Source organism: Lissotriton vulgaris, chromosome 3_1 (genome assembly GCF_964263255.1).
Source record: "Lissotriton vulgaris chromosome 3_1, aLisVul1.2, whole genome shotgun sequence".
Lineage (NCBI taxonomy): Eukaryota > Metazoa > Chordata > Amphibia > Caudata > Salamandridae > Lissotriton > Lissotriton vulgaris.
The window spans coordinates 1,733,103,672-1,733,175,760 of record NC_141689.1 but is presented as its reverse complement, the minus strand read 5'-3'; positions in this window follow the sequence as shown (position 1 = coordinate 1,733,175,760).

Sequence of the window (72,089 nt, the reverse complement as noted above, 5' to 3'; positions counted from 1 at the left end):
TGGCATTCCTGTTACTGTCAATCAGAGACTTCACCAGGTTCTTCGTGGGACTCCCTTAGGTGCAGTTTAGTTTTCTTTTCTACATTCCTGTCCTCAGTCATGTGATGGTTGTTGTTTCTCTGTTGTCCTCGTGGTGCAAGGGCCAGTTGCGCATCCTGCAGTTTTAGCCAGTCTCCAGCCCTCTATTTATCTGCATAATTCATTCAGGAACACCATACTTTTAGAACTGGAATTCCTGGTTGGCTAAGCACACACTAAAAAGATAGCCTGTGTTCACCCTCTGGTAGCTTGGCACAGAGCAGTCAGGCTTATCTAAAGTGGCAATGTGTAAAGTATTTGTGCAACGCACGCACCCACACATGCGCACATACACACACATACACATTAACTCAGTAACACAACAAATACACCACAAAGAGCCTCCACACATGTTTAGAAAGACAGCTTATTATATTATGAACTAAACAAGACTAAAATGACAAACATCCAATGTATAGAAGTTGAGATATTGAATTTAAAACGAATAAATGAAGTGTAGGGCTTAGAATCAAATGGCGCTTTAGGAGTTACTTGTGTTTGTGCTAGGTCGGGCTAAGTCAAAAGTTTGAGCCAACCGTGATGGAGCAGCAGCCAGCTACAGAACTCATGCAGGCCCCAGTGTACAAAGAACCTTTCCTGGTCTTAACAGCAAGATGTGTTTTGGGCTGTGTAAAGGTGGGTCCCGTAAGTCGAGGATGTTTCGATTGTCTCCAAGCGCTGGTGGTGATGCATCAGTTCCGTAGATGAGTGCCAGAGTCAGGAGGCATCAAGCTATTCACCGGGTTTCTCCAGGCATTCAAGGGGATGCTTTGATCTCTTCTATTGGCAGCAGCTGTTATATGATGTCTGATGCCTTGATCTTGGAAAGCAAAGCACTGATTCAGACACAACGCGCTGATTTTACTCTCGTAACCAGGTCGATGCCCGTTCTGCTACAAGCTGGGGAAGTCCACCCTAAGAATGCCAGGTCCGCTGGACTCAGAAGGTGAAGTAAGGAGAAAATGCTGATGTTTGTACCTTCATGCTTCAGAGGTGGGCTTTTACGGGTGGCCTGCAGAGTGACATTGTGGTCTCTATAATTGGAAAATAAGGGTGATGATGTTTTGGGGATCCCAAAGGCACTGTGTGCCTGCTCAACTGAGAAGATGTTGGACAGTCCGTGTGGCTTAAGGACCTTTGTGACCACCCTTATATTATTCCAAGTGCTCACGGACCTCATAATCCTCCAGCCGCATCTCAGTTTCAACTGCTTTGGCCCACAACACCTCAGCTTGGTTCCTCAGAGTCTTAGTTTTACCCTGTAAAGTCACAATTTCAAGTCTCTAACTTTATCTCCCATGTTGTGCAGATCAGCTCCGATCAGTGCAATTTCCATGGTGACTGAGTCAATTTTCGGCTAAAGGGAGCCATGGACCCTTTGAATGGCCACCATTATGTCTGTCAATGTTGGGGAATCACCGTCTTGTGGTGAATCTCTGGGCCCACCCTTGGCTTGGTCTGTTGGGCAGGCCCGACCACTCTCCCTCACATCATTATGGATCTTGGTATTAAAGTCATGGCAGTGGAGGAGTAATCACTGCTGCCTGTCCGGGGCATCCTAGGAGCTGTGGGACAACCAACAGCCTCTCGGCCTTCCCCCTCTCATCATCGAGTGTCCCTTAGTTGCCAGTCAGGGACTCTTTGTGGGCAATTGAATGCCATTGTAACCTGCTCTGTAGGCGTTGCCAGGGTAAGCTTTCCGGGGGTAGCTGTGGGAACTGTCACCTGAAATGGCCCACTGTTAGGCAATATCCATCTTTAGTGTGCTAGCACCCACTGTCTCATGTTATTAAGTACCATATTCATGACACTATGCCTCACAATGTGTCTTGAACCTTGGATCATTCTAAGGCCTAGGAATTACTGTCTCGGCATCTGCCTCCCAGCAGCCTCATTCTGCGTTGGGTGTATCTGCCTGCTCTGCCCCTTAGCACATTCCCCAGAGGGCCCTCCAATTGTCATTATCCACAAGTGAACAGAGCACCGTTACTGGCCTGGGTGCAGTCTCCCATTATACCCAATAGTCTATAGCTGGTAGAGCCTTCACTGGATGGGTAGAGCACACCTGCCACTGCCAGACTGACCCTTTGGCACCCCCAAAATGTGATCTGGTCTTGCCCCTTCAGCAGAGCATGCAAACCGCTCTGTACTATCGGCCTATTAAGTAGGGGTGCCGAGCAACATAATGGACATGGCCGGCTCCAGGTTACTGCTCCACTATATACAGATAACATTTGATGTTGTAGACTCTTCCACTCACACAGCCTGGAATGAATTGGGAATGAATTGAGCAGCTCTAGTCTTCCTTCTCAGACTGCTGGGCAGGCCTCAGGCAGGTGAGTAGCAGGGTAGTCCTCTGGCAGCAGGGCTATCCTTCTGCTGTTGTATCTTCAAATGCATGAGTGTACTGTAGAGTGGGTCTGAGGGCCCAATTTATATACCAGGTGCCACCTTTGATTTGGGAAATGTTTCTGGAGTTTGCCCCCTCCACATAAGTATCTGAAATTTCCTACCAACCTGTCTGGGGTCACAATTGACTAGTGTGAATTTCTTTATGAGTGTGCTGTGGAAGTACCTTTGAAGTTCAAGTGTGGTAGGTGACAGCTCCGTCCCATCTTGCAACACACAATTCCTCTACTGTCTGGTTGTCTGGGAAGAATACACAAGGACCAATTGCCAACTACAGATAGCCATGTGACATGGAATATAGGCTGCAGGCAATAAATAGTTACAACAAGAAAATGGCAACTTTCAAAAAGTGGTATTTTTAGAATGATGACTTAAAATCTGACTTTGCCATTAAATAGGGCTTTAACTTACAATCCATTAAAGATCAGCCTCAGCATTCCAACCTACTCCCAATCAAGAGTTATCAGTTATGACATGTAATAAGGTAACCCATTGTTATTCTATGGGAGAGGTATGCCTTGCTGGACTGTAAAATTAATTTAGAGTTTTTCACAACCAGAACATGCAAAACTTACCAGCACATGTCCAACTTTTTAAATATACTGCACCTGTCCTGTGGGCTCCTTAGGAGCTGCCCTATGGGTGACCTAGATGTTTGAAAATGGAAATGTTAGGTATGGCAAATATTTCATTTTACCAGGTCAAAATGGCAATTTAAATCCACGTCCACAGGCTGCAATGGCAGGTCTGAGACATGTACTAAGTGGGTGGTGCAATGAGTCCTGCAGACCCACTCACCACATTTAATTTACAGACGGTGGGTCATGTAATGCAATGTGACTAGGGATTAATAAGCAAATTAAATGTGTCAACTGGGTGTAAGCCAATTTTGCCATGCTTAAGGAAGAGAGCCAAGCACTAAATAACAATGGTAAAGTATACAGAGTCCTAAGGCCAATAGAAACACATTTCAGCATAAATAGAAGATGTGAAGGAAAGACATTTGGGGGAACAACACCCTAAGGTTGACAGGTTTAATGGATGTATGATGAGACATCGCGAATGTTTACATTGTATCCCTTTACATGGGCTTCTTTACATCGCATGCACATGTACAACGCAATCTTTCACCACACAAACCATTACTTAGCTTACGCATTCAAACACCTGCAAAACACATTTACAATGCAGACAAGCATCTTGCATTGTTTAACATCACGTTATTTTGCCAAATACCCCCTACATAAAACACACTGGCCTAAAGCCTAAAATAGTACCCTACACTTCCCTAGGCCCTAACCACTAATATACTATACTAAGCACACTGCCCTAAACCCTTAACACTACACTGTCTGCAAAATCCTCAGCCACTACCCCAAACCCTAAACACTAATCTCCAGACACTGCCCTAAACCCTAAACACTACACTGTCAGCACAATCCCTAGCCACTGCCCTAAACCCTAAACACTAAACTCTCCCCACAATCTCCAGACACTGCCCTAAACCCTAATCTCTAGACACTGCCCTAAACCCTAATCTCCAGACACTGCCCTAAACCTTAAACTCCACACACTGCCCTAAACCCTAAACACTAAACTTTAAGCCCCCTTACCTCTTTCTCCTCACGTCATCCCGGTGCTTCCCCGCCTCTTCCCCGGTGCTTGTCTGTGCCACCCGCCTCGCGTCAATTACACCACATGTGATCAAAAAGCGTATACATTTTAAATGTGCATGCAATGTAATGGTGTGCGGCATAATGGTCCGTGTCCTAACGTCGCTTGCGTTGTAACGCCTGCGAGGTAAATGCTAGTGAACTAACGCATGAGTTGCAATGGATATAACCCGGTTTAACAGTCTGTCAAAGGAGGTTCACTATACAGATTACAATGGTATATTTCAAAATGAACAGGTCTAAATAGATTAGAGAGTTTAGCACTTAACCCCTTCGATGCTCGTGACGGAACCCAGCGGATGGCCTGTGCGCACGACGGCTTGGTTCCGTCATAACCACGCCTGTGATTGGAATGTCCAGCACCGGGCTGGAATTCCTGCCGCAGGCAACGTCTTAATTGTAATGTAAATAAACTGTTTACGGTCTTAAAAGTGCCCTAAGTGTCCAAACCTCTATTATCAGGGTCCTATATCACAAACATGCAACAATTGCTATCCGCGAGTATTTACTGTAACATTATAGCCGTGAAGATTGGATAACCTGTACTAACAATGTATGATTGCACCAAATATTGTGACAAAAATTTGCACATGAAATTTATCTCAACCATGTGTGTATTTGTCTAAATGTTTTTCCAATAATAAATGTATTTTTTTACATGTGAGACTCTACGGGATTCCATGTACTAACAGTTTCATGGTAGATAAATACATTATTCTTATGTTGTTTAAAGAGACTAAGATGGATGAAAGTGTTTTTGGTTTTCACTAAAACAAATGTTCCATTGACATGGACAACACTCAATGTAGTCGGAGTGATAAGTGTGTATGCATGTGATGGTCTTCCTAACACCAGATGGTGTTTATGGAAATCAAAAGCACATGCCAATTAAAAATAATTCCTATCAATGCACAGCATTATTTTAATACAAAAAAGAAGTTTACCCTCATGGTATCAATTATATCCGCTTATCGTTTGCATGTGACAATTGCATTTTTCATGTAAGTCCAGGATATGATTTGAGAATATCGAAGGATATTTTTAGTTTCATGAAACCAAAATCTGCTTCCCTACACCATTTAGAGGTGGGATAAGCACTGAGAATAATTCAATGAAGCCCCCACTGGCTCTATCAGGATAAAACTTTGACCTGATGGCCTTTCCATTACAGAGAAGTAAGGTCAAATGATTGTCACCTTGTTGGCAGTGACTCGATTCTTGAGCCCTTAATGCAATTCTGTGACTATTTCCTGAGACCTGTTATTATACAGATGCCTTCCTTTCTGAGAGGTACTAAGCATATCTTAAAGTTATTAAGAAATATGTTCTTTGACTCAGTCTTGAGCAGATTGGACATGCAGTCATTGTATACTACCATCCCGTAGGAAATGACGTTGCACGTAATAGATAAACTTCTAACTGAGTTGTGCTGGGACCATTTAACACCATAAGACTTTGGGACACATTTATAAGCCCTGTTGCATGGCTCCAGCACCACACAACATGATTCAAGAGCGACGTAACTCAAAAATGAGATTCTTGAATCCACCCAAAATCTCAAGTAAAGTAATGCAGTATAAATCGTTGAGCTTCCTTACTCTGCACCAGGGTGGCCTTCCAGCAGCGTTGAGTGGGTGTTCCCAAGCACCTCCCATGGTTTTTAATGCATTCCCAGATATGGTGAGGTGCAACGAGGAGAATATCTTTATTTCTCCTCATTACTTCCTCTTTCTATGTGCTAAAGAACAATTTGCCTCTCATGATTATTTTTTCTGCAGGAAGGTGCCTCTTCCTACGCAAAAAACAACCCTGCATGCAGCACAGGCACCGTTGCACCATAGTGCAATGGTTACTATGTTGGTTCTATGCAGCCAAAATGGCGCCAGTTTTATGACAAAAACAGGTATATGTTATAATCTTTTAAATATGGTACATTTCTGCCCTTTCCCGGTGACGCAGTACAACGAGGTGGCCTGCTGTGCTGCACCACATTCTCATAAATATGCCCCTTTGTGTTGGATTGTGCACAAATGGCCTTGACAAAATTATTTTGAATATGAAGAGGAAGTTTTTCTGCAGGTACATGGGACATCCAAGGGCAGCACCTCCATCCCACATTTGTCATGTTTAACTGCACATGCATTAGAGACCAAGTGCATTTTTCACACTTTGAATATCTTAGCGAACCATATAAGATTGTGGAAAGCATTCATAGACAATATCTTTCTGATTTGGCAAGGCAATGTACCGGAGAAAACAATGTTTCATGTGGGCTTTATGCGCTCGATCCCTTATTAAACATTTCATGTGCACAATGGATAAAGAGAAGTTATCCTTTCTTGCCCTCATGATTTGTGCGGAGAACAGAAGTTTAAAAGTTTTACACAAACCCACTGACAGAAATAATCTTTGGTTTGATAGTTTCCCTCCACGTTCTCTCAAAGAGAATCTTCCAGTGAGTCAATGTTTATGCTTGAGAAGCAACTGTACAAAAGTCCAGGAATACAAGGCTCATCCCCAAAAAAATGTCTCACAAACTTTTGGAAAGGAACTCTCCTCATCTCGTAGAAAAAGCAAGTAGGAAAGCTCTGAATAATGACAGAGATCAGCTTTTGACCACCTTTACTAAAGTCAGACAAGTTAAACTGATTTGTGTAACCACCTTTGACCCGAGCTCAAATGCAATGAAGAAAATATAAACACTTACCTGGTGCAGTTTGACATCTGGTAGCCTCAGTCTTGTGAAACAGATGTTCTCCTTGTGAGGGGTAAGAGCCTTGAGGACAGTTTGGTGTGACCTCACTCTAGGAGAACAGCAAATGGGCATAGACAGCTGACTCTGTGGAATTTACCCACTACAACTGGACATTTTCTCTGTCGTAAATGCAATGTGGGCTGTCTCAAATGCAATTGAGTTAGATTTGAGATTAGAGACACCATGAAAATTGAAACAGTTCTCTAAATATACTCCATATTTGTAGTGAAAGTCATTAAGTGTTACTGTGGTCTGTTGTACATAGAGATGACTATGAGGCAGGTGAAGACTAACCCTTGGCGTAGTTTGCGAAGTAGTGCTACACGAAGCTACGCAAACTGCGTAGTACCTTGTTCGTGATGATTGCAAAGTGCCGGATGCTTGTCCAAACTGTGCAATCATTGACAATGCACAGTGAGAGATGTCTTTAACTGCTGCTCGAATAGATGTTTACTTGAGCGGCAGCTTTCTTAACGCAGACTGGTAGTTTCTCATCGCGAGCGGTCGCGGACATACGCGACCACTCACAATGAGAAACCTGACTACCCCGCATTGAGAAGCTCGCCGGGACGTTTATTTTCCACGCTCCTTGCAAAACCAGATTATTTTGTGGAAAATAATTTTGATATCTTCAGAATAAGTTTTGGGCCATTTCCTGTTGCAGGCACTAGATCTACACACAATTGTAGACACACACAGCAGACTTTGGGGAATGATAGTAAGGTGGAAGTTTGTGGCTTGCCACAGATTTCAGAACTTTCCATCACAGAAAAGTAAGGAAAATGTGTTTTGTGGACAACGCTTGAGGTTTTCAAAGGATTCTGGGTAACAGAACCTGGTGAGAGCTACACAAGTCATCCCATTCTGGATTCCCCTAGATGTCTAGTTTTAAAAAATTTACAGGTTTGCTAGGTTTCCTTGGGTGCTGGCTGAGCTAGGGCTTAAAATCCATGCTAGGCACACTGCAAAAAAGGGTCAGTTTTCACTGGAAAAATGTGAAGTGTCCACATTGCGTTTTGGGCTGTTTCCTGCTGTGGCCTACTCACAGACGTGAGGTACCATTTTTATCAGGAGACTTGGGGGAATGTGAGTGGACAGATGTTTGTGGCTCCCCACAGATTCCATAACTTTCCAGCACCAAACTGTGTTTTTTTTACAATGGTTTGCAAGGGATTCTGGCTGACAGAACCTGGAGGTAGTCACACATGGCAACCCATTTGGGACTCCCATGGGTGTCTGGTTTTCAAAAATGTACAGGTTAGTAAAGTTTCCCTAGATGCTGGCTGCTCTAGAGCCCAAAATCCACAGCTAGGTACATTGCAATAAAATGGTCAGTTTTCACCGGAAATAAGTGATGTGTCCACCTTGTGTTTTGGGCCTATCCCTGTCACTGGCATGAGGAAGTGAGGTACCATTTTTACAGGGATAATTGGGGGATTATGTGAGAAAAATGCAGTTTTAAAAAAAATTAGTTTGCGGTTTGCAAGGGATTCTGGATAACAGAACCTGGTGAGAGCCACACAATTCACCCCATCTTAGATACCCCGAAGTATCTAGTTTTGAAAAATGTACAGGTTTGCATGGTTTTCATAAGTGCCAGCTGAGCTAGGGCCCAAAATACACAGCTAGGCAAAGTGCAAAAAAGGGTCTGTTTTCCCAGGAAAAATGTGGTGTCACATTGCATTTTGGGCCGTTTCCTATTGCTGGCACTAAGCCTACCCACACAAGTAAAGTACTATTTTTATCGGCAGACTTGGGGGAATGTTGGGTCGGCAGAGGCTTGTGGATCCCCACAGTTTCGAGAACTTTCAATCACAGAAATGTGAGTGAAATGTGTTTTTTTGTGTGCAAAGTTTGAGGTTTACCTGGGATCCTGGTTAACAGAACCTGGTAAAAGCCTCACAAGTCACCCCATCCTGGATTCCCGTGGGTGTCTAGTTTTAAAACATGTACAGGTTTGCGATGTTTCCCTAGGTGCCAACTGAGCTAGGGCCCACAATCCTACAGCTAGGCGCATTGCGAAAAAAGGGTGGAAAAATTGGATGGGTCCACATTGCGTTTTCAGTCATTTCATGTTGCAGACACTAGGCCTACCCACACAAGTGTGGTATCATTTGTATGGGGAGACTTTGAGGTACACAGAATAGTCAAACAAGTGTTACAGCCATTTGTCTTACTATGCATTTCTGCCTTAAAAATGTAAGACAGTGTGTAAAAAAGTATTAATTTTGAACAATACCTCTAATTTACATGCTAATATGGGTAACCACACATTCAGAGAGCACAAATAACCACTGCTTCTAGACTCCATATCGTGTTCCCATTTCAGATATACATAGGATTCCTTGATACCTATTTTTCAATCTTTATATTTTACCAATATGGCTCTGGGTACCTTGAGTTTTTGGTGAAGCCTCATATATCTTCGCAACCAGAAGGGCCCCGTGGATGTAACCATATAGAGATTTAAAAAATGGACTATACTTAGAAGAAGTTACAGGTGAAAATGTAAGCACAAATTGCTGGTTTTTTGCAACAAAATTTAAAGATTCTTTTATTTCAACGGTTACTTTCTATAGGAAAACCTTGAAGGATCTACACAAATGACCCCTTGCTGAATTCAAAAGTTTGTCTACTTTTGAGAACTATATAGCTATCCATGATCCATTATAGGGTTCATACCAATTTCTACCACTAACTGGAAGAAGGTTGAAAGCACAAACAATAGTAAAAATAGGTTATGTCCCAGTAAAATGCCTAAACTGTGTAGAAAATGTTGGTTTTTCTACCACAATCTGAGTGTTCCTGAAAGCCGGGAAGATGGTAATTTTAGCACCATGAACACTTCATTAATACCATGTGCAGGGGGGGGAACCAGACACTTTCTTTTGCAGCCCTTTGATCCCATTTTTCCCCCAAATCCCACATCTTTGCTGTATTTTGCCTAATATCTATATCCCCTCGAGGGGAATCCACAAACCCTAGGTAACTTTAAAATCCACAGTATATTGCAAGAAAAGTATGCCAATTTGGTGTGGATACCTTACGTGGACAAAACGTTATGGGGGCCTAACCCCGAACTACCCCAAATAGCCAAAAAAGGGAGTGGTACAGGGGGGAGAAAAGGCCTGGCAGCGAAGGGGCTAAAAAAAAAATCATAACTTCCCTTATTTGATTTTTATGGTTTGGGTCTCATTTTATTCATTCAAATGCCTCTGTTTTTCTAAATGGGTATGGGATGCTGCTTGTTTTGTGTTTTGACTTCATTACTGTTTTGGTATTTCATACATACTTTACAGATTGCCTCTAAGTTGAACCTCTATGCTCTGTGCCATAGCCACTGAGGTTGAGCTCAGAGTTATTTAGTGACTATTGTGGTTCACCTTAACAATGTTTGTTATTATTACTTTGGGTGGAAACTGAACCAACATCTTACCCTGCACTCCCAGATTAGTATGGTGGTCTCATCTTGTTTCTTTACCCTTCGCACCATCAGGAAAATTTCCAGATTCTTTTCTCCCTCTGCCTTAAAACTCATTCTGATGGCAATGGTGCTATCTCGCCTAGACTACGGTAACATCCTGTACAACAGTGTCCCGGCCTATGCCCTTCGACGCCTTCAGCTGGTCCAGAACCAAGCTGCCCGCCTCATTCATGGTCTCCCTAAATTGCATCACGCCACCCCTTTATTAAAGAACTTGCATTGGCTGCCCATTAGAGAGCGGGCCCTCTTCAAACTTGGCTGCACCACGTTTCAGGCCCGAGCCGGTATTGCTCCCTCTTTTATTCCAAAATCAAAAATGACACCACAGCCAGACAACTCCGTTCCTCCACCCAGTCCCTCCACTCTGTAGCACATTTCAGGAGAAAAAGGATGGGGGGGTGAAATTCGCTGTACTTGGTCCCACTTTCTGGAATTCCCTTCCCCTCACCATCAGATCTATACCCTTGTACTCTGACTTCCGCAAGGTGCTTAAAACTCATCTTTTCCTGCAAGCCTTTCCGCCTTAACCTGCACCCCTCTCTCTAGGTTCAACTGCATCCTCAGTGCCAAAAAACCGCTAGGTATATGTGCGCTTAATAAATGCTTTAAATTCAAATTCAATTCAATTCATACTCACTACCCCAATTTCCTACCAACTCCACCTTTTTAATGCAAGCTGACTGTCACTCATTTTCCCTATTTAGGGCCATCATGCAAGAAGACATGGGGCATCATTTATGAGGCTGTGCGTCACTTTTACGCCGCCTGTGCGTCACTTTTTGTGATGAACTAGTGGCGTAAAAAATGCGCCTTGTTGCGCCATATTTACAAAGTGACGCATCTAGGTAGATACGTCACTTTGTAAACCCCTGCGCCACATTATACCTGTGCCAGGTATAATGTATGCAAGGGGGGCGTATTGACGCAAGGTGGAAGGGTCGTAGAAGTGACGCAGATTTCACTGCGCCACTTTTAGGACGCTGTTGCGTCAAAATCTTGCGCCTGCCTCACAGTAGGCGTAAGACTGACGCAGGCCCTTTTACATGGGGCTTTCCCCATGTGAGAGGATACATTGCTGGAGTTGCGTCACTTTTGTGACACACTCCAGCAATGCACCACTTTTGCGCCATACAGATACGCCAGAAATACTGACGCATCTGTAACTCCTTGCGCAATGATGCGTCATACTGTAAATATGAAGCATCATTGGTGGTGCAAGGAGGGCGCAGTGAAAAGTGATGCATCGCTGTTTTCACGCAGCGATGCGTCACTTTTCATAAATGACGCCCATGGTGCTCCCGGGTAGAAAAAAATACAATGGTTGACAAGCGCAGTGAGAAATCTCCCTGCTCATATGGGTCATGGTTTTTTTTTTTCTTTTTTTCAAGAAATAAACTCCCGTTTTTGGAGTTTGTTTCTGGAAAATAAAAGAAACTCTTCCAAGCGGTCACAACAGACATGGCGAGAGCACCGCAAACTACAGCAACTAAAGTGAAACTACCAATGTAGGGGGCAGATTTACAAGCCCCTTGAGCCACTTTTGCGTAATTTTTAACATGGGAAAAACGACGCAAAAGTGGCATAAGGGGCTTGTGAATCTGCCCCTAGTGGTGCTGTTGAAGGCGCAGTAATCACTGCCAGCGTTGTGTCGATCTCTAAACTTAGCAAATGGCCTCCACCAGAGAAGCTGAGGGCATTGCCTCCACTGACCTGTCAGGTTGGTTGGCCATCCATTAAGCTCTAAATGGTCCAATTGTTTCTTAGGTCACATGATCGAAACCTGTGTGAACTATTAAACCTAACTACCAGTTACTGCTTGCTTCCACTTTACAATCTTTTTTAATTATCAGCGAGAATTGTAAGAACACCTATAATACACCCAATTATGTGAACGACGTGGTCAATGTCCTTCACCTGGCTAGCAGCAAGTAAGTAGTTAATTCATTATTCACCTAGTTCTTCTACTGCTTCCACCAATATTGCATTGATGCTGCTGCACAAACTGTACAAACCATCAGCCCCTCGAAGTCCATTTGCCCTGAGGAGAGTTTGCTGTAGGTCCAACGTTTTCTCTGTGTTAGCATTGTGCTTTTCACATGGATGAGTCGGAATGTGTCTGCTGAGGCCTGAAATTCATCGGGGCACTGCACTAAGCAATCCTCGGCTACATTTGAACAAAATGACAAGGCGCATAGCTTTTTCAGGCTGTGCTGCACTTTGGCAACAGTTTGAATAGAAACAGTGACATCTAACAGGTAAAAATGCTAAATGAAAGTGTCAGCTTAAAGCAAAATTGCTTAAAGCATAACACGCGGTGCTTCCAACTTTTCATATGTTTTAATTCTAGAAATACTTTAAAGAAAATCCTCAAGTGAAGTTTTACTCCTACAGAAAAATCAACGATGTAACAGCTTTGGATATGTGTTGTATCTGACTGGAAATATTCCAACAAACGCTAACAATTCAATTAATTATTAAGTAAAGTTAGACATCCCTCAAGTACAAACACGAGGAGAACCATATTGCGTGTTTAAATATTTTATATGGTGTATGCCATCAGTGAATCTCGCTTAACTATGTCCAGAATGTATTTGCTTTGGACTACTAATTACAAAGCACATGTAGTTAATTCAGCCATACAAACGGTTAAAGTGTCCTCGAATTAGTAAATACTTGTATACAGTGACACTGAGCATATAAATGTGTAGTGATACCACCGGCACGTGGGTGAACTGCAGATGAAGGATGTATATTATTATGCCATTTTTCCATTTATACATTTTATTTGAACTTTTACATAGAGATCATAAAAGTACATACATTCACTTACAAAACAGTTAAAATATAACCAGTCACAATACTTTCTTAAAACAGAGCTCCTCTTAATAACAATTCAGGTAAAATACATAGAACTAATAAGCTGTTAACATAATTCAATATTAAAGCGCATATTTCCTTTTCCTCATACATGCCCAAAGGAAGGATGCTAGTGCGAAACATGTAAATGCATTCATACATCTGTGGAATTGGCCTCTGGTGGTGGAGGGATCTTCTGATAGCGAGAGGATGAATTGGGTGTTATCAGCATAGGAGATGTTGTTGCGAGTATGCGATCTGGCAGTGTTGGCCAGTGGGGTTATGTACGTGTTGAGGTGGGTGGGGCTGAGGGATGATTGTTGTGGGACTCCACATATCTTCCTGGGTTCCAAGGTGAATGGCAGGAGATGGATTTTCTGATTTTTTCCGGTGAGGCCATCCTTTTGAGCGCATCTCCCAGGATTCTGATTTGGTGGAGTCTGTTGATCCTATTTGCTGTGGGTGACGGTGTAGAGGGGGTCTGACAGGTCCAGGAGGATGACAGCTGGTGTTTTTCCATGGTCCAGGAGGGCCCTGTTGTTATCGGTGGCTGCAATTAGGGCTGTCTCTGTTCTGTGGTTGGCTTGGAATCCGAATTGAGAAGGGTCAAGGATGTTATAGTATTGCAGGGGTTCTGTAAGTTTCTGGTTGATTGCCTTTTTGAGAACCTTTGAAGGAAAGGAGAACAGGAAGATGGGCATGCAGTTCTTCGGATCTGCCGGGTCAGCTGATGTTTTCTTCAAGCGGGGTCTCACTTCAGCATGTCTCTAGTCCTCAGGGATAGAGGTCATGGTGAAGGAGTTGTTCAGGACTTTCTTGCTTTGGAGGTTGAAGATGTAATGGGGACATGCATTTATGGGTGCTCCCAAGTGTACAGAGTTCATGGTGGCAATCGTGACTTGAATTGGGAGAGGTTCCAAATGGGTGAGCAGGTTTTAGGATTTTGTATTCGTGGGTGTGAATAAGCTGATGCTGCGGCGTCAGTGGGTTGGGATTTGAAGTTCTTGTGGATGGCTTAGACGTTTTCACTGAAGAAGCCTGCCAAGGATGTCACACAGTTCTTGGAAGGGGGTGATGTAATTCATGGTGGCTGCAGGGCTGGAGAACTCCTTACAATTGGCAAATAGCACATTGCTGTGGTTTGGGCTGGCTTCTATGCAGTCTGCTAGAGTGTTTTTCCTTGGTTCTCTCAGAAGGCAGAGGTACTGGTTGAGTGCTGTTTTGAAGGTGGTATGGTATCCTGCCTTTTTGTAGACTGCCACTTTATTTCTATGTGCTGGCAGTTCCATTTGGAGTATTTCAGTTTTGTGGTGAACCAGCTGGCTCTTCTGACCTGTACTTTAGGTTTGGTGTTGGTGATTGTGTTGGCGCATTCTGTGATCCACTCTGAGAAGTTCTTCACAGCCTGTTCTGGGTTGGATGATGTGCCTTGGAGGTGGGAGTTGAGAGAGTTGTTCCAATGGTGTTCTGATGTCTTATTCAAGTTTCTGTGTGTGGAGCTGGGGGGCATGGTGCCAGGTTTAGTAGATCCTGAGATGGTGATGTTAATGCTGTAGTGGTAGGTCCAGGTGAGCGGTGAGATATTGTTGTAACTGACTCTGTTGCAGGCCCTAAAAATGGGGTAGATTGTGTGTTCTAGTATGCAGGTGGAGTCGGTGACAATTTGTAGGATGCCAATGTTGCTCATGGTCTCCAGAAGGTGGGTTGTGATGTTGTTGACTGAAAAGAACCCAACGGTGGACTTATAGATCTGCACCTCATGTTAAATTAGTTAATTCCAGAGTCCTGTGCACTATCACTACAGCACCTGCCGTTGTGCGGTGCTTCTTGGTTCCAGATCCTTAACCAATAAAGAGAATGGAGGTGCACCAGGTAATGAAGTGTAGTCAGTCTTGTTATTTCAAAACCTCCATTCGCTTTATCGATTAAGGGTTGTGATCGTGTCATTGAGGTAATCAAGGTGGAAGTTGAGATCTATTAGGAAGATGTAGTTCTTGGAGTCAATGGTGATTGGATGATGAGGTCAGGGATGGCATTGCAGAAGGTGGGGCGTGGTTCCGGTGGTCTGTATGCGAGGGTACCTCTGACAGTGCTTTTCCCCTCTGTGTGTAGATGGAAATTGAGATGCTCTATTATCAGTGTTGGGTTGTCTCGGGAGGTTGTGCAGTGGATGTTGTCCTTGTAGATTAAGGCAATCCCAGTTCGTGCTTGTTGATTCGGTCCGGGTGTGTTATCTTGTAGTCTTCAGGTGTGGCGATGGCGATCTCTGGCATAAAACTTGGTTCAGCCAGATCTCTGTGAGGAAGATGTCATCTGTGGTGAGGGATTAAATCATGTTCCTGATCTCCGTGACGAATTTTCTGAGCTATCGTGCGTTGAGTAGAATGCACTGGAGTTGTATTGTGCTGGTCTCGGTTGGCGGGTGCAGTCATGTTTGCGGTGTCTCCGGTGTTGTTGGTTGCTTTAATGTGGAGGTGAAGCAACAGTGCTGGCAGGGGAACAGCCCTCTGGTAGTGCGTGGAGATGTGCAGCATCAGTTGTTGTTGTCAGTGTGCCCTGAGTCCAGGCCTCGGAGGTCTGCAGTGGTGTAACTGAGCTGTGTGGAAGAATCAGGATTCCTGGCGCTGGGGCACTGTCCAGGCACGAATGGGCACAGACGGGCTTGCTTTTGGCATACAGAAGCACACCCCCTTCAAAGCTGCACTGCAGCCTTCATTAAGTGGTTCCTGGGAGGAGGGATGGGGTGCTGCGAGGCGGTGGTCGGGGCTTGGCTGGAGGCAGAACAATGCGGTTCAGGCAGTATAATAGGGTAATGACCTTCAAAGATTATGAAAATGTAGTCTATTCTGACATCAACAAAACATTGAGGGCCTCATTTATGAAAAGTGATGCATCGCTACGCGAAAACAGCAACGTGTCACTATTTATTGCGACATGATGGATGCGTCATATTTACTGTATGACGCAACATGTTGCAAAGAATGGATGTATATGTCAGCTCAAAAATGATGCATTACTGGAGTTGTGTTGGAAGCGTGACGCATCTCCAGCAATGCAGGAGTGAAGGCTATGGATATAGCATTGTGTCACCCTAACGCCTGCCATGAGGCAGGAGTAAGGTGTTGATGCATTTTCTTCCTAGAAGTGGGGCAGTGAAATCTCATAGATTTCACTGCGTCACTTCTACGAGGCTCACTTGCATGAAAACACCCCCCTGAATACATTATACCTGACGCAGATATAATGAACTGAAGTGATGGCAAGATTTATAAAGCCCATGGCTGCTCTTGAGCGTCCCAGCGCTAGTGACAGGGTAGAAGCAGAGGGGAAAAATTTAGGGGAAGAGCCAGGTTTTCAGAAGCTTGCGAAACGTAAGAAGGTTGGGTTCTGCTCGCAAAGTGAGGGGGAGGGAGTTCCACAGCTTGGTTGCTATATAGGAAAAGAGGCGACCCCCTGATCGAGCCCTTTTAATCCTAGGAACATGTGCCAGGTGAAGGTGAGAGAAATACAAGTTTCTTGGGGTTTCGTGATGTCTAATCAGATGTTTTAGGATAGAGGGGCCTTTATCGTGGAAAATTTTATGGGTCGTACATAGCGTTTTAAAATGGACCCGCTCCTGCACAGGGAGCCAATGGAGGAGTTTCAAGGAGGGTTTTGCATAGCTCCTACGGTTGGTGCCTGTTAAGAGCCTAGCTGCAGAGGTTTGTACCCCCTGCAGTTTGGCAATGTCTTTTTTAGGGGCACCAAGATAAAGAGCATTACCGTAGTCAAGTCTGGATAATAAAAGGCTCTGTATGATAAACTTCCTAGGGCCGGATGTAGGACGCCAAATACCGGTCGGTAACGGCCGATTTCGGCCGTTACCAACCGGTGTTTGGTGTCTGATATGTAGCGGGCCAATATTTACAGAATCGGTATATTTACCGATTCGGTAAATTTACTGATTCTGTAAAATACTGATTCGGTAAATTTACCGAATCGGTAAATCTACATGTAGGTGGCACTGTAAACAGTGCCACAGGCCCTTCAGAATTCGTTATTACCATGACCTACTATGTCATGGTAAATAACGAATTCCTGTGTACATGCACATCTGTGCATGTACACCTGTGCCATGTGGCACACAGACATACCCTAAGGGCATGTATGTGTGTCACATGGCACACAAGCCAGAATCAGGGGTGCAACAGGGTGTCAAAGTGACACCCTATCCCCCTTGCAAAATCGTTAATTTTACCGAATCGGTATTTACCGATTGGGTAATTGCCATTGATTCCTATGGGCCCCAAGGCCCATAGGAATCAATGGCAATTACCGAATCGGTAAATACCGATTCGGTAATTGCCGAATCATACAGATTCAGTAAACATTACCAATTTTTTACCTACATCTGATTTACCGAATTTAGAATACCGAATCGGTAAAATTTGGTATTCTAGAGTCGGTAAATCAGATTTACCTACATCGGGCCCCTAGTGTCTTGGGGAAGCAGGGGAAGGATTTTACGAGTGGTCCTAAGGATGCCATAGCATGCGCCTGCTGACTTCCTGGCTTGGGTGGTGAAGGTGAGGTCCTGATCTAACCATATGCCCAGGCTTTTAATGGAGGGTTTGGGAGTCAGGGCTGGATCCATGCATGGAGGCCACTAGAGATTTGACTCAAGGTGAGATGGGTTGCCCAGTACCATAATCTCCGCGCAGCGGTTTACAAAGTGACGCATCTGCTTAGATGCATCACTTTTTAAATAGGGCGCAACAGGGAGCATGTTTAATGCCGCCGATGCGTTACAAAAAGTGGCGCAACAGCAGCGCAAAACTGTCACAAGACCTTATAAATAAGGCCCACAGACTTTAATCGGAAATTTACACACCAAGATAACCAATGATTTCCAAGAATGTTGAACCAAGATTTCCCCTTTACACAATTGTTTATTGTGCAGTTCTGTATCACTTTATCCTCACAGGAGGAGGGCCCAGTAGAATGAATACTTGATCCTGCCACTTATTTAGCCAATAAGTTACAATACCCAGGACCTGGTCAGAATACCTCTGATGAAATATGACTCTGAGACAGAAGCAAGCCATAAGTGTGCCGTTCACACATGCTCAGATCAGCCATCTCGTGTGGGCACTTAATGAACGAATGAGGGAAATCTGAATGTTTCGAGAACTGGTTCAAGTCAAAGAGCCAGGCTTTCAGTTTTTTCATAACATTGCCACTGAAGGAAATTCCAATTTTGGCAGTGTCAAAAGGTTTTGTAATTCTGGTGCAACTGACTCTGGGGATAGTCAAGCGCCTGCCCTCCATAGATTTTAGGACCACCTAAAGAATTAAGTTGGAATACTTATGCAGCTAGACCGGACCTTCTTTCCTTTGAGCTCTGAATATGAAACTCATTGCCTTAAAAGGCACCCATTTACATATGGTGATATAGTGTAGATCACGCAGCCGGGAAGAGATGGAATGACGCCTAGGTAAATTCAAGACACGGCAGACAGCAGTATTCTAGACCATCTGAAGCTGGCGAATAGAATATTTTTGCAGACCCTGATAAAGATAAATTCCATAACCTAATCTTGACATGATCAAAGCATGAAAGTCCATGTTATGGCTAGTAGAAGGTATGAAGTACAGAATTTTTCAAACCAATTTCTGCAAATAGAAGCAGAAAGCTGATACAGCTAAGGTATGTGATTTGAAGCAGAACTACACTTCTGAGCATTGAAAGTCACACTCCTAGTGAATCAGGAGGTGGCCCAACACGCGCAGCCATGTGCAAATGGAGTACATGACACTGCTAGATAGACAGGGTAAGGCGGCATATTTGGAAAATGTAGTGCCCGCCAATATGCAGGACAGGGAAAGTAAGATGCTGGTGTGGCTACTATGTTCCGAGAGGTAGCAGTCCTTATTACTCAGAATGAAATTATTTCGACTTTTGGATAGCACTACAAAACTCTGTATAGACCCTCCCTCCACGAGTTGGTATCTTTTGGATTTGTGATTTCATCTCACCTCCATTTCTTACAGAACAAATATCATGAGATTTTAGGGAAGATTTTAACCAATCAGCTGATACTAATAACAGATAATTTAATACACCCATATCAAAATGTGTTTATTGTGGGTAGAAACACTTTACTCAATCTTAAGGGCCTGTTTTATGTTATGCAGCAGGCAAAGTGGGAAGATTTCCTGCACTTGGTATTCTCCCAAGATTTTGAAAAGTCCTTTAATACTTAGAGTAGGCCTTATTTCGCAGAGGTGCTTCAAAGGATAGGCCTCGGGCTATACTTTCTGGCATGGGTACGTTTGTTATACTTCCAAACTACACGAAGATCCCAAATCTATGGGTGCATATAGGTTGGGAGGATCTGCGCAATTAAGCATAAGCAGAGGTTCGATGCACGCTGTCACATATTATCTTTGAATTGGCTACAGAACGGTTAGCATGCCGTTTGGTACTAAGGGGACCAGATTGAAGAATAGATGTAAGGCGCAATTTGCATATCGTATTGTTATAGACTGACGATGCACTCATTTATTTACGTGAGGGTAGAGACACCATACCGGTGTTGATGTCACTGCTAAACGATTTTGGTGGGATTTCTCACGTTTGGAAATAAACTGGGCTGAATTGTGTCTGTTTTCATTAAAATGGATGAAAGATGAACAATACAGGTTGGTTTGGAAGTTGGATACTTTAAAAAATGTATGAGTACATATTTACAACACTGGTATAGACCTTATTGAGGGGTATCACAGAAGCAGGAATGCTGCAGCACTCTTCTAGTAAGTTGTATTTTTGGTGACCCTACCACTTTCATCAATAGGTCGGTTGGCGGTGGTGTCAAATAGGGCATTCTTTAAGGAATAACAGAGCATTCTCATATCCTTGATGCGGGTTAAGGGCAGAAGAAGCGATGCACTGCAGATGGTGCAAAGACCTCTGGCTGAAAGTTTTTAGAACGCCCCAAATGAGCTATACTATATGGCAGTCCATTTTGAATCGCCAATGAAAAAGTTAAAGATAGGCCCAACCGAGATAGAGAATGGTATATCTGAACTGTGGGGAGATACAATTTTCAATCAATCAATCAGGGTTTTTTAAAGTGCGCGTATCACCCGTGAGGGTCTCAAGTCGCTGGAGGGGGGGGGGGGGGGGGTGAATGGGTCAGCAGATCCATTCAGCCTAGGAGCCAGGCCTTGAGAGCCTTCAGGGAGGGGGCGAGCCTGATGTGAGTTTGTTCCATGTTTTGGCCGCAATGTGGAAGAATGATCTTCCGCATGATCTGGCTCTGTGGATGCGTGGGGTTTCGGCTATTGCGAAGTTGGAAGATCTGAGGGTCCTCTTAGGTACATGGAAGTTGATTCTGTCATTAAGGTACTCGGGTCTGGTGTTGTGCAGGCATTAGTAGGCGTGGGTAGGATTTTGAAGGTGACTTTTTTCTCCACAGGAAGCCAGTGGAGCCTTCATAGGTGTTGGCTGATATGTTCGCGCAGGGGGGTGCTGAGGACAAGTCTGGTGGTGGTGTTCTGTATCATCTGGAATTTGCAGACTAAGGATCTGTTTAACCCACGTACAGTGCGTTTCCATAGTCAAGTCTGCTGGTGATGAGTGCGTGTGTGACTGTCTTTCTTGATTCAGGGGCGATCCACTTGAAAGTCTAGTAGAGTATTCGGAGGATGTTGAAGCAACGGGAGGTGACGGTGTTCACCTGTCGGTTCATGGTGATGAATGAGTTGAGTATGATGTTGAGGTTTATGGTGCAGTCTGAGGGGGTCGGCTGGCTTCCAAGGGTGGAAGGCCACCAGGTGTTGTCCCTTGCTTAGGGGGTCGTTCCAAGGAGGAGGACTTCTGTCTTCTCGGCTTTGAGCTTGAGGCAGCTGTTGGTCATCCAGATTGCTACTTCCTGCATTCCTTTCTGGATTTTGAGTCTGGGGTGGCGGGGTCTTTGGTGAGGGAAAGGATGAGCTGGGTGTCATCGGTGTAGGATACGATGTTGAGGCCATGTTGTTGGACGATGGCAGCGAGGAGGGTCATGTAGACGTTGAAGAGGGTTGAGCTCAGTGACTACCCCTGTGGGACACCACATTTGATATTCGTGGGGTTTGAAAGGAAGGGTGGCAGTCTGATTCTTTGGATTCTTCTGGTGAGGAATGATCGGATCCAGTCTAGGGATATTCCTTGCAGGCCGGCGTCGTGTAGTCTAGAGTTGAGAGTACGGTGGAAGTCAGTGTCGAAGGCTGCTGATCGGTTGGGTAGGATGAGAGCTACAGAATGTCCTTGGTCCAGGAAGGTGTGGATGTATTCCGTGGTGGTGAGTAGGGCTGTCTCGGTGCAGTGGTTGCTCCGTAATCTGGATTGGGATGGGTTGAGGACGGCGTTGTTTTCGATGAATCGTATCAGTTCCCTGTTAACTGTTTTCTCTGCAACTTTGGCTGCAAAGGGGAGAAGCAAGGTGGGTCAGTAGTTCTTGAGGTCGGTGGGGGCAGCTGTAGGCTTCTTGAGCAGGGGCCTGACTTCCGCGCTTTTCCAGTGGTCTGGTAAGGTGCCTGTTTCGAAGGTGGTGTTAATGATGTGTTGTAGTTTGGGTCTGATGGAGGTGGTGGCTCTGTGGTAGATGTGAGGGTGACAGGGGTCCTTGGGGGCCCCTGAGTGGATGCCTTTCATGGTCAAGGAGGTGTCTCCGGCTGTGATAGGAGTCCAGGTGGAGATGGTGGGCTGGCTGGTGTGTCTGGGGCGGGCTTTGGCGGGCTGTTGCATCTGATGGGTGTTTGGCGAAGTTGTGGTATGGGTTTTTGATCTTGAGGTGGAAAAATGTTCCAAGCTTGTAGCAGACGTCTCAGAAGGGGTGATGTCTGTTTCTTCGCTGCAGGGGTTCGTGAATTCCTGAATGACGTTGAAGAGCTCCTTGGAGTTGGTGGATTGGTTATTGGTAAAAACCTGAAAACAGGATATTAACAAAGCTTATGAGGGCGGCAAGACTTGTTGGAACTCATATATTCAAGTGAAAAGTATGCCTGCACAGCGTGCTCCCGATCTACCACTTTGGTCCTTGCCAGAGTTTGCCATATTGACTGCTTCACACACGGTGCATCGCAGTGATCCCCAGGACTCTCCCTGAGCTCCACTCTGTTTAATATTTAGGTTCGACTTGTGTTTTACGTTGGTGTTGTATGCACACAACAACTGCTTTTCTGGCAATCACTTATCAAACGTAGCCAACTTTCTGAAGGGATTATTCACCGTCGCAGAGGGAATGAATACTGATTGCTTTAGTATGAAAGCAAGGAAAACTGAAATACTCCTCTTATGAAAAGACACTCATTCATGGGGTGACCACTGGTGGCCTTCTTCCTTAGAGCCCCCTCCTGTTACTTAGACTGCCATCAAAAGACTTGGAGTCTAGGTGGATAGTACTCTATCTTTTGAAGCATAGTCTAAATCAATGTCAGTCATGTGCTTCAAGGTTCTTGAGAGGACTTAAACCTATTCTGGGTTATTTTGCCCCCATGTTCGTCACGTTATTATTTAGGCAGTTATTTTAGCCTGGTTAGATTACTGCAACAATCTATACATGGCAGTCAATAAATCAGTCATGAGCAGACTTCAGGTGGTGCAAAACGCTGCGTCCAGGTTCTGTTTCCCTTCCCTGTTCTGCTTTTGTATTGCACTGGCTCACGGTGGATAGATGGATAGATAAAAATCAAAAGGTGCCATGTGACGCTCATACATGCCCTTAGGGCATGTATGTGCACCATATGCGCACACATGACATTTTCAGGGGTGCAGCAGGGTGTTCTTGAGACACCCCTGCACCCTTGAAAATATTCACAATTTGCGATTAGCAAATTGCGATTCACAATTTCCCCTTCATTCCTATGGGCCTCCTGGCCCATAGACATGAATGGGAAATTATTCCTTAATTTCGATTAGCAATTTGCTAATCGCAATTATGGAATTTTAAGGAATCGCTAAAAAGAAGCGATTTTCTACATACATACCATTTTGCAATTTCTAAATAGCGATTCCTTAAAAATCGCTATTTAGGAATCGCAAAACGGAATGTTGATACATATGGCCCTTAGTCTCTTAACCCTTGTGACCAGAAGTAGATTGAGGCCCTCGGAACATAATGATCTTCTCAGTGTATATTGTGTCCCTAGGTGTTAAATGAGCTGGGGACCATTTCTATTAATGACCCGATGGACCAGACAGAGAGATTTAAACTGATTCTCTTATGGAAGAGCAGCCAATGCAGGGCTGCTAATGCTGGTGCTGCAGATATACGCTTAGGTATTTTGCAGAGAGTCCATGCGGCAGCGTTCTCGATAACCTGAAGTTGATTTGTTAGATATTTGGGACTTCATAGGTAGACGGAGTTTCCGTAATCCAGTCGTTAGTTAATTAGCCCCTGTACAAGCACTATTTGAGGTGGGTCCTGTAGACAGCTTAGAAGTTTTTCTCAGAGTTCAGAGGAGTCAAAAACAGCATGCAACCGGTTTGTTATCATGAACCTCCATGGATAGCCATGGATAGCCTGTTGTCTATCCAGAATTCCAGGATCTGGGCTGTAAGTGAAGGAAGTGGACCGAGGCAAACAGCTGGCAGAAATTCAGTTTGTACAATGTCAAGGTTACTTGTTTGAGATGTGTTTAATTGATTGAAGATTTTATTTGTGCCTGCAGTGAGTAAGATGAACATCTGTGTGTTATCTACGTAGGAGACTAGAGCAAGCCGATGTGCTTGCACTATTTCCGCCAGTGGGCGTACACAGAGTTTGAAGATGGTGGGACTTAATAAAGATTTCTGGGGTACTCCATACTACAAAGCATAGGTTTAGCAGAGCAATGAATCCTCCTGAACCTGAAAGCTTCTTTTCTGTGAATTAAGACAGTATGATATAGGGTGTCAAAGGCAACATGCAGATCCAGCTAAATCATTGCTGCTGAATAGGTCCAAGTTCTTTCATTGCTATTACCAGAGCTGTTTCTGTGCTGCTGCCCAGCCTGAACCCAGTTGGAGTTGGGTATAGGATGGCTTGAGCCTCCAAAAAGACAAACAGATGTTTATTAACATACGTCTCCAGGGTCTAAACCCTGGAAGTAAGGAAATGGGCCAATAGTTCTCTGTGCAAAGGGGATCTGCTGAGGGCGTTTTCAGAAGGGGTTTAACCACGGCGTGTTTCCACACTGAGGGGGCTGTGCCGCTTTGCAGTCAGAGTGGTTAAATATGTCTGCCAGTATGGCCAAGATTGTGTTTCCTCCTTTCGAGAGGGTATCAGGAGTGCTGGGTCGAGGGTGACCATGATTTGATGGACCTGGGAAAATCCTCTGTGGCTTCCCTGTTCATTGGAGGAAAGGTGGGCAGTGTGCTTTTCACTGGTGTTACTGCGACTAGTGTTCAGCTTAGGGTGGCATATTTTGGTAGGGCAAGTAGAATGTTATTCACCTTTCGTAGGAAGAAGTTTGCAAGCATGTTACAGTGCTCCTCTGAGGGAGTGGGAACTATTTGATTGTTAACTAGTTTCATAAGGCTATTTACTAGTTTCCAATATTTATTTTGAGGAGTTGCAGGCATTTTCTATTTTGGCACTGAAGTAAGAGACTCTTGCTTCTATCACTGATATTTTATCATAGATCTATTGTATAATGCCTTGCTGGGCCCATCATTTGTTTTTCTCCATTCTCTTTCACATTTTTTTTGTTTCCATTTTTAATTCCATGAGATTTTCAGAGATCCACAGATCACGTCCTTCTGGATGACTTGGCCTCAGGGCTTTGTGGGGACCAGAGAGTCCAAAGAGCCTCTGAGCCAGTTCTTGAACTTGTTATATCTCTCTCCAATGTCCTCTTCATACTGGGGATCGATTCTGTTAGGAAGCTTTCCCAACTAGTGGTATCTAGTTAGGACCAGAATCACCTTAACTTGGTAGGGAGGGGCAGTTTAACTTTATGCATGAATGTGTGCAATGAAAAGTGCTGTAAGTGGTTATCCGACCAGTATATTGGGATAGGAGCATCCGATGTCAGCTCATTGATATTAGAGAAGATAGGGTCTAGTAGGTGGAATAATTTGTGGTTGGGCAGTTTTATGAGTTAGGCATCTGGATGGTTGCCATAAAGTAAACAAGTTTTTTATGCTTTCACTGCTATCATCGCCAAAATGTAAATTGATATCATCCTGCAATGCGAAATAGACTTCTGTAGACTGAGTTCAGCCATAAACTCTGGGATAGCTTGGCTGAATTCTGAGCAGGGCCTGGAGGATGATATATCAATATACGTGAGAAGATGAAGGTGGCCGAAAGTTCAAGTGAGAAAAGCAGCCATTCACTTCTGTGAACCGTTATGCGAGTGAAATGTCTTTTTAGTTGTTCTTTAAAGAGTATGACTACCCCACTGGCCCTCATATCTTTGCGAACTCACCTTGTGATAGCATAACCTTGTGGGAGAGCCATGGCTAAATCTGGCATGGAGTCATCTCTTAGCCATATCCCAGTCATGAAAACGACTTCAGAGGCCATATTATGGTTAGGGCGCACTTTCCCTGTTTGCGCCAAGGCACACCTTAAAACAGTTGCAAAGGGTGTAAACAGGGAAAGTGCACTCTATCAGATTTAATGTGATGCTCCTAGGGCAGCCGTGAACTTGTGCTGCTCCTGGGGGACAGAGCATTCAAGTGAAATAAAGGAGCAGCTTTGAAGCAGTCGCTCCAAGTTTCACTGCGCAGGCGGCAACCCTGAAAGTTAAAAATATCACCTTGCAGCTGGGTGCAGTGAGTGACTGCATCTGTCTGTAAAGGGATGTCAGTAGGGTCCATTCGACCCCCTTGCCCTTCTCAAGAGGGCTGCCATCAGGGGGTGCACTGTTAGTGCACCTCCTGACAGCTTTTTTGGCTCTGTGCCAGTGTCCATAATACGGCACAGGAACAGAGGCAACGTGGTTCCCTGATTTGCATGGGGTCATGCCCCATACATATGTGGGAACGCCATCTGGTGATAGCCCTGGCGCTATATGTGCACCAGTACTATCTGCATTACAGAAGGTGCTGCACAAGCGTCTGCAACCCTATTCTGTAATACCAAAGTGCCCAAGGTGCATGCAAAGTGGGCGATAACATCTGTTGCGTCCCCAGGACAATTCTGTAATATGGCCACAGTTATCAGTGTTAATGGCGAGTATGTCCATTAACGTGTTATCTGGGCCTGATGCCATGGACGAAGAAAAACAAAGACACCTCCAGTTTATAAACTTGACGCTTTATAGGTAAACAAGCATGTTGGTATGCCGTGGAAGAACCATTACCGCCTGCACTGGGTTACTGGATATGTACTTTAAAGGGATGGGTCTATGCCAAAGTTGATACTCTACTGTGATAGCTACAACACAAGAAGCCGATGTTTCCTCAGTGAATGGTTTAAGCAGTGGAAACCAATATTAAAGTAAAGAACACAATTCAAAAAAAAAAAACCAGAACCAATTTTGAAAAAACAAGACACATTTAATAGGAAAAGTGTGGAAAAATGGATTACGAACTGGAAGCTAATGTGTTTCAACAAAAAAATAACAATAAATGTCAAAGCTCCAATCACTTTCAGTGCCTGAAGCTGACCTAGACCTATCAGCAATTTCAGGCTGATCATAATAGGGTGGGGGTCGATTAAGCATTGTGGGTTATACAGGTAGAACATTTTACAGTGGGACTTCATCATTTTTTTATATTCTTATTTTCCTGTTTCATAAGTTGTTTGTGGGCAAACATGAATGCTGTAGCCTCCAAGCCTGAATTCCTGGAAGGAGTACCTTTGATGCCTCATCATTCTCATGAGCACAAGGTTTACCTTCAGACATTTGACCTTTTGATTAGTGCTTTAATCTTTATGGCACTCACAATATGGTGCATGAATTATTTTTATTGGCCACTATGCACCCCTGAACCCTAGATATTTCTCATAGTCACTTTTTGGCTCGCAAAATCCTTCTGCAGGGTCAGACTTAGCTCTGCAGCTGGGCACAGATAAAATATCCCACATATTTTCTCTGCTATGACTTGCTCTTCCTTTTTTCTTTGTGGCAAAACACTCATGTACAACTTGCACTGTCAAAGTCTCACACTTCCTGGAATATCCTGAGAACCATGTTCCGGACATCAAGAGGTTGAACAAATTACTAACAGGGCTATTTACTGGTAGGTGTATGTCATAGCTACCAAAATGTGCTGACTATCCAGCCATCCTATTCAGGGCCTGATTACAAGTCATGCAGTCCTAGGGCCACCAGACTTGCAGGGGCATGGCTATGCTGGTCTAGCTACCATTGCACTGGCGGTCCAACTGTCCTGTTACAAGTTGGTCAGACTACCATTGCATCACCACAACCTCTAGGGATCAGAGATCCCTGGTGGTGGCGCAGTGGTCTTGAGGCCACAATATGTTTTATTCTCCCCCATGGTTATCATGGTGGTTCCTATGCCATGAAAACATTGGTATAGAGAAAACAAAGTTGGCCCCATGGGACCCACGTTTGCCTCTGGCCATGGGGTCCATGCAGGGGGGCACATGTTGTGTCCCCTTGCGTGTATGCACCCCAGTACTGGCCTGCCATGGACTGCAGCAGTCCATGCCATGCAGGCACTGCCTGGGAGGTTCCCATTGTGGTGCCTATTTCAGAGGCACCCCTGTGGGAACACCAAAGAACCACCCAACAGTGACAAAAAAGTCATAATCTGCTGGGCAGTGTGCACACAGGTTTGGCAGTGCGGAAGCATGGCGGTGTTGTAGTGGTCCAACTCCTTCACCAACAAACTCGTAATCAGGCCCTTCGAGTGTAGGCCGGGTTATACACTCTAAGGGGCGATTCCGATGAGGGCAGAAAGGGCGCTGACCGTCAGTCTGAGGCCTCCTGCCTGCATTGGAATGTGCTTTTCGGATTCCTTTCTGACGGAGCCATTTTGATGGGCTTGGTTGGAAAGGAATTCAACTCAGTTTTCCAGATGGCATACGATGGGCTCGGAGAGCCGGTCTGCCATACGGAAACCCTTCAGAACTCCCCCGGCCGGCTCTTTCCGGTCAAGGGATTATTATGGCAGTTTCCCACTGCCTTTTTGTGCCAGTCTTTCCGGCACAAAAAGGCAGTGCGAAACTGACTTTGGGGGCCCCCAGCAGGAATCCCATGGGTCCGTGGCCCTGTACTGTGCCCCCCCGGTTGATCACTGCACCCAGTGGCAGAAACCTTGAGGTGCCTGCCAAGGGCTGCAGGAATTAACTGCAACCCTGCTCTTTCAATGAGAGCATGCATTCTAATTTGAATGCATGCTCTCATTTAAAGTTATAAGAATACAACTGAACAGGGTTCGGTCGCATCTGACTGGCAGGTCCATAACCGTCGACAGGAGGTTGTTCGGTTACAGTTCCTGACAGATGTCAGATGGAGTCCGGTCGAAATCAGGCCCTAGATAGGGTGGGCAAAGCCCCTACCAATATTTTGTTAATTTCCACATCTACCAATGACACATTAGCTCTCCATGTGTCAAATGTTCTCAGTTGCTGGAAAGTTACTCCTTGTTCCTCCTACATCTCTTAGGCTCTCAGATAACCCTCATATAGTCTCTTTTCAGGTTGGTCTTCCACAGGGTCCAGTGCATTCCAGTTTTAAATTGGCAGCTGTTCCTTCCACACAAAGCCAAGCCCTTATTCAGCCTCCTCTGTCCCTGAAGCAGACAAAAGAAGTCCAGCCCGCTGAACCTTGGAGAGCAGTTCTAATGCCTGGGGAACAGTGGAGGTAAAGGATCCACCTGGCATCTTTCCAGTAGGTCATCAGCACACTTCTTCTACACGGGTATTCTTCCAGGTTCAGGAAATTTCTAAACAATGGGTGCCATTTTACCCGGTGAGGTACTAGTGCATAGTGATTTCACTTGACCCAATCCTTGCAAAGTTCCAAGCCAAACTCAACCCCCCTTCAGCACTTCCTACTTCACTTTCACAGTGTTTTCTGTTTAAGATGGCAAATGACAATCCTTCTTTGGAGCTCCGGTATCTAATTTCATCACTTAACTATATTTGTAGTAACTTGAAACAAGAAATTTCTAAGCAGTTTGATGCAATTTTTAAAGCGAAATTCTAGAAATTGGCTTGTATTCAGAGGGAGAATTCCTTATACAAAAATCCAACTTTGCAAAATCTGTAACAAAAATCCATTTGTCAGCTGTTTCCTGCCGGTATTCAATTTTAATATTCAGCATGCCCCTCTTTTACACATCAAGAACCTAACCCTGTGAGGTAAACAAGGTACAATGTCACTTAAATTATTCTTTGTTAAAAAAAGTAGTTAATTTTCGGCAGTGCAGACCATTATTCTCTTACATTTCTCAATACAATGAAGGGAGTACAGGCTTGGCGGTCTTGTAATAAGGCCCTATATATGAACTTCCCAAAATTAAAATGGCTGGAGTTGCAGAATTAAATCTGTAGAATTGCTAATCTGCAAATCCCAAAATGAAATACTTTTATCAGTGATAGTGGTTTTGGAGTTATAAACGTTAGTATGAACTTTGCAAAATGAAATACTTTCCCTGATGAGGGTGTGGTTGCATTTGGTAGAGTAAATGCATACTCCCTATACGTTTCCAAAAGAGCGTGTGTTCAGAGTTATAACAGTTATTCTTTACTCATCAAAAATAAACTGTGTCTACAGTGAGGATGGGTTTGGAGATAGAAGAATAAATGTGAAGTTGTCAAATCTAATCACTTGATACAATGTGTGTAGGTTTGGAGTTAGGGAAGTAAATCTTGACTTGTTAAATTTAAAGCCTTTCTTTAATGAGTGTAGGGTTGCAGTTTAATTAAACATAAATATTTAAATATTTTTGCAATTGGGCAATAGTTGCAGGATTGTATATTACATATGAACTCCTCTAACTTAAACATTATTCCCAAATATTAATGATTGGAGTTAGAACAGTTAGGCACAGATGCATCAAGCTGAAATCCGTTTGCAAAGGGGCAGATTCTCAAAATCTGCCCCTTTGCGACCGGTATTTTTGCATTTGGGATGCATCATTGCAAATGCAAAAATCGCAATTTAAGAAATCGCAAAATTGCGAATACTTGCATTTAAGGAATCTCAAATTGAGATTCCTTAAATGCAATGCATTAAAGTAAAAAAAAAAGAGCGATTTCGCTAATAGGGGTCGCAAATTACCATGAAGTTGAACTTCATGGTAATTTGCAAAAACTTTGAAAATGCTCTAAAGCGCATTTTTCAAAGTTCCATTTTACACACAAACATGCCCTTAGGGCATGTGTGTGTACAAGATGTACACATATGCAGATTTCAGGGGTGCAACATGGTGTCCTTTTGACACCCTGGCACCCTTGAAATTGTAGTCTCATTTCGCGATTCTCTAATTGAGAATCGCAAATTGAGATTGTCTTCCCATTCATGCCTATGGGCCTCTAGGCCCATAGGAATGAATGGGGAGGTATTCCTTAATTGCAACTCGCAATTTGCGAGTCGCAATTAAGTAATTTTAAGAAATTGCTATTTTTTAAGCGACTTCTTCTTGCATAGCATTTTACTATTCCTTATTAGCAAATCATAATTTTTCGCTAATAAGGAATCGCAAAATGGATGCTTGATGCATCTGGGGGAGAGAACCATAATTTAGCAACCACTCGTGCTTTAGTCATGACTGCCTAGAGTTGTTTATTACATTCTTAGCACATTAACTATGCCATCTTAACTTAAAAAATAAGTTGCATCAGATGCGATTCATGTGTCATTCACTTCATCAACATTGTTGCTGTCTTAACAGTCCAACTAGCTTTGAATAATTGTTTTATCTTGTTTCAGAAGTAACTTCATCCAGAAAGTGATGAACTTCTGAGTCTAATTTGGATATGGATTTTAAGATATATTTTACTGTTCCTCGTATGTCTCAATACCTTAATCAGATAGTGACTTCTAGAAATATGGAAATGTCTAGATAATATCTCAAAGGCACAATTTAAGAATGGTGTCACCACAGTTTATCTTTACTGTATCAACTGAATGGCCAGTGATTTTACTCTTGCCTGTTTTGTTTTTGGTTTATCTGAAAAGGTGGCCTTAGGCAGTTTGTTTAACATTTTATTATTCTCCTCCTTAACTTTTATCACTCATTGTCAGAGTGGATCTACTTTATCTTGAGCATAAAGTCATATGAGTTTCTTGTCATTTTCTTTTAGTGTTAACTGCTTCAATTGTATCTGTATTTCACAAAATAATCTCTTGCAGCATTCTGCATCCATATAATGTGTTTTTCTACATCTATTACATGTCCGGTTGTGCAGCCATGTTATCATTTTTCTCTGAGTATTTGTGAAATGATTTCATTACTTCAGACTGATCCTCCAATTGATATCATAATATTTTAAAGTCATATGGTCTGAAAAATTAGATGTGGCTGGCAGTATGCGGAAATTGTCTGGGACACTTTGATACAATCTTAGTAATTTGCAATGTTAGCACGGTCTGTGAGAAAATGATCAATCTTAACTTTCTTCGGTACTGCAGTAGCAGAAAACAATTAAAAAGCTTAAAATTTTAGAAAGGACTCTTCATATATACAACTCGGTTATAAACAGTCAAGAGAATGAACGGTTAAAAGGAAAACCAATTTCCTCCACTCAAGTAACTCGTTTAAAGTGCAACAGTTTTCCTACGCGGTATTTAGTTCAGGGGAGACCCCCTGCAGGCTTTTCCTTATTTTCAATACCTGCTATAGATAAGAAGACATTACACAGCATACATAAGGGGTATGTAATTGGTGTGAGAGAATGATATTCTATGATAGAGTAATTTGTATTGTGGCCCTTCTTCCACCAGCCGGGCTTCACAATGCTAATACATTGAACTAGTTTTCAGATTGTGTCTGAAAAGTAGTGTACTAAAATAGGTTCAGACTTATCTAGCCCCATGGAATTTTTTCTTTTGGACCACCCGTTTTTTTTTTACTGTTACTTTGAGTAAATCTCTGTACACTTTGCATGTGAATTCTAGCTGTTCGGTTAAGGTCCACTGCTCTGCAGATGAAGTAAGCCGCACTTGAACCCATGCCCACATGAGTGTGTACACATATATAAGTTCCACGGGAGGGCTACCATCCAGCTCAGTATCTTAGCACCTATACACGGGTAGCCTTTCGCAGATGGGACCCTTCAAATATTCATACTAACTGTAGGCCTAATAAAGTGAGTGGGCATTTATCAAGTCAGTCTGCAATGCTACACTAGGAATCATGGATGCTTTTCTGCAAAATACATTATGGGGAAAATCTGCACCAAAGTACAATTTTACAATAGACTGGTCTAGAGAATCTCATGACGCTCCCTTTATAGGGGAAACAGGGATCCTTAGCGCAGATTCAATGTTACCTTTGGCATTGGACATAGGCCTCGTTTGGGGGCAGGAAGACTGCCTTGAGCTCTCCCTCACCAATAGTGGGCAAAGAAGAAACAGAGCTGCTGGAAGCCAAGTGATAATTAAAGGTCACGAAGTTGAACATTGACTATCCAGGTGGCTAGAGGCTACAGCCAGGAGCTAAATAAACCCAGTTTGATCTACAGAAACCAGGTTGGTCCCCGGTGGACAGGCTGAGATTGGAAATGCATAGTGTCCCTCTTCCTAAGCTCTCAAAATTCCATAGAAGGGACAAGGGCACAATGTCCAGGAAGAAAATCGCCCTTGGGGTGTGTGTGATGTCTCTTCTTATCTTTTGTTATTGTCCCTGGGGACCATCTTACCCTCTCAGGCCAGCTCAAAAACCAGGGTAGAAAACAAATAAAACAAGGAAACCATTAAGTGCTGCCAAATTCCATTATATTAATAGCAATAAAAATATAATATAATAATATGTACATTTATAGAGCGCCTGGTTACACCACACCGGTGTGTCCCCACACTAACACTATGGCCAGGTTGCCAAAGCCTGATAGAAGTGACATCGAAGCTCAGGTGGGCGATTATGCAGAACTGAAGAGCCAGGTTTTTAACATATTCCTAAACCGAGTCTCTGAAGGTTCGGCTCCTATTGATACCTAGAGGGAATTCCAAAACGTAGCCGCTAGAAAGGAAAAGGAACATGGCCCCAATCTGGCCCTTTGGATCTCAGGTATTTGCACCAAATTGGCCTTAGAGGATTTTAGGTAACATTGCAGGGAATAGAGCTTTACAAAGGGGCACACATATTTGGGACCTTTCGAAGCTACAATCCTATGGTAAAAACAGAAAGCCTTGAAGCAGATTCTCTTTTCCAACAAAAGCCATCAGAACGTAGCAAGAGCCGCCATAGTGGAAGCCCTTTTGGGGAGATTAAGGACCAGGCGGGCAGCTACATTTTGCACTCTTTGCAGTTTTTTCAGGCTTTCGTTCGTACTTCCCAGGTAGAGCACATTGAAGTAATCTAGTGTGTGAACCACCGGTTTACATGATTGAATAGGAGAAGGTCCAGCGTCTTTCTTAAAATTTTCAGAGTGCCAAGCATTTCCCAGCCACATAGTTGATTTAGGGTTCAAAAGAAAGATTAGTATCGAGCCAAACTCCTGAATTTCTAATTATCATTTGGGAGTCCCCGAAAGCTCTCATATCCCAGGGAGAAAAAAAAGCTCTACCACTCTCGTGTGGAACCTTCTCCAGGAGAGCACAGGTCCTGGGAGTACCATGATGTGCCTCCCACTGCTCAATGTGCCCTGTCTAGAGGAAGCAGGTGGCACATCGTTTTCACTGCCTGCACACATGTAGGCGGAAGGCAAAAGGAAACCTTTGGCTCCTGCAGTGGCAGCTAAGTGTGCTGGCCAGATGGGGAGATATTTGGTTCATGCTGTATTGGGCCCCGATGCTTTCCAAAGGCATACCACATCCCAGGTGCCCCAGTGAGGGCAGGAGCAGCTGGGTTAACAAAGTGAAAAAATGTGACATGAAGACTCATTTAACAAAAAGGCATGTTTGTTGTGGTGTGAGGCTGCATATCAAACACAAGCTCCAGAATTTACTGGTGCTATTTAACTTTAATATTGAGTACTGATTATCCAGGACAGCAGGGACACAGTGAGACTATTTTCATAGTGCTGGGGGGCACCCTTGACAAAAGTTGGTTTGCATAGACACAAATGCCCTCTACAACATTGCAGGTAATTGGCACCAAAGCCACTCAAGTCATGAAATACATAAGCTAGAGAATATGTTCAACCTCGATTTAAGCACACTGGGAGATGAGTTGTTTTATGTTTTATGTTTTCATTCCAGGGTATCTAGTCTGTAGGGATCTCTTCTGGTGGGTTCTAAGGATGCTGTGCAGTATTATTAAAAGTAGAAAAAAAGGCTTATGCAAACAGATACTACAACTTGAAATGCTTTATTAACAATGACAAAGTTAATAGTAAATCATTATATTCCTTAAAGTCATTGTTAGACTGTATTATCCTTAATAGTTTTAATGGTGTAGCATTGGTTTATTATGGAATATCCAGTAGCAGATGCAGAATGCCAACGGTTGACTCCAGGTGCCGCACCAACCCCTGATTATTTCCGTAGGTATCTGAAGGGTACTTATAGACTGTTAGTGTGCAAACATAACTCCTGCACCCACCGTTGCGGGGTACAACCCATGAAAATGCGAAGAAAGTCACTGACGATAATGGAGTTGTGCACTACCAGGATATCCAAGAAGTAATAATGAAGCTCAATCAGTTCCTTTGTTCCAAAAGTCTTTAATGATATAAATCTAAAGTGTAAACACAACAGCCAAGCAACAGCCAACGCGTTTCGTTCTTAGAACTTCGTCAGGACAGTCAGTAAAGTTGAACAATATTCGTCTCGATCTGTCATGCCTTGAACATCGTGGAGTAAAAATGGTCTTTTAGTGACGTGCGCCACCATGATAAGGGCCGCGTTATAGAACTGGCCGTCAAGCGTCTCGATGAGGTGCCGGGTATCTCCTATATGGATAATTTTTAATGCATTGGTTGGTAATGGGCTGGTGTGGGCTACTGGTTAGAAAATTCTACAGTAAGTTGGTGTTGCTTCCACCACATCCACCTCACCAAGTGTGTGATCCATTATGGTATAATTTATGCCACACCTCAATAAATCACAAAGCTCGGGGAAGAGAGTTAAGGGTTTGATGAATGAATTGATGGGTAATGGGGTTTGAGCACAGGTTTGACAAAGACAAACAAGGGCAACATTCATCTGGACAATAAGCAGCAGCACATCAGTCACCATCAATCTGTTGTTAGAAGAAAACAAAGGATTGAGAATATAGATTACAGATAAATGCATTGCGAACAGTCCGTCTGCCCCATGACCCAATTTATTATATATCCAACTGTTCTGTCTTCTAGATTGGGGAGTGTTTGTTAATATGATTGTTAAAAAAAATGATACAGTATTGAACATTGGGTGGTGCATTTACATTCTCCTTGGGAATGCCCACTCTTTGGATCCTGTTTGCAATGGTCCGGTAGGTAAGCATGAATGTTGTTGAGCTCACCTAGCTTTTGCCTTTTGTTCGTGAAGGAGACTAGAAGAAGGCCTGTGGATTGTAAAAGAGAAACTTTCTTTTAGAGTCAAGTTAAGAGGACAGAAGGAAGCTTCATGAGTTGTGTATCAAGATGACTCATAGGCATTGCAAAACAAAAAATGGGTACCCAGAGTATCACTTTTGCCAAACGTCCAACACACACTCTCACACAAAGCAACATTTCACAAAAGCACCTCTCTCTATTCCACACAGCTGAGTACTGGTCCTGGTTTCCCTCTTGACCGTCACCTACCCAGCCGGACATTGGGCATAGTTCCTCCTCGTCTCCCCGCTATTACTCCTTCCTTCCCTCCCTCCCTTCCCTCCTACAAATTTTTGAAACATTGTTTATGTGCACTGTACCTTTCTATGCTCTTTTATCTGATGTAACTTGTAATGCAATAATCCTAAATGTAATGCGCTCTGATACCCTCTTGGGTCAAGTTTGCGCTATATAAAACTTTATAAATAAATACTAGGCCTCAGACACTTGGTTTACCTTTGAACTGAAGTGGATACTCAATACCTTCTTGCTTCTAGCTGTTGATGAAGTAGTACTTCAGCTCCCGCACAGAGTTCTTCCATGATACTCCTCCAGTCCTGACTCCGAGTAATGTCGTCCCAGACTAGTCATCAGCATCATGAATCATGATGACCCGTGCAAGATTGGCATGGATTGCACTGCTGTTGAAGAACAAGTAGAGAAACAGATCTGCAATATTTTGCATAGGATTTTGTTTGTTCACTAAAGTGACTGTTCTAATCTCTGAAGAATCAGAAAAAATTAGAACACCCTGCAACTAAATCTGGCTAAGTGTGAAAGGGCTGATTACCTGCATAGAAATAGAAAAAAATGAGCGCCCTTCACTCAAGCTCCAAACAGTGCAAATCAATATTAATCTCAATAAATGTCCCATATTACAGTTCAACACACCCTACCTCAGTGCCTGCCACCATATGAACCATCACTCAATAGATCAGTCACTCACCATTGCAATAGTTGAAGTTAGCTCACCCAATCCAAGCACGGGTAGGTCAGGTAGGTATTCAATCATCTTTGAATCAGGCAACAGATTGGAATTTGGTATGGGCAGGGAGTCTTGTAGGTAATAAATAATTTTATGGGGCAGCCCTTCTGATGTTAAAAAGAATAGGCACTAGGCAATAGGCATGCTTGGGGCAGACATTGTCCCCAATGTCATGAAGGAATTGTGGATGCTTCTTCAATGCACACTAGTCCAGAAAACCGGCAATGTATGACTAATAAAAAAGGTGGGCCAGCATAAATGTGACACAAAAATAATAATGTTCAGTTGGCTATTTTTTTTGTTTTTTTGCAAAGAAAGAACTAAGTTCAACGAGAAAAAATATAAAGTTCTCTGGGGGCAGTGGCATACTTAGTCTGGGAAGTAGAGTTCATCTTCAGACTCAGGTGGTATACCCAGAAGTTGGTCAGTTCACACATTTGATTCAATTTCAGACCAATCACCCTTCTCCATTTTCATCACAGACAATCTCTCCTCTTTTGAGGGGGGAGACTGAGCCTTCTCACTGTAACGACCACACCAGCTGCACTGAACACACGTTCAGCAGATTCACTGGTGACAGGACAAGCCAGAAACTTTATTGCCAGCCTGCTGAGCTCTGGCCATTAGTGCATCTTCCCATACAAACATCAATGAATTTTGATCCACATATACCTCTTTTGGATCATCAAGATACTCCTGGAAAATTCTGTGGATGGTCATTGGAGCCATTTATCCCTGCACACATCACGGATGTCTCACGTTTTCTTTTTGTCAAAGAACAACGCTGGATTTTTAAATTAAAAACTGATGTGACAGGGTTAAACGACAATATTCCCTGGGTTTCTATATGACCAACACACTTGCCATCCGGTATTACTTTCACTTTTGTATGTTTAATTGTCCGGACTATCCACTTCTGTATAATCTGGCCAATGAGTGGGCAATACAACTATATTCCTATTCACATCACCATCTAGAGGGAAGTAGTGTCCCACTATGGGAATTATTACACCACAGATGGGTACACTTCCAATCGATAGCCATAATTGCGATTTGCCATTCTTCTACACGTGTGTCATATGAAGCGACTTTTTGTCCTTACTAAATTTCTATATGCCAGACTGCTACCATTGGCTGGGGATTATCAGTTGATGGCATGATTATAGACATCATTCGGCACATAATGCAATTTCCACGGACGGAGGTGCCTTCACAGCGCTCGCTCCGTAAACCATAGACAAACAAGACTGAAAGCGCATGCTCGCACACACCCTCTCTCTGCCCTCGATTTCACTGGGGTTCTGCTGTACTTTCTCGCGCATGTTATGTTTTGATACCATGTGTCGGCAATATATTCCTATATGCCAAATCTCCTTCATTGGCTAGCAACAACTAGCTGGAGGCGTATTAATCCAATTTTTTCCACATATAAACTAATTTTCGCCGAACGAAGTTACTTACACAGCGCATGCTCCGTTAATAGTAAACAAAACTATATTACACGCATGCGTGCACTCCTAATCGGCTTGGGATCATACACAAACACTCTACGATGCCCGTCTACAATTGAGGCGACCCGACTGCGCATGCTCCGGTTCTAGACATGACCCCAGTCTAGTGTAGTACTGGCGCGCATGCGCAGTGAGCACGACGGCCAATTGAGTTCGGTTTGACTCTCCCAGGTGAGCCGAGTCAATCAGTTGTCTACCAATCAATGGGGCTATATAAAAACGCCTCTCGCCTCCCGTCGATGCCTCCCCTTCGGCTTAGGACTACGCCGAGAGGTACCGACGGAGAGGTGAGTACTCGAGATTGATGGCGGCGATATTTGAAAGTCGGGTTAGTTACTATTCATTGGCCTCCATGGTTGGGTTTAGGGGATTGCTCTCTACACTCTTACGCTGAGGGAAGGCTTCCTTACTAATGAATTGTCCAAACTTAATCTCCACTACTCACATCACGCTTAAGAACTACCTGGAGTTAACAGTAAACAAGTTCTGGAGCGCTAATTTCTTGTAGTGATCAGACACTTATTTCTCTCAGGCGCTTACGAGATCTATGACGTCATGAAGATGATTACTTAAGATGGCCAACTCTATGTCATCATAGTAGTATTGGGCAGCAGTAAGCAGGATTGGCTTGACGATTATCCATCCTGTTTTACTAGCACTCAACATTGTTCTTTAATATAAACACTTAATATGGTAAACAGTCATAATATCGATTCCAAAATATAGAATGGACATAATATCGAAGTAAAAATATAGAATGGACAAAATATCAAATGGACACAATATAGTGGTTAAAAATATCGAATTTAAGGTAAGTAATATCGATTTTCAAAATATAGAAGTCAAAATATCGAAGTATACAATATAGGCATTAAATATATCGATTTTTTAATAATATCAATTTTTTTAAAGTGTTTTGTATGTTAGTATATGTGTGAAAAGTGTAGATGAATTTTTGTAATGTATGTTTAATGTATTTTAAGTAATGAACTTTATGTTATTTAATTTTTGCGTAATTTAAATCTGTAGCGGGTTGTGGGTTTAAAGGGGAATAGGGTGGGAAGTAATTTAATTATATTAAATTAAATATTATTTTTTAGCATTTATTATTAATTTTTAATTAAATTTTGCGTTTTAGTTCTGTAGCGGGTTGTGGGTTTATAGGGGAATAGGGTGGGAAGTAATTTAATTGTAATTAATTAAATATTTTTATTTATTTATTGGTATTCATTTTGAATGTATTGTTATTTTTTAATTGGTAATTAATATTTATTAATTGCCAATTAATTTGTATTAATTGATTAATTGTTAATTATGTTAATTTTCTAAATTTATTTTTTGTAGCGGGTTGTGGGTTTATAGGGGAATAGGGTGGGAAGTAATTTAATTGTAATTAAGTAAATAATTTTTTTTATTCATTGGTATTGATTTTAAATTTATTGTTAATTAATTTTTAATTGGTAATTCATTTCTATTAATTGGCAATTCATTTTTATTAATTGGTAATTATTTTGTATTAATTAAAAATTTGATAATTATGATAATTGTATTAATGTATTTTCTGTAGTGGGATGTGGGTTTAAAGGGGAATAGGTTGGGAAGTAATGTAATTGTAATTAATTACATGTTAAAAATACTTTTTGTGTATTGATAATTAATTTACTGTAAATTTTTAATTGGTAATAATTTCTATTATTAATTAGTTTTTGGTATCGAAAATTAATTAGTTGTTAAATAATTATGAATAGGTTATTAATTTTTAATAACTAATATGTAGTTGTATTTCTAATTAATTATTACATAATATTAAATTGGGTATTAATTTCAATTAATGTTTTATTGGGATTGATATTTAATTTATTTTTAATAATATAATAAATCATTACTTTCCCTACTGTTAAACTCACTGGAGTGGGAATAGTATTTTTCACCCTCCCGCTATCCAACGCTTTCCCTACTATTGCACTTTCTGGAGTGGGAATAGTATTTTTTACCCCTACGCTATCCAACGCTTTCCCTACTGTTGCACTCTCTGGAGTGGAAATAGTAATTTTTACCCCTACGCTATCCAAAGCTTTCCCTACTGTTGCACTACTTGGAGTGGGAATAGTAATTTTCACACTCCCACTATCCAACGCTTTCTCTACTGCTGCACTCTCTGGAGTGGAAATAGTATTTTTTACCCCTACGCTATCCAACGCTTTCCCTGCTGTTGCATTCTCTGGAGTGCGAATAGTAATTTTTACCCCTACGCTATCCAATGGTTTCCCTACTGTTGTACTCTCTGGAGTGGAAATAGTAATTTTTACCCTTCGAATATCCAACGCTTTTCCTACTGTTGCACTCTCTGGAGTGGGAATAGTAATTTTTACCCCTACGCTATCCAACGCTTTCCCTACTGTTGCATGCTCTGGAGTTGGAATAGTAATTTTTACCCTCCCGCTATCCAACACTTTCCCTACTGTTGCACTCTCTGGAGTGGGAATAGTAATTTTTACCCTTATGCTATTCAACGCTTTCCCTACTGTTGCACTCACTGGAGTGGGAATAGTATTTTTTACCCCTACGCTATCCAACGCTTTCCCTATTGTTGCACTCTCTGGAGTGGGAATATTAATTTTTACCCCTACGCTATCCAACGCATTCCCTACTGTTGCACTTTCTGGAGTGGATATAGTATTTTTTACCCCTACGCTATCCAACGCTTTCCCTACTGTTGCACTCACTGGAGTGGGAATAGTATTTTTTACCCCTATGCTATCCAACGCTTTCCCTACTGTTGCACTCTCTGGAGTGGGAATAGTAATTTTTACCCTTACGCTATCCAACACTTTCCCTACTGTTGCACTCACTGGAGTGGGAATAGTATTTTTTACCCCTACGCTATCCAACGCTTTCCCTACTGTTGCACTCTCTTGAGTGGGAATAGTAATTTTTACCCATACGCTATCCAACGCTTTCCCTACTGTTGCACTCTCTGGAGTGAGAATAGTATTTTTTACCCCTACGCTATTCAACGCTTTCCCTACTGTTGCACTCACTGGAGTGGGAATAGTACTTTTTTACCCCTACACTATCCAACGCTTTCCCTACTGTTGCACTCACTGGAGTGGTAATATTAAATGTTACCCTCCTGCTATCCTACTGTAAAATATTGTACATTTTTTATTAATGACTTAAATTAATTATATCTTAATTTTAAGGTTATTTGAGTATTTTTAAGTATGTTTTAGTTAATTATATTTATTATTTCATTAATTTTAAATTACTTTTAAGACATTTTAAAAAATTCGATATTTTGACTGACTATATTTTTTACAGACTATATTTTGGATTCGATATTTTTGTACTTACCTGTTTGTAGATAGGAATTCGATATTTTGGCATTCTATATTTTGGTGACTATATTTTGGTAAGTCTATATTTTGTCAATCTATATTATGTCAGTGATCCACTTAATATGGTTCTGGAATATTAACATTGTACGCTATACCTACCTTTCTTCCATGCAGCAGTGATCATGGTGGGCAATTTACAATCAAGTTTTATGCACATGATAATAATATGCCAACAGGTTTAGGGCATCTATCAGGGCTCTGACTATGTCTTCTACATGATTTTTTGTGCACAGAGCGGGGCCTCATCCTCCGAGCCGTTGCCGGGTGAGGTGAGGCTAGATTCCCACAAATAGTTGGGTAAGTCTATTTATCTTTCAAATTCGGTAAACAGAACTGTTTTGGCTGACCCCTAGGGCAACCGGTTTCTATGATATTGGCCGTCACAAGGATGACTGGCTTTAGCTGAGTCTCACTAATACTCATTTGTTAACAATATGGTTGTGTCCAGGACCGTTTGTTTCCTGGAATTTAGTTTTCACATGTTTAACAACAATGTTTGGTGTGTTTCTCTGTTTTTCTTTCTGCAGGGACGGTATCCTCTACTTATCACAGAACTTGTAAGGATACGGTAGGATGGTCTAGTGACCACATTCGCCAAACTCATTGTAGTTTCACAGTTCACTTGTTATGTAACTCAATCTAGAGTGTATCTTTGCAGTAGCATTTATACATCATTGGCCCTGAAGAATGCCGGTGGACTTTCACCTTGTGGCAGAAACATGTTGGCCCCATTGACCTTTAAGCAAAGACTACAGTGATTTTTTCACACTGTTTTTTCACCCTTTTTAATGTGACGTCCAGGTGAATACGAATAAAAAAAATTTTTTTTTGCCTTGACCGTCATTTTAACATCACTCACTATATCCACACTGCACTGCATTGTACCAGCACCGCTATTGGCGAGGACACTCTCAATTTCTGAACCTTAAATCGTGTGGTATCCAGCCAATACATCTAGGCACGGAGACACCGGTTTGGTTCTTGATGTCCTAAATGACGATGCTCCGCCATGAGGGTGGGCTGATAGGACTTTAATTTAAGTTCATTTCACAGTGTCCTCTGATCACCCGTGGGCTGGCTCAACGCATGTTCGGTTTATATTGTTTCTTTTGAGGACCTAGAGGACTCAGCTTTACTCCAGACCTTCAAGTTGTTTAGTGTTTCTTATGGTCATTTGGACTGCCATGTGCTCACCTCTGCACTGGACTTGAGCCATGCCAATTGACCCAATACAGTGCAAAGGTTGGGTCCTATCCTTCTGTTGCTGTTGTTGCCAGTTTTCCGGTTGATGGTGTTGATGGCTGCTGTGAGACAAGACTGACCTCTCTGGAAGTTGAAGGCGGCACCCCAGAAGTGCAGAGTGGGACTCAAAGTATCAGCCATTCTTCGTCCAAGTCTCCATCTTACTCTGCATTCCACCTGTTGTATTTTGAAACATCACCTTCATAACAAAGGAGTAGAAGTGGGCAGAATTGTTTTTGTATTGCGGATCAAGTATTGTGGCACATATGTACTCTTTGGACTCAAAGATGTCATGCCTTACATTAGAAGCCAACTGAGGGACTAATATCTCAACCAATCCTTCTTCAGACTCCTTCTTTACCTGGTTTTGTAGGAGATGCAACAATGGGATAGTATGGCCCACGGTAGTGTCCTCCTTGCTAACTTCCCATGTGAAAACCTCAAAAGGAAGTAGCATCTGCGTCAGACATTTTCCTAGGCCCCATTTTTAAGCATCCATGGTCATAGCTTTTCCAACTGTATCCCCTCCTCTTTGAATGGCATAGTCATCAATATGTTTGTACTGCTCAAACAGATGTTTCAGCATGTAAAAGGTGGAGTTCCAATGTGTTGGTACCTCCTGCATCAGTGGTTTACCTGGTGCTCTATTATTATGCTGAATGATCTGCAGCTGCTTTCAGGCTTTACAAGAATGTTCAAAATGAGTACAGATTCTTCAGCAGGTGTTCATTATGTTGCTGACTATGTCATCCTTTTTAAAGATGTTTTGAACCTCCAGGTTGATGCAATAGGCCAAACATAGGACCCTGAAATAGCCTCCATCTGAAATGTCCTTGACTATGTTAGTACCACTGTCCGTGGCAACAAATCCAAATCTAAGACCTCTGGGTCACAACCATTCATACACCTTGCTGTTGAATTCCTCCACAATGTTTACAGCTATATGCGATTTCTCCATCGCGAACACAGCCACTGTTGCATTCAGCGGAATGCTCTAAAAACTTCTTTTGGGATAAGACCTGAAGATACCTTTAGCTTTACCCCTGCAAAAGAGATCTAGTGTGCAGTGATCTACATGTAAACAGTTTCCTGGCATCTGCTCCATATGTCTATGATCAGGTGGATGGTGTAAACAACACTTTGCTGCAAAGGTTGTCCAACCAACTGCAGCACATCGTCACGGAGCACTGGAACAGCCACTCTGACAAAATAGGTCCTACTTGGCACCTACCATTTGGGTCAGATGGTTGCTACAAATTCTAAGAATCCCCCTCCTTCCGCAAAAGAAAAAGGAAGTAGGTCCAACACAAACATTTTTGCCAGCTTTCCATTGTACAGACGTGTGGTTGGGGGCTTTCGCTCATTGGACCCTCCTGCCTAAACATGTCCTTATTAGTAGCCTGGATTTTCTTCTTTTCTTGGGGCACTGACAAAGGTGTTGTTTGAGAAGGAGATGCTGTTGGTAGAATTAATGTACGTCATGATGGGGAGGCCGTCACTGTATGCTGTGGTGTCTCCATCTCACTCTGAGTCTTCATGTGCCATTGTGATGTCGCTCAGGAGGGGTTAATCTGCTGGCACTCTGTTGAGGACAGGGCTGCTTTGTGTGAAGATGTCACCCTCTTCATCCTCATCATCATCTTCTACTGTGTTTGGACTTGTATATGATGTTCCTGACTCTTCCCAACAACATGACCAGAATGTTTTTAACAAGCTCCTTCCACTTGATTGTGTGGTGTTTTTTCACATAGGTCATTTGGCCTCCAGTACCATAATGTGTACAAGGCTTACCTCAACAAACATTTGTATGGCAAGTGGTGCATACTGCAATGTGCTCCTCCTCTTTGTTAACTGTAAAAAATTCTCAAACTGTGGAGGATTACTTTTTTTCTGGGCCACTGCCAATGCCTGATGAAGAACTGGAGGTAGGTTGGTGTGTCATCAATTCTCTCTCTCTACTTCTCTTGAGGCAGAGGTTGGTGCAGGTATCATCTGGGGCTTTACTAATATGGGAGCTGGTGGCGGTGCTACCTGTACCAAATCCCTCACAGCTTTTTGAAACGCAATGTCAGATTCCTCTGTGTCACCTTCCACCATGACTACCTTGTCACTGTCAGTCTCCTCTACACCCCCTTTCATAAGTTTAAGTCTTTTGTAAACTTTTATTTTCCCTTGACTTTACTGTTCTCTCCTGATCTCCATTGGGGTCCACTCCATGTCCCTATCATCATCATCAGAAGTAGTGCTTGGAGAAAATGGTGCAGTATTATCCTTTCTTTTCCTTGCTGGAAATCTGGGAGCCAATGATTCTAAAAGAGGAGGTTCAACTTCTGAAGGAAGCTCAAGCTCCTGTTCTGCTCCAACATCAGACAAATGAACTATTGCTGCCTGCAGCTGCTGTCCACTTTACTGTTTTTCCTGAAACAATTGTGTACTACTTTGGGAAAGAGACAAATCCAATTTGACATCACTACTCGCAGGCGTCTACATGATTTCAATGACTGCCTCACTGATGGTCCTGGGCTTATGTTGGGTGGTGGTGCTGTTGATGCAGGAGTGATGCTCTCAGCTTGCTTACCAGAGGCCGGTGCAGCCGGCTCAACTTTCCTGAAAAAGGTTGTGATTGGCATGCCAGTGGTGGGAATCTGCTTCTTCTACTCCACAACTAACCACTTTCTTGGCAGCACCTGTCTTGGGGCTATTTTGAAGGTGTCAGTTGGCAGTGGCACTTAGCCTCACAACAAGCTGAAGGGATGACTGAGCTGCGTAGTTAGTCACACGCCACATTGTGCATTGGCCTTCTGTCTGGCAGTACTGTAGGTGATGTCTCTTCTCTTATGCACCTAAAAGAAAACAAGCAAAAACCTCAGTGAAACATGGCATTGTTGCAGTTCAATTAATAGTACAAGCAAACAATATCACTTAATGTGGTAACTTAGCAATAATACTGTCTAACTATCTATTCTTAAAACCACACCAACAAACTTTCATTGTGTGCAGTACACTCAGGAAGAATCAGAAAGAGCAACAACAACAACATACAGATGTAACTTTTGCTTTATGTGTATCACGTTGGGATGCCTCACTCAGGGAGGTGCAGGTGACAAAGGAATAATCCTTAGACAATGAATGCTGCTGTACCTTTTTCAGTCAAGGGGTTGATGCCAGATGTTAGGAAAATGTGGTAAAAATCATTTTTAGATCAAAATAAAGTATAGTTAAATAAAAAAACGTAATTTAACAAAACAAAAATATTTTTTGAAGAAAAGTCATTTAAAAAGTTTTGAAAAATCAAGTAAAAAATTCAAATAAAAAATCAAACAAAAAATGTAAATCAAAAAAATCTAAATACGTTAAAAAAATATAATAAAACATGTTTTTAGATAAAAAATAAAACATGGAAAATCAAAACAACTCTAATTAAAAATATCTAAATAAAAAATTCATTATAAGAGAAAATATCCGCAAGCATAATAATTTATTGAACTACTATCATTGCCAACATTCCATGCAAGCCTATGGCAAAAAGCCACACTGGCTGGATGCCCAAAATGGCTGCCAGCCGGTAAAACATGGTCATCAACAACAACTAACACTTAGAATGGAGCCATGGTCACTATTTCAGAGAAGACATGTAGGCCTATGAGGAAAGCACACTGGCTGGCTACACAAAATGCCTTCCAACCACAAGTTCAAAACAACAACAATCAGCAAGAAGGCATGGCCACAAACAAAGAAGACATGTAGGCCTATGGCAAAAGCATACTGGATGGCTACACAAAATGGCTTTCAGCCACATGGTCACAACAACAACAGCTAGCAAGGAGGTATGGTCATAAACAGAGAAGACATGCAGTCCTATGGGGCAAGCACACTGGCTGACTAGACAAAATGGCCACCAGCCACATGGTCAAAACAATAACTACCAGCAAGAAAGCATGGCCACAAACAGTGAAGGACTGGGTTTTTTAAGACCCAGCGGTGCCAGGGCACAACACCTGAAACCTTCGTGGGTAACCTGCTCCGGCGTACGAATCACAGAGACACGGGACACTTCCTTCGGCGTCAAAGATTCAAGGTTTATTTGCTGCAGGGAACACAGATATCACAGGAAGTACATCGAGTGTAGTTCGGGGAGACTGCTTCAAATTGGTTCTGTGGATCGCTCCTTTTATACAGTTTTTACCCATAGAGTTACATTGAACACAAAAGTTTACAACCCGGTTCCCACCATTATCCCCCAGAGGGGTCGCTTTGGTCACTTTGAAACATATTAGGTCCGGAACATAAGTGCGGAAACATTTGGTGGTTCCCAACTGTAAAAACCCATCTTCCCAACATTAGCGAATTCCAATCAGCAGTAAAACAGATCGAAATAGGAACAAAGACAGGTGTAGAGGAAGACGGAGACAGTGGGGAGATCGGAAAGGGTGTAAAAGGGGAGGTATCGGGAAACACGAGATACAGGCATCAAAGGGACGTGCCTAATGAGATGCACGGCTGAGACAATAAGTCCGTGCGGCAAGATGAGCCTCGAGCGGCGCCATCTGCTTTACAGTAGCATCCCCCTCGTCATAAAGACACTTACAAAGAACATGTGTCTTCCGCAAATATCTTGGGAGTCCCAGGGTCGCGAAGCGGACAACGTCCGTTCGCTGGCTACTTGAGGGCAAGAGACAAAATGGATGCCGTATCTAAGATGGAACCCGTGGGTACAGATGAAAAACCCACATAACAAACGAACGGTTTAAGTTAGCACAGCGAAACTGCGCACACTTACAAAACTCGTCATTTGCGGTTCATAGATACCAGACTCGACCATATTCGTGCGAGTCAAAAACACCACTTACAATTGTCACGGAACCTCAGACGCTCCTTTTGCCCTCATGTAGGCAAGCACTAGTCGGAATCATATTCGATATTCATCAGACCATCGAGATGTTGCTGTAGCATAGCTCTGTCCAACCGAGTCCCCTTGGTAACAGGTGGTTGTCTCATACACGTTGTAGCACAGAGGCCACATAAGGCAGGACCACACTGCACACAAAGGCAACACGTGAACAGGAACACTACAACGACTCCGATGATCATCAGAATCTTCCAACCCCAAGTCGACATCAGGCCCCAAAACCACCCAAGTAGCGTCCAATCCCCTACATCCACGTGTATGGATTCGGAGATCTTATGCAACCTCGAGATGGCTTGATAGACAGTAGGAGCATTATCTGGAATAAAAATGCAGCAGCTCGAATGGATCACCTTACATACCCCACCTCGATCTGCTAAGATGACATCTAAAACCATACGGTTTTGTAACGTCATAAGTCTATCCGCCTGAAGTTCTGTGGTGATATTACCAAGGGCACTGGCAGTAATATTAGCTGTCGATTCTACCACTCGAGTCAACTGTCTCAGGTTCCTACTATTGACCATAGGTCCCCAAAACGGGAGGAAACCCTTGAAAAAGTCTCCTGCCTCTTGACCGGCAGTATCCTCTTCGCTAATTACGCCTCGTACAACTCTAGTCTTATGATAATCGGCATCTACAGTGAACGTCGGAGGCAACAAATTCGCAATGAAGCATGAGCCCATGAAGTCAGCGGGCAACCATGCATATGCACGATCATAACAGATAAAGTATGTACCCTTGGCAGCCAGAAACACAGGGGACGAGAACATCGGCAAGATGTAATTTTCAGTGCAAGCACTTGCTCCAAGTCGGGCTTGCGATCTTCGGCCACGACCCATGAGACAAAAATTACCAGTGTGGGGTACGACCCATATCGGAGGCGAGCTTTTAAGCTGCTTTTCGCTAGTGAACGCACTATATTCACCTCTACTTAGGACCCTATAGGCCTGTACCTCTTCTTCGGGAATAAGCGAGGGATCATAGATATCACTATCTAAATCCTCTATTGCTATCGACAAAGGTTTTTGATACGAGGTGGGACCAGAGTAGGGGGAACGTGGTTCTCGAATGGGGTGGAAACCCAGTGCGCTTCGAAACATTGTTTGAAATGCTCGAGCTGACCCTTGGGAACTATATGGTAACACCAGATATGGAATTCCCTTATCCGTAGTATGTGGCATCAACCCACACACCCAACAATTAGTAGTGTTAACCACTAACTGATGCTGATGAAGGAGCTGAATAAAGGAATTATTGCGGAATTCTACACGTCTAGCCTGTTCGTGCTCCGGTAACATATGAAAGGAATGACGAGAAACAGTGGAGGTAAGTTTAGGGTCAGGAGTAGGAGTAGGTGTAGCAGAAAGTAAGAAGTAAGACATCGTATAATACACCCCACCCGCCAATAATGCAGAAGCAGTCAAAAACAATACAAACAGTTGGAATATAAAACATTTGGTACGACTGAGTTGCTGCAGCTTGAATCTGTGAACCTGAGCTCCCTCCAAATCATTCAGCTTCGAGAATGCCATTCCCTACGACCGTCTGCAACGTTTCTTGACGCACTTCGTTCTGTGTAGCAATAGTCAATCCCTAGGAGTTCCCAGGAACCGACGGCCTTTAACCTAGCGTCAAGACCTACTATCCAGAAGGAAGTACGCGCGCGGCCCTACGGCCTTTAATGCACAATACATATGTATGCAAAAACAAAGTCTCTCAGCTGTGGAAACAAAAGTATAAGGAATGAAGCTCAATATGTGTACAAAATAATTACAGTAAGATGAATGTTCAAACTGATCACGGAAAACGGGATAATGCAGTTGTCAATACAACAAAACAGGATCTTTTATTAGTCTTTAGTGCTAGATCGTAGAAAGTATCGGGTTTTCCCAGGACGTGTCTGCTCGTCAAACAAAGGATCCGTTAAGGGGACAGCGTCCTGTTGATCAGCTGAATGTTTTGGTCTTGAGTCTTTTGATGCTAATTGTTCAACAGTGTCTTTCTGCTGCGCTGAGGATTCTCCAACAGGCTGTGCGTCGCTAAAAGGCACAAACGCCGGCAATACTTCGGTTTCAGTTGATGCAATGCCTTTCCTCACCCACGAGTCTGCTGGCAACGGAATGGGGACTTTCTTGGTGTGCGTGGCATGCACCCAATTCTTCCGCCCCTCAAGACGAACTGCAGTTCTCGTGGCAAGGAGGACCTGGTAGGGTCCGGTAAACCTCGGGTCCAGGTTATTCTTGCGTGAAAAATTTCTCGTCACCACCCAGTCTCCGGGCTGGAGCTGGTGGCCTGGACCCTCCGTCTGCGTCGGCAATGCTTCGTGAACCTGTTGGTGAATTAACCTCAGTTTAGCAGTCAAGTCATGAAGATAATCGATCAACATTGGGTACTCAAGATCACAGAACATTCCTGGCCTAGGAACCCCCCACACATTCGCAGGACGGCCGAACACTATTTCATAGGGACTAAGCCCTACTCGGGAGTGTACAGTCGCCCTAGTTGATAGTAATGCCAAAGGTAAAGCGTCAGGCCACGAAAGACCAGTCGTAGCCTGAATCTTCGCTAACTTTAGTTTAAGGGTGCCGTTGTACCCTTCAACCAATCCAGCGGACTGGGGATGATTGGCGCTGTGGAATTTCTGATTAATTCCAAGGCCCTTACACACACTCTTCATCACACTACCCACAAACTCACTTCCGTTATCTGACCACACGACTCTAGGCATTCCATACCGAGGAAAATATTCCTTCAGTAGGATTTTCGCAGTAGACAAAGCAGTATTGTCCTTGAGAGGATAGGCCTCGATCCATCGGGAGAATGCGCAAACCACAACTAAAACGTATTTCAGGTTATTGCATCGCTCCATATGGATGAAGTCCAATTGAATCACCTCAAAGGGGCATGAAGGGGGAGCAAAACTGCCAGGAGGAGTTGGGGTTCCTTTGCCAGGATTGTACATCATACACACCATACAATTCTTCACCAGACGTTCAGCACATTTCGTAATGCCATCATTCTTCCACACCGGAGACAACAATTTACAAATACCTTTCACGCTAATATGTGCTAACCCATGCGCCATTGTCACAACGGCCAGCACATACGCATCAGGCAACATCCATCTTTTCTGATCAGTCAAATCAATCCAACAACCATTCGCATCCAACTTTCCCGTGCTTTCTTTCCACTTCGTCTTTTCAGTGTCGGTGGCCTCATTCTGAATTGCTTTCACACTCTCGATAGTGTCCTCACACATACTCGATTCTGTAGGCCACCTAACCGAACTCGTCACATACATCCGAGTGCTAAGGTTCCGAGCAGTCTCCTTAGCAGTCTCATCCGCAAACGCATTACCACGACCAACATCATCCGTCACCTTACGATGCGCACTACATTTAACAATCGCAACTTGCGTAGGCAAAGTCAATGCATCCAAAAGGTCATTCACAAGCTGGCCATGCTGAATCTTCGTACCATGCGACGTCAAGAAACCTCTCTCTCTCCACAATCGTCCAAAACTGTGAGCGACGCCAAATGCGTATTGGCTGTCGGTAAACACATTCACACGTTTCCCTTTTGCTAACACACATGCTCTAGTGAGAGCAATCAATTCTGCAGCTTGGGCAGAATTCTGATTCAACCTTGCAGTCTCAACAACAGTATTCAACGTTACGACAGCATAAGCAGTAGTCACATCACCATTCGGCAACTTAAAACATTACCCATCCACATACAATGTACCATCCGGATCTTCCAATGGGGTGTTTTTAAGGTCCACTCGACCTTTTGTTTCCTCTTCAGTCCTCAAGTAGCAATCATGTTCTGCTACTTCATCTGACTCTGTACTAATTGGTAACAAAGTTGCCGGGTTCAGAACATTACAACGTTTTATTTGAATATGGCTTGCCAACAGCGTCAACTCGTACCCAGACAACCTCGCACTCGTCAAGTGCTGAGTTTTCGTTCGATTCAAAAGAGTATCGACTGCATGCGGAACCATCACCGTAAGCATATTATCCATGACCAATCCTGCTGATTGTCGTATGGAGACCGCGGCTGCCGCAGTTGCTCTCAAACAACTCGGCAATGCTCTAGCTACCGGGTCCAAGGTCGAGGAAAAATATGCACATGGACGTTGCTTTCCACCGAAAGGTTGCGTTAAAACACTCAAAGCACAACCTTCCCTCTCGTGAACATATAACGTAAACGGCTTACTGTAGTCAGGGGTACCTAACACAGGAGCCGAACACAATGAATCACGCAGTTCAGAAAAACTTTTCTGACATTCTTCCGTCCATGGTAAAGGAGTTGAAACATCCTTGCACGTAAGAGCCACTAATGGTTTCGCTAGTAATGAAAAATTAGGAATCCATTGCCTACAGTACGACGTGATACCTAGAAAGGCACGCACATCTCTTTGGGTTGTTGGCACGGCCATTCGCGCAATTGCTGCAATTCTTTCTGGGGTCAACCTCCTTCCCTCCTTTGACAATAAGTGACCTAGATAGGTTACTTCTTGACAACAATATTGGAGTTTAGAAGGGGACACCTTATGATTCAACTCACAGAGATGTTGGAGCAACGATACTGTAGCAATTTTGCAAATGTCCTGAGTATCAGCAGCCACCAATAAGTCGTCGACGTATTGGATCAAGGCCGCACCAACCGGCAACCTAAATGCATCCAGTTGACCCTTCAAGGCTTGGCTGTAAATAGATGGACTTTCACAGTAGCCCTGAGGAGCGCGTTTAAACCGGAAGCTGCGTCCACCAAGAGAGAAACCGAAAAGGTCCCTGCTCTCCTCGGCAATCGGGATGCTGAAAAACGCATTTTTCAAGTCAATCACCGAAAACCATGATGCAGAAGCTGGAATCAGAGTCAGGAGCGCCGTAATGTCAGGCACAACGGGAAATTGAGGAACCACAATTTTATTCACCTCCCGTAAATCGATAACAAAGCGATAAACAGGCGGTTTTGAAGGATCAGTACGTTTAAGAATGGGCAGCACAGGGCTGTTGCACACGTTTCCCCGAGTCTCTTCAATAACGTCTCTCTCGATCAAATCATAGATGATCGCCAACAGTGCTCGTTCACCATCAAGGGAGATACGATATTGGGGAATACGTGGCAAACGCACATTAGATTTCAACTGTACAACATAAGGGGAGATATCAAGTAGGCCCACGTCATTCGGACCCGTTGCCCACAAAGACGCAGGAAGAGAACTCAATTCCGATGGAAGCTTATCGAGAGACAAATACATAGGAGAGACAACCCTCTCTCCTAATGTAAGCTTTACACCCGCAGGAGAACAATACAAAGTCGCGTACAAACGTTTAAGCAAATCCAGGCCCAAAAGATTTTCACCGCAACCCGTAGACAAAATCAACGGAGCTTCTAGCTCACGTGGCCCAATTTTAAGGGGCAAAGGGCACAAAACTGGATTGCTAACGGGGGCGCCAGAGAATCCAACGGAAACATTTGTTAAGCCAGACAAAGGTGCGCCAGGGAGTTTCGAATGCATGATAGAACTTTTCGCTGCACCAGTGTCCAACAGAAAAGGCTCAACGACGCCCGATGTAGCAACTGCGACGTAAGGCCCTCTCTGATCAACCGGAACTGATACCACTCCCTCTCCTTGTCTATGGCTGTCCTAGTAATTACAGTCGTCAGTTCCCTGATCGACGTAATAATCATCTACATTGTACTGCGCAGATCGTCCTTGCGATGATCCACGTTGATCAAAACAATTATTAGAGTTGGATGAGTTATCTGAGCGATCATTCTGAGCACCACGACCTCTACCACGTGATGCCTGCTGCGAACCACCACGACCTCCTCTAGATGAGTTACCATTATTACGTTCGTTCAAAACAGGGCAATTGAATTTAATGTGTCCCTCCTGTCTACAATAAGCACATTGATTGTACCCTAACGAGGATCTTTGGGAAGAGGAGTCATTACGAGGTTGGGATCTGTTCGATTGCGGCTGCGATCTATTCTGTTGCGAATTATTCTGATTCGAACGTGGAGGATACGCTTGCTGAAGCAACACTTTAGTTTTCAGTTCCTTCGTCTTTTTGTCAGCACGGTCGTTCTCTTCTTTCTCCCTATTCTCATAATATTGCGCCGTAGCCAATATCTGAGCCGAAGTAGAAACGGCCCATGCACTTTCCGAATTCTTTAACTTATTGCTCAAATCGGGCAATAAATTCGAAACAAATTTGTCCACAAACAATCTCTGACCACCCTCGGTACCCATATCCTGTCCACTATGATCAATGAATGCTTCCTCGAACCTCGTAAAGAAGTCGGAAACACTCTCATCTTTCTTCTGCTTACAGGCTGACAATTTGTCCCAGTTTACCCTCATAGCTGGCATAAGCGTTTTCATTAATGTTATTATTCGTTGAGGAAGAGCAGTAATCAACTGGTCGGGTTTAGTAGCAGCCACTTGTCCGGCATCTGCCGCTACAATGGCAGCCCAATCACCGCCTAATTCATTCGGGTGATTTTCCTGCCGAATCTTAGCCCATACCGGTTGCGGTACGACATTGCCGAACAACATATCGATATCGGCAAGATTCATTACCGTAGCATCTACGAGCTGCGATAATTCTTTGTAATACCCTGTAGGATTTTTGCGTGGATCAGGCAAAGATTGCTTCACCTGTAGCACTTCCGATCGTTTCCATGGGAGATGTATCCACACTCTCTGGAAATGCGCCACTGTCGCAGGGTTAGCAGTAGGATCAGCTGGTATCCAAACCGGCGGAACTTCACGCATAGGATATTGGCCAGACTCATCTGGTTGTTTTTCAATATCCTCAACGAACAATGCATGAGGTATCGGAGCGGGACAAAAAGATAGCAACCGCTCAACAGCACGTCGAACGTTGGTATCCACTATCAGCCCATTTGCGAACTGAAGCTGAAGATCAGACAGAGCGGTGAGCACCTCGTCAGGCGCATCGGCCGCTATCTGATCATCAAGGAACTTACACATTTCGTTGAACACATATCTCTGGGTAGGTATATTAAATTGACAAAATGTCTTGAGGACAACACGGGGTGGACTTCTAAGAGGATTTACCATCCAACCCATCGCCATATTATATAGCGCAACGCGTTCTCTGTTTCCAGGAAGCTGACTACGTCTCTGAGGACCATCGGAACCAGCGGACCCAAGAACAGGTCCGAGGGAATGAAAGAAGCTAGCCGCAAGAGGAGAATTGCGACTACGAGTAGAGGGAGAAGCATAGGACACAGGACTAACAAGTGAGGGAGTAGAAACAGTAGCAACAGCAGGAGTTAGCAAAACAGGAGCAGTAGCAGGAGCAGTAGCGGGAGCAGGAGTATGTGGAAGCGGAGGAGCAGTAGGGATAGCAACAGGCAAAGGAGCAGGAACAGTCGGAAGGGCAGGTGCAGGTTGACGAACAGGCAGAGGAAGAATAGGCGGAAGAATAGGTACGGCAGGAACCACGGGAGCTGCGGTACCCTGTACATACGGAGGTGGCGACTTCATAAGATAAGACATTAAAGGATCCTCAACTGGCTCTTCCTTCTTTTCCGACTCCGTAGGCAAAACGGGATAACATTTATCTATGGTCATACGCTGTAGTCTGTCAAACACTTCCTTATCCTTAACCTCCTTATCTCGCTGAAATTGCTCTGCTTTCTTCACTATGGTAGCAACATTATCTCGCTGAGTACGTTTATTCTGTCTGATTTCTTTCTGTCGGGCTTCTTTACGCCACAACCGAAAGGCATCAAACATGGCCGGCCTTGACTTTCTTTCAAACAATTTAATCTCTAGATTATCTAAGATCGGAGCCTCGAAGCTACCATGTGGTGGCCAGCGAAGGTCACCATCTTTCTTCGTATATTTGATCCAGTAATCATTAAAAGTAATCGGGCCTAGCCCATGTTTACTATAGAGCTCATACGTGGGAGTTCCAACCGGAGGTATCGGACACGAGTCCTCCAGTCGGGAATCCGTACCACAAGATCTGAAACAACTAAACAAAGTACTGCGACCAGGCATCTCGCACACTAGCCGAGTTTCACAAACTTCAAGGGTTACGGGATTTACCAAGTCCCAGCAAAGAACAAAACCCTCGGTTTTTGGCGGCTGCAGTCGTCAAACAACACAACAAAGTACGCTAGCAAAGTGTCACCGACAAAAACACTCACACAGCGTTAACAACAAAAACACTCGCTAAAGTGTCAACAACCAAGAACTCTGGGAGCGACCCACAAATACTTAACTCAAAGATTGATGGCGTCACCAGGAAGGCCCGTCAATCGTCTCGCTATACCAAGGTCTACGCCAGGTGCCAAAACAGGTCTACAGTCAGGGCAGCAGTCCGTCGCAGCCGTCAGGAGGCGGGAATCTTCGCGGGAAAAGTCTTCGGGCCACTTATTTCGACAACAGGATCGATGAAGCGGAGTGCACCTTCCCTCGGAGATTTCACACGAAGTTCCTCACGATCGTCGGGCTTGGACCGGTACCACTGATGCAGCCCCACGTTGGGCGCCAACTGAAGGACTGGGTTTTTTAAGACCCAGCGGTGCCAGGGCACAACACCTGAAACCTTCGTGGGTAACCTGCTCCGGCGTACGAATCACAGAGACACGGGACACTTCCTTCGGCGTCAAAGATTCAAGGTTTATTTGCTGCAGGGAACACAGATATCACAGGAAGTACATCGAGTGTAGTTCGGGGAGACTGCTTCAAATTGGTTCTGTGGATCGCTCCTTTTATACAGTTTTTACCCATAGAGTTACATTGAACACAAAAGTTTACAACCCGGTTCCCACCATTATCCCCCAGAGGGGTCGCTTTGGTCACTTTGAAACATATTAGGTCCGGAACATAAGTGCGGAAACATTTGGTGGTTCCCAACTGTAAAAACCCATCTTCCCAACATTAGCGAATTCCAATCAGCAGTAAAACAGATCGAAATAGGAACAAAGACAGGTGTAGAGGAAGACGGAGACAGTGGGGAGATCGGAAAGGGTGTAAAAGGGGAGGTATCGGGAAACACGAGATACAGGCATCAAAGGGACGTGCCTAATGAGATGCACGGCTGAGACAATAAGTCCGTGCGGCAAGATGAGCCTCGAGCGGCGCCATCTGCTTTACAGTAGCATCCCCCTCGTCATAAAGACACTTACAAAGAACATGTGTCTTCCGCAAATATCTTGGGAGTCCCAGGGTCGCGAAGCGGACAACGTCCGTTCGCTGGCTACTTGAGGGCAAGAGACAAAATGGATGCCGTATCTAAGATGGAACCCGTGGGTACAGATGAAAAACCCACATAACAAACGAACGGTTTAAGTTAGCACAGCGAAACTGCGCACACTTACAAAACTCGTCATTTGCGGTTCATAGATACCAGACTCGACCATATTCGTGCGAGTCAAAAACACCACTTACAATTGTCACGGAACCTCAACAGAGAAGACTTGCAGGCCTATGGGAAAAGCACACTGGATGGCTACACAAAATGGCCGTCAGCCACATGTTCACAACAACAACAACCAGCAAGGCGGCATGGTTGCAAACATAGAAGACATGCAGGCCTACAGACATACATACACACTGGCCATGACAATGACTAAAGAGGCATGGTAACACAGAGAACACAGCAATAATTTAGCAATGCAAGGCAATGCCAAAAATAAAAATTAACAGGGCTAAAAATGTTCACAACAATACACATCCCACAGAGTATTTACACTACCTAGACACGGTTTGCAGGAACCAAAAAATTATTAACACTTAAAAAAATAGCATTATGTGATTTAATCCAATGTCATCCATGGCCTAAATTATGTTTTACTTCAACAGACACCACAGAAACAACTGTTTCATGGACCCATGAATAGTGCAGGGGCTACTGGCTGGATGGCCCATTGGCAGACTAGGCCACAAAGTGAATTAAATCAATATTGCAAATTTATTAAAAAATGGGAAGAAAATCTAGTAATCTGTGCAGCATTTTTTCTTCACAAAAGAAGAAAAATTGAATGCAAAAAAAGCTTGATCCCTCCTAAAACTGCAGGCCACCCACCACAATACATTTTAAAAATAAAATAAAAGTACAAATAAATCATACAAACAACACCCTTATACACCAGTTTTTCATCTCAATATCTCAAAAACAAAGTCCTCAAATTCAATGGCATATAGACATATATGCAGCAGACAAGGAGACTGATCCTTCCAGCTTCAAATCCCAATACAAAGTGACCAGTAACAGGACAAAGCACTGTGAGGAGCCTGCTGGACAGGAACAGGAAGTTAGAGTCTCCGGGGAACTTCCGTCTTTGTTGAAATTTAAAAAAAAAAAAATCTTTTTGCACAACAAAAACAACTCCGCCAGCTAGTTTCAGAAGAAAATCCAGTCCAAATGCCTCTCAGCTGCATTCTCAATCTGAAAAGCTGCTCTACCACTTCGTTTGCAATCGCAGTCAGCACTAAGAATGCTAGATTAGCGCCATTGTGTCCGGAAGCCGTGCGAGTGAGCTCAAATTCTCATGGAAGCTCGCTATCGGTGTGAGAAATCTTGAGCATGCTTGCAAGCGGCCTGAGAGAGTCTTGGCACTCGCATTTGAGATCCAAAAGAAAACTTGAGTGTGCAAATGGAAAGAAAACTTAGCTTCATATCTAAATGGTGGAATTCAGGAATTCTGCCTTCCTCCACAGAGCACAGAGTGCCCCAATTCTTCGTGAGTGGAGCGGAGCAAAGTTTACCATCTGGGCTTTGTTTATAAAGGATCAGGGAAATATGGGTAGAGTTAAGGAGTAGGAGGGCTTTCAAAATTATGAGGATGGGTGGAGTTTAGGTGTTTTGAGTAGTTTTAGGGTTCAGGGATGGCTGGAGTTTAGGATTAGGAAAGGCTTTTATGGTTCAGAGATCGGAGGTGTTTATGGGTCAGGGATAGGTTGAGTTCATGTATGAGGAGGACATTTGAGGGGGCAGAAATGGATGGTGGTTAGCTGTGCTAAGTGTTCAGACAATTGAAAGCACCCAAAGTAATTCTTTGACAGTGTAAGATATACATTGGGAAATATTGTCCCTTGACTTAAAGGATTGATATAAATACCTTTGACAAAAACAAATTTGAAAGTAAGACTTGCAACCATTTTATTTACACATTTAAAGAAATAAGTATGCCAAAGCCAATTTCAAATAAAAGACATTCTATGAAGTGGTTTCTATGAAATGGTAAATGCCATTCATCCTGAAAATGTCTATTAAATCATTTAAATTAAATGGCTTCTCAGTAACAGTATTCCATTGACTAAGTTTTCTATTAAATCACCTGCAACCCTTTCTTATATGTGGAAAAGACATATGTATTTATGTTTAGTCAGTATATGGAGTTGAAATGTCAGGCTCTAATGAGGCAGTTATTTGACACCACTCCTGTCATGATGGCTCTGTTTCTAGTGGTGCTTAGTGCCGAGATCCTGAACTTCTCATCATTGATCTTGAGTTATGTTCAGTTCACCCCTAGTTTAATAATAGCGAATTCTATTTATTAGCATGGTTCCCAATTTTTTTTCACTTTATGCAGCTAAATGATTGATTTCTCCTGGCATGAGACCTGCAACATCCTTTAATCTCTGTGTGTTTCTGCTGCTGTGGAACTGGCTTGGCTGTGTATTATTTCTCTGGGCTGACACTGAGAGGCATTGAATAATTCTTGTCACATTATCCGCTAAATACACTGACGTCATTTGGGGGATGCCAGGGGTTGCTGCTACCATCCTTGTTATGAAGTCACCTACCTGAACTCCAGTTTGTTCCTTCTTGGATGCTGCTGGTCCCCGATCCCTCCTGGAATCAACCAGAACAGCAAGGAGAGAATTACTTGTGATTCCGCCTGCCCCCCGGGGGAAGGGGGGAATGGGAGTGAGAGAGAGAGGGAACACTGGAATCTGGCGTCTAGTTCCTCAAATGGAGTCTACCTTATGTCTCTCTGGGAAGGGGTAACTCAAGCTTCGGGCGCTTGATTACAAAGTATTCAGGATTTTCCTACAAGAATGAACAGATATCCATACAGGTACTGGGTACTTAATACTTAAACTCAATTAGGATTAATATAACAATCATACCAAAAGAAAAGAAGAATCCAATTCTTTCTATCACTTCTTAGATCCAGTAATAGTGAGTTATTCCTGTAGTACTTTGCATTGCCCTTTTATAAAAGTAAACAAATAATTACTTTGTGAAGTAATTATTGATGGTTGTTTTTAGATTTGTTCAGAAATTGTATTTCTATATTCTATAGGTAACATAACATACCTAGCTAGCTCCAAACTGTTAACTCGAAAGGGGTTCAAAAAAGAAACATAACAAAATAATCAAATACACCAAGTAACATCTGTTTTTACATGGACACAGAGTTCTTGATTACTTGTTCTGTTAGCTTTTACTAAATTTGTTAAAGGCTCTCAGGAAGTCTTGTACGCTTTAAATTGTCTATTGTTCTTTTGAGTTCTTACTATCAATATCTTGTTAACTGGTTATTTAGGGTTAAAACACTTGTTTTCTGTGAGTTCGGTATGGTAATTAAGGAAGAGATCTTACCGTTTGCTGGCAATGTCAAATGCACATTACTGTGTTTTACGAAGGATTGCTCTGCAACTGTTGTTGATCTGTCCTTTGCTTGTTCTTTCTCTCTTAGCATGAGCGGGAGTAGGTGCCGGACGAGCAGAAGAAGAGCCAGCCGGATGTCTTTAATTGATGAGCAGGTGAAGGTACTCGGATGTCCGGAGGAGAAGTGCCAGGCTGGCGTAAGAGAAGCCAGCCAGATGCCTTCAACCGGGAAGCCTTCAGGGATGCTGGAATGCAGGTATCGATGAGGGAACAAGAAGAAGAATCCTGGGATCGGAGCTGATCAAGACGAAGTCAGGTAAGTACTTGTTTTTTGAAAAGCGAAGTGTTTGGGGCTATGCAGGTGGAGTTTCCAATAGCTGCTGAACTTGCATTCACAAGGCAGTTCACAGGTGCCCTGAGACCGTTTTCTGATTTTACATAACACGTTATTCAGCAAGGCGATTTGCATGTGCTCTAAAAACTTGTAACAACACGGCCTGGCCGGTAAATTCCGTTCCGCTTGCGGAATTTGCGGGATGTGTGTAATTTCGTGTTCAGCGGAAAACGCAAAACTGCCCAAAATTCTACGTTCTGCGGCTTTGCAGTATTTTTTGCTTGTTGGCGCTCTCAAAATGGGTGTTTGTGAGATATTTCCCCCCAAGCATGCAAACAGCGATTGCAAACAGAAATTAAGCATTGCAAACAAGCAATCCGAGTGTTCGCGGATATTTCTTACTCTTTTGCGGAATTTTGCATAGCGCGACTATGCAAATTCCGTCAACCCCTAGTAACAATTGCTGCCTTGTGATTCGGTTTCTTGCAACAATTCCGAGAGCCAAACAAGAATTGGTAACTACATCGCTACTTCTTTCAAACATACCTCAATGTGTAAACTAATGAATAATGTTTGATAACTTCAGACATCTAAGCCAAGAAAAAGGGAAACACGATTTAACCCTTAATTCAGCTTATATCTGATTCATAAATGAGAGTTAAAGGAGCAGTTTAAAGGACTTTTGCTACTGAGCTCTGCAGCTTATACCTTATTCATAAATGATAGTTAAAGGAGCAGTTTAAAGGACTTTTCTACTGACCTCAGAGTTTTCGTAACAATCCCTTCCCTTCCCTCCTCTCCCATCTCCTCCCTGATGTAATTTACGATGTCAACAGTGATATAGTATGGGAGGTCATAAGTTGTGCATTATGTGAGTACAAACTATAGTTAGCTGACTTAACTAGAACTGATGAATTTCAGTGTTTTTTTCAGTTTTAAACTTAAGTCAATGTCTTATTTGGGCACCCAACGTATGGATGGGTTAACTCAAGTAAAGTGGTATAACATAATTAAATTAAATTGCAGCAAAATTACTCAAACAATGATGTTATAAATGATATCATACAAGTTATTGTGAGTGATGTTATATGCGAGGTCATAAGTAGTGTATGGTGGGGCACAAGTTATAGTTAGTGTGGCTAACTCTAACTGGTGAATTTTTGTGGGTTTTTTTCAGTTTGAAACGTTAGTGTTGTCGTTGGTTTTGTCAGTGAGTTTCTGAATTAAAAAAAATGAAAACAGATCTTTTTCTCACACTCAACTATAACATTGATTTAACCATTGGTTTTTCTGTGCATTTCTAATGTTTTATTTTTTAAAGTAAATTCTTAATTTTTGGAGTGCATGTATGGTAGAATAACTGAAGAATATATCCTGTGTGCGGCCATCGTTTTGAAGGGAATTGCTTTGCATTGTAGCACAGGAAAGGGTGCACAGTTTGCAAAATCTTTCCCAAAAATTATGTCTGAGTAAAATTGTGAGTAATGCAACAATGTTTCAGTTGAGATTCTGCATTTCCTCTGTCCTTGTAACTCTCACATTGAGTGGTCTTTCCAGCAAGTACATTAATAATCTAATAGCACACTTTTCAAGGGATTTCTATGCCCTTTTACATTAAAGAGGTAATTATAATTCATGAAGAGAATGATCTGTTTTTGCAATATTGTATAGTATTAGTTTTTATTAAGTAATTTTATTTTTAAGGTGTTTTATTACTCTCGCAAGAGGCTTGCAAACCACTAGCGAGACACTCTCAAGATCATAGAGGTATACAATTGGTTTGAAAGTATTCTATAAAGTTATTTTTCATGTGTTCAGTTATTGTTTGATGCTAATTTATAACAAAGAAGTCATTTATTTACTTTTTTGCAAACATAACTCTTGCAAGATGCATGCATGAGTCGAACACGCAACCCCCTGCATGTCTGAAAGGGCTGTACTTCCTGCTCAGCTCTCACAAACCACTCACAATATCGAATATTTGGAATTAAGTTAATATCAGTGTTTTCTTCTAATTCTGAACAAAGTAAGACAGCAGAGATGTTGAATAATTCATTGTCTTGTTCCATTCAAGATATAAAGCAAGAATATTTTTAGGATTTTGCAAGAGACTTGTGAGAGATCTGAGAGAGAAAACACACCCCAAGGCAGGGTTGTCATTGGCTTTGTACGGATGTCTTCATTTCTATTAGAAAGATTCCATTCATTTTGCTTCATTTGCATATTGGATTTTAGTTTTCATATATTTTTTGGCTTGCTCTGTTTCTCGTTTTATTTTGGAATTGAAAAATGTCTTCATCACATTCTGTGGAGCAGCCTGGTGCAGTTGCAGAATGTTAGACCTGGCACCTTGGCGTGAGTCTCCCTTCCACTTTTTGCTGATGTGCCTCCGATGTTTTGCTGGTTTTCCGATACTCAGGGCACTGCGCCACGGCTGACCCGTGCCGCAGTGCAAGTGCTCCCTACTGTAAATTGTACATGCGATTGGTATCCATGATTGGTTCATTGGATTTACTGTTAGTCCCTAGTAAAGTGCACTAGAGAGTGCCGGGGCTTGTAGATGCCAATACTGCTGGTGGGCCTGCAGCGCTGGTTGCGCCACCCACCGAAGCAGCCGTAAAAATGTGTCTGGGAACTGCGACCGCAGAACCCGCGTGCGGTCTCGTACTGTCACGATAGCTGGGCAGGTGCACCCACTTGCCAGCCCCCGAACCTTCCCTTGACTACATGTTAGTCACCCCTATGGTAGGCCTGCGGGCAGGGTGCGTTGTAGGTGTAAGGTAGGACAAGCCCTGATGTGTGTGGCATGTCCTAGTAGTGACTTACAACCAAGACCGTATTTCACTATTGAAGGCTACCTGCTCCATTAGGCCAGACTGAGCTGCTGGAGTTATTACACCCTATAATCCCAGCAGGCTCAAGGAGCATGGTAGCGAGTCGTGTTTAGTATGCCTGAACTCAGGATGATAAAATATTTCTTTTAGTAAAGTTTATTTTAGTATCCTGGGTTTGCAAATGCTACTTTTAGAAAGTTAGCATTTGCTTGCCTAACCATTTCAGCCCGCCTCTGCTGGTATGTGTATCTGACTGTCTGGGACGTGTGAGTGACAGGGCTGGGAGGATGACAGGTGGTGAATGCGCAGATTACACCTTAGTGGGAGGTAGGAGTGCCTCTTGACTCGAACTGTAGCTGTGCTCTGCCCCCCCAATACTGGCTCCACCCTCCTGGGGAGCGACTGATGACTCAGCCGACAAAGCCCCCATCAACAAGGTACTCTGGCAGCCCCTGTCCGCACAATGCTGGCTCCACCTCCTGCGGGGCGTCTGATGCGCCGGCCCCTCGCCCTGAAAGCAGAAGCCGGAGTACACCCACCAGAGTACTCAAGGACTAAAAGTGGCTATGCAAATGCCCCCCTGGCCTGCGAGAACAAAAGAATTGGCCTATAAAAGAAGGAGCCCTGCTCCTTGAAAATTAGATCCTGTTTGGGCCACAGAAGGACTCTGCCCGACGAGAAGGACCGTGAGAGACAAGGAAGGGTGCTGACTCTTGCCTGTGTCTGGTGCCTTGCTGCCGAAGGAGGGGAAGAAGAAAAGACTACGAGAAGACTTTTCCTTAACTTTGTGCCAAACTCTGCTAAAGAGATCTCCAAGGGCTTTCAACTGAACTTGCCCCCTGACCAGCGTCCCAGGACCAGTGGACGCTACCCCCTGAAAGAAAGCGACTGCGGGTGCTGGCCATCACTGCAGTACCGACGGAGGAATCTCCTCCAAGGCAACGACATCCACCTGACCACCGTGACCGGGGCCCAAAGCAACAGCGAGAGCAAAGTGAGGTCCAGCCGCTGCTGGCCCGAACACCGTGACCGCAACTGCACCGGGAGCCCGAGAGCAAAGTAAAGGAGGACCCGTCCAGTCCGAGCTCTCGAGGTGACTGCGCAACGAGCAGCCACTCACCTGCAAAGACGGACAGTTGCCCTGTGAGAATCCGCAAGGCCGGTAGCCTGCCGGACAGCCCAGCTGTGAGCATACAGCTGCACCAGCACTTGGCTGGGTACGTCCTGCACTTGGGGACCGTACTGCCACTTGCCGCCACCGCACAGCCGCCACCTCCAGGGTCGGAGCGGACGACGAGAAGAGGACCCTGCCGCCACAGAACACCGCTGCCCCGGATGACCCGTGAACTGCTCGGCTGAGAGCCGCAACAAACAGCGACCCCGGGAAGGCAACGCGACGTGGGCCAGATCCCCTGAGAGCCGCCTGCTCCACAAGAACTTTGTTGACATCGGCCTGAGGGCCCTAAGAGAACGCTTAAACTGCTAGAAAGAACTGTGGTAACCTGAACTGAGTAATTTGCAACCGTTATCGTAAAGTACGTTGACTGTATTCACAAGCTTGCTTAAAATCTATATAAAGATATATATTTTTACAGAATACAGTCTGGTCTCATTGTGTGGTGGGTTGGTTGTAAAGGTATACTATTGCAAGTGTTTAACCCTATGTGCCCCAAAGATTAGCCTACGACTGCTTAAGCCACACTACCTAGAGGGTAAGCAGAGGTTGTCTGGAAGGTAACCCTCAGCCCTGACGAGGAAGAGAGAGTCCCTGCTTGTCGCTAGTGTTGCACTGCGCCAACTAGAGCCTCCCCCTTCCTACATTGGACGCAGCGGTGAGGATTTTCGAATTTACACTTGCGATATCTATACCTGAGCTTCTGACCACTACACAAGGATTACGGTCCAGTTACTTAGCCACAGACTTTGCTTTTGAATTTTGCCAAAAAGAAGATTCCGAGTGCAGAAACCATGCCGGGCACGAAGAGCCTGGATGGAGCGGAGTCCACGACCTCGGAGGTGTTGGAGGTCGAGTGGGACGCCGCAAAGCTGGATAAATACACCAAGGATGAGCTGAAGTTTTTTTGCAGGAAACTCAAGGTTCCGCACGCTGGTTGCAAGAATAAGCCAGAACTCTACAAGGCCCTGAAAGCCTGGATAGAGTCCAGAAAGGCCCCGGAGGATCAAGACGCCCTCGCGGAACAAGATGCAACGGAGGAGCAGAATGCACTTGGAGATCTGATTGATCTCGAACGACGAGACAGCGAACACAGCTTTGGTAAAGGCCTGTCGCCAGAGGAGCTGGCGGACAGGAAGGAAACAAGGAATCACGAAAGAAAGCTGGCAGAATTGAAAATCCAACTGGAGCTTGAAACAAAAAGAATGGCGCTGGAAGAGCGAAAGCACCAGATGGATTATGAAGTAAAAATGAGGGAGATAAGTCTCAAGGAGAGAGACTTGGATCGTCCTCCCTCTGGTGGCAGCACATCGCCAGTGCAGGTAGAGTCAAGAGTGCACATCCCGAAGGACGTAGTTAAGGAGTTCTTTAAGGGGGATGACATAGGACAGTGGTTTAGGGCATACGAGGTAGCCATGTCCTCCCACCGGGTCCCTGACAAGGATTGGGGAGCGGGGTTGTGGGGAAGGTTCCTTAGCGAAGGGAGAGATACCTTGCTAGATTTGCCCGTTGAAAATCAGAGATCCTATGCCCACATGAAAGAAGCTTTAATGAACAGGTACGGGCTTACCCCTGAAATGTATAGACAGAAGTTTAGGGGGTGTACTAAGCGGCCTGGGAATACGTATGTGGAGTATGTGACTTACTTTTGCAGAGCACTGGATGGTTGGGTGAAGGGTAGCAAAGTTAATGATTTTCAAGGTCTCTTTGATTTAATTGCATAGGAGCACTTGTCTGATCACTGTTTTCCTGAGTTACGCCAACACCTGATCGATAGCAAGCTGTCCAACCCGAGGAAGCTTGCCGAGGAGGCGGACCGCTGGCTCAGCACCAGGGTCCACAAGGGTCCCGTGGGAGACTCCGCCAAGAGTGAGCAGGGTCCCCAGCAGAAGAGTGGGGGGGACAAGGGGGGAAAACAGAAAGGGTTCCAAAAAGGCCCCCAAAGTAGTTCCCAGGGGAGCCCGCAGCAGGGTTCTCAGCCTCCCCCACCCCCAAAGCAGAATTGAGCCCCGACAGGTAAACCTGTTCCAAAGGGGCCCTTCAATTGTTACAAATGTGGCGAACCTGGACACATCTCCAGTGACCCCAAGTGTCGCCTGTTTGGAAAACCCGCACCCACTGGTGCTCCGCCCCGTCAAGTGACTAGCGTTCACCTGGGAGAAGAAATGATGGTCCCGGGGGTGGAGATCCCGTTCACATGACCCTAGTCTTGCTAGGAGACAGTGAGATGATCCCTACGAACTACCTGCCCTCTAACACTAAGAAATATGGGCAGGTGGTGATCATCAATGGCAAGGAAGCTGAGGCTCTTCGAGACACAGGAGCCAGTGTGACTGCAGTGAGGCAGCACCTGGTGTCTCAAGAGCAGGTTGTAACCCATGCCTACTGTAGGGTTATCAACGCTGATAATTCAGAGAGTCAGTGTCCGATGGCTCAAGTTCCCTTCGAGTGGGGGGGGTCTCTGGTACTCTACAGGTCTGTGTAAGGAAAACCATGCCTGTTGACTGTTTGCTAGGGAATGACTTGGAGCACTCCCCTTGGGAAAAGGTGGAGAAGACGACTCACCTGCGGATGGTGGGTCTGCCTGACTGGGCGTGCGTGACCACCCGGTCGATGGCAGCCAGTAGGGGTGATCAAGAGGTCCTGGGACCTGAAGGAGAGGCCCAGGAACCGGCCTTAGGGAGAAGGCGCAGGGGGCGCGGGAAACCGGCCCCTGAAGTTCCCACGGTCCAGGAGGAAGCAGACCTTGAGGGGGATGCCCTGGAGCCTACAGGGGAACAGATCGCCGAACTGGGGGACCTGCCTGAGCTGACCCATTGGCAGCAAGAAGGAGGACCCTCCAGGGAGGAATTCTGCAAGGAGCAGAAAGAATGCCCTTCTCTCGTGGGTATGCGGCAGCAGGCTGCAGACCAGGCCAATGGTGTTCAGGCCAAAACACATTACGTGTACTGGGAGAACGACCTCCTGTATTCAGAGCCTAAGGCTGCTGAACCTGGGTCAGCCCGTGTGCTGGTGGTACCCCAGAAGTTCAGAGCCTTCCTACTGGGTCTGGCTCACGATGTGCCTTTAGCAGGACATTTGGGGATGGACAAGACCTATGACAGGCTTGTCACCCACTTTTACTGGCCCCAAATGCATAAGAGTTCAGACGCTCATTGCAGAACCTGTCCGACTTGCCAGGCAAGTGGGAAGACCGGAGGGAAGAACAAGGCTCCCCTCCAACCCTTCCCTGTGGTCGGTACGCCATTCCAGCGAGTGGGTATTGACATCGTTGGGCCTCTGGGCCCCAAGACAGCCATGGGCAACAGGTTCATCCTGGTCTTGGTGGATCATGCCACCCGGTACCCTGAAGCCATCCCTCTGAGGACAGTGACGGCCCCCGTGGTGGGACGTGCACTGATGGGAATTTTCTCACGAGTGGGATTCCCTCTAGAGGTGGTGAGCGACAGGGGGACCAATTTCATATCCAAGTATATGAAGTCCCTTTGGCAAGAGTGTGGCGTAACGTATAAGTTCACCACGCCTTACCATCCCCAAGGTAACGGGTTGGTTGAGAGATTCAACCGAACCCTGAAAGGCATGATCATGGGCCTAGAAGGTCCGATGAGGCGTAAGTGGGACGTCCTCTTACCATGCCTACTCTTTGCATATCGCGAGGTGCCACAGAAGTCCCTAGGGTTCAGCCCCTTTGAACTACTGTACGGCCACCCCGTGAGAGGACCACTGAGTTTGGTAAAGGAAGGCTGGGAGCAATCTCCCAGGAAACCTCCCCAGAATGTATATAGCTACATGCTGGCCTTCAGAAACCAGACCAGACGCTTCAGACAACTTGCCGAGGCAAATCTGGAAGCGAGCCAGGAAGAAATGAAGCGGTGGTACGATCAGAATGCCACTCTGGTCGAGCTTCATCCTGGACAAGAGGTGTATGTCCTGGCCCCAGTGGAGCCCTGTGCCCTTCAAGATAAGTGGACAGGCCCATTTGAGGTTGTGGAGCGCAAGAGCCCCGTGACATACTTGGTGGACATGAAGACGCCCAGGAACCCTTTGCGGGTCCTACATGTCAACCGCCTCAAGCCCCACTTGCGAAGGTCCGAAGTGGGCATGTTGTTGGCAACTGATGACGGGATGGAGGAGGAGTCGGAGCCTCTTCCTGACCTCTTGGTGGCCTGTGAGAAAGACGGGTCAGTGGATGGAGTTAACCTCTCACCCACCCTGACCGCCGAACAACAGGAGGACTGCCGCCAGTTGCTGGGGCAGTTTCCCGATCTGTTCTCCCTGGTTCCGAGTGTCACAGATTGGTGCGTCCATGATGTGGACACTGGAGACAGCTTACCTGTGAAGCATAAGGCTTACAGGGTGACTGACAGGGTCCGGGCCTGCATCAAGGAGGAGGTCTCCAAGATGCTTGCCCTCGGGGTGGTTGAGTCTTCCAGCAGTCCTTGGTCCAGCCCCGTGGTCTTGGTTCCGAAGGCTGCTGCGCCGGGAGCCACACCCGAACTCCGGTTCTGTGTGGACTACAGAGGACTCAATTCAGTCACGAAGACTGACGCGCACCCCATCCCCAGAGCTGATGAGCTCATTGATCGGCTGGGGGCTGCTAAGTTCCTTAGTACGTTTGATTTGATGTCTGGGTACTGGCAGATCGCCTTGACCGATGGGGCAAAGGAGAGGTCGGCATTCTCTACACCAGATGGGCATTTCCAGTTCCGGGTTATGCCATTTGGAATGAAGAATGCCCCTGCCACCTTTCAGAGATTGGTCAACCAGGTGTTGGCTGGACTGGACGAGTTCAGTGCCGCCTACCTGGATGACATCGCGGTGTTCAGTGGCACCTGGCCAGAACACCTGCGACACCTCTGGGAAGTGTTGATGGCCCTGCGCAGAGCAGGCCTCACAATCAAGGCAAGCAAGTGCCAGATTGGGCAGGGTTCCGTGGTGTACTTGGGACACCAAGTTGGGAGTGGCAAGGTAGCACCCTTGCAGCCCAAAATCGAGACCATCCTGGCTTGGGAACCCCCCAAGACCCAGACTGCAGTGAGAGCCTTCCTGGGGCTCACTGGGTATTACAGGAGGTTTGACAAGGGCTATGGCACGATCGTGACCCCCTTGACAGAGCTGACTTCGAAGAAGCAGCCCAGGAATGTGATTTGGACTGACACCTGTCGGAAGGCTTTTGACACCCTGAAGACTGCCATGTGCACGGCGCCCGTGCTCCTGGCTCCTGATTTCTCCAAGGAATTCATAGTGCAAACAGACGCTTCAGAGCATGGTGTAGGGGCTGTTCTTTCACAGATGACTGAGGAGGGCTTTGACCAACCCGTAGCCTTCATAAGTAGGAGGTTACTTCCACAGGAAAGTAGGTGGAGTGCAATAGAGCGTGAAGCATTTGCTGTGGTCTGGGCGCTGAAGAAGCTAAGACCCTACTTGTTTGGGTCTCACTTCCGAGTTCAGACGGACCACAGGCCCCTCAGATGGTTGATGCAAATGAGGGGTGAGAACCCGAAACTGTTGAGGTGGTCCATTTCTCTACAGAGTATGGACTTTACGGTGGAACACCGCCCTGGCACCAATCACGCCAACGCTGACGGTCTGTCCAGATTTTTCCGCCTTAGTGATGTGGAACTCCCTGGGGAAGGGTAGTTCCCCCCACATTTCAGCTGGAGGGGACACATGTTAGACCTGGCACCTTGGCGTGAGTCTCCCTTCCACTTTTTGCTGATGTGCCTCCGATGTTTTGCTGGTTTTCCGATACTCAGGGCACTGCGCCACGGCTGACCCGTGCCGCAGTGCAAGTGCTCCCTACTGTAAATTGTACATGCGATTGGTATCCATGATTGGTTCATTGGATTTACTGTTAGTCCCTAGTAAAGTGCACTAGAGAGTGCCGGGGCTTGTAGATGCCAATACTGCTGGTGGGCCTGCAGCGCTGGTTGCGCCACCCACCGAAGCAGCCGTAAAAATGTGTCTGGGAACTGCGACCGCAGAACCCGCGTGCGGTCTCGTACTGTCACGATAGCTGGGCAGGTGCACCCACTTGCCAGCCCCCGAACCTTCCCTTGACTACATGTTAGTCACCCCTATGGTAGGCCTGCGGGCAGGGTGCGTTGTAGGTGTAAGGTAGGACAAGCCCTGATGTGTGTGGCATGTCCTAGTAGTGACTTACAACCAAGACCGTATTTCACTATTGAAGGCTACCTGCTCCATTAGGCCAGACTGAGCTGCTGGAGTTATCACACCCTATAATCCCAGCAGGCTCAAGGAGCATGGTAGCGAGTCGTGTTTAGTATGCCTGAACTCAGGATGATAAAATATTTCTTTTAGTAAAGTTTATTTTAGTATCCTGGGTTTGCAAATGCTACTTTTAGAAAGTTAGCATTTGCTTGCCTAACCATTTCAGCCCGCCTCTGCTGGTATGTGTATCTGACTGTCTGGGACGTGTGAGTGACAGGGCTGGGAGGATGACAGGTGGTGAATGCGCAGATTACACCTTAGTAGGAGGTAGGAGTGCCTCTTGACTCGAACTGTAGCTGTGCTCTGCCCCCCCAATGCTGGCTCCACCCTCCTGGGGAGCGACTGATGACTCAGCCAACACCTGGCCCAGGAAGGGCGAAGCCCCCATCAACAAGGTACTCTGGCAGCCCCTGTCCGCACAATGCTGGCTCCACCTCCTGCGGGGCGTCTGATGCGCCGGCCCCTCACCCTGAAAGCAGAAGCCGGAGTACACCCACCAGAGTACTCAAGGACTGAAAGTGGCTATGCAAAGGCCCCCCTGGCCTGCGAGAACAAAAGAATTGGCCTATAAAAGAAGGAGCCCTGCTCCTTGAAAATTAGATCCTGTTTGGGCCACAGAAGGACTCAGCCCGACGAGAAGGACCGTGAGAGACAAGGAAGGGTGCTGACTCTTGCCTGTGTCTGGTGCCTTGCTGCCGAAGGAGGGGAAGAAGAAAAGACTACGAGAAGACTTTTCCTTTACTTTGTGCCAAACTCTGCTAAAGAGATCTCCAAGGGCTTGCAACTGAACTTGCCCCCTGACCAGCGTCCCAGGACCAGTGGACGCTACCCCCTGAAAGAAAGCGACTGCGGGTGCTGGCCATCACTGCAGTACCGACGGAGGAATCTCCTCCAAGGCAACGACATCCACCTGACCACCGTGACCGGGGCCCAAAGCAACAGCGAGAGCAAAGTGAGGTCCAGCCGCCGCTAGCCCGAACACCGTGACCGCA